At 40.9% G+C, this 72,089-nt stretch overlaps 2 protein-coding genes across 2 annotated transcripts; one reads left to right on the top strand and one right to left on the bottom strand.

The window, feature by feature from the left end:
- Nucleotides 1-33,779: 33,779 nt before the first annotated feature.
- Nucleotides 33,780-36,359, bottom strand: LOC136218213 (uncharacterized). Its single transcript, XM_066004978.1, has 3 exons — nucleotides 34,908-36,359; nucleotides 34,627-34,819; nucleotides 33,780-34,444 (listed from the first exon to the last, which is right to left on the bottom strand). The coding sequence occupies exons 1-3, from the start codon at nucleotides 35,310-35,312 to the stop codon at nucleotides 33,909-33,911; spliced, it is 1,134 nt and encodes a 377-aa protein (XP_065861050.1). The 5' UTR covers nucleotides 35,313-36,359; the 3' UTR covers nucleotides 33,780-33,908.
- Nucleotides 36,360-55,777: 19,418 nt separating this feature from the next.
- On the top strand, nucleotides 55,778-57,855 carry LOC136220441 (histone H2A variant 1). The gene is made up of 3 exons (XM_066008261.1): nucleotides 55,778-55,877; nucleotides 56,119-56,250; nucleotides 57,346-57,855. Exons 2-3 carry the CDS (start codon nucleotides 56,137-56,139, stop codon nucleotides 57,640-57,642), a joined length of 411 nt encoding a protein of 136 aa, XP_065864333.1. The 5' UTR covers nucleotides 55,778-55,877; nucleotides 56,119-56,136; the 3' UTR covers nucleotides 57,643-57,855.
- Nucleotides 57,856-72,089: the final 14,234 nt, after the last annotated feature.

A 72,089-nucleotide genomic window follows, 5' to 3' on the forward strand; every position in this document is an offset into this window, starting at 1 on the left:
AACAAATTGCTGAGCTAGCCTTCTGATCACAGCCTGATCCCTAAGTTCTGATCCCGCCGGATACATCCTGTTTTTCATGAAGTTCACGATGTCGAAATACCAAGGCTTTTCATCCACTCCCAGCAACATTACGTCTTCATAGCACGGTTTGTGAGACCTCTTTAGCACCAAAGGCTTTGAGGCCAGATTTCGTGGATTATCCCAAACTGACACCAGAGTGGCCAAAGCATCCGCCGCTTGGTTCTGTGCTCGAGGGATCTGATAAAAGCGACACTCATTGAATCTCTGTGCCAACCCTTCTAATTGGTCCAGGTACGGGCGCAACCTTTCCTCCCTTACTTCCCAATTTCCTTGTGCCTGTTCGATGATCAGCTTTGAGTCGCCCCAGATTTCGACATACGATGCTCCCAATACTGCTAGCGACTCTAACCCGTAGATGCACGCTTCATACTCGGCCATATTGTTAGTAAGATGGAATGATAACTTCTTCGCCATTGGGATCCTTTCTCCTTCCGGTGAGATGAGTAGCAGTCGTACCCCGGCTCCATTCGAGTTAACTGCTCCATCGAAGAACTTTTTCCATGGTATAACTTCTACTGCGTTCAAGTGCTCATCGGGGAAATCATAGTTTATCTCTTCTTCTTCCGCAGTTAGAGGCTGATTGGCTAAAAATTCTGCTACGGCTCTCCCTTTAATAACCTTCTTCGTCATATATTCGATGTCGAACTCTGATAATAACAACAACCATCGGGCTAGCTTCCCAGTTAGAGATGGAGTTCGATACAGATACTTCACGGGATCCATCCGGGATATAATGATCACCTTGTAGGACTGAAAATAGTGTCGTAGCTTCCTTGTTAGCCATACTACTGCCACACACATCTTTTCGATCATGTTATACTTGAGCTCATATTCCAGGAATTTCTTACTCAGATAATACACCGCATGCTCCACACCGATGTCCCCTTCTTGGGCCAGCATTGCCCCAATAGATCGCTCCTCGATCGCCACATATAGAAGAAGTGGTTTCCCGAGTTTAGGTGGCCTCAAAACTGGCGGATTAGTCAAATAAGTCCGTACACCCTCCAGTGCTTGCTGACACTTATCGTTCCGAATTGTGGGTTGATCTTTCCGTAACAGCTTAAAAATGGGTTCACAGATCGTGGTGAGTCGTGCTATGAACCGACTGATATACTGAACTTGCCCCAGGAATCCCCTTACTTCTTTCTCATTCTTCGGTGCCGACATTTCCTGTATGGCTTTCACTTTATCGGGATCCACCTCAATCCCCTTGTTACTGATTACGTAGCCTAGGATTTTTCCCGACGAAACGCCAAAGAAGCACTTCTTCGGGTTCAACCTTAGCTTGAATTTTGCGATTCGGGCCAAAAACTTCTCAAGTGCTATGAAGTGCCCTTCTCTTGTATCCGAATTGACCATCATGTCATCCCTATAGACCTCCACCTCTTTGTGTATCATGTCGTGGAATAGTGCCGTAGCCATTTGCTGATAAGTTGCCCCGGCGTTTTTTTTAACCAAATGGCACTACTCTATAGCAACATGTCCCCCACTCAGTAGTGAAAGAGGTCTTTGCTTTGTGCTTCTCGGCCATCTGAACCTGCATGTAGCCCATGAAGCCATCCACATTCGTGTGCAAGACGCTTGATGCTGCACTGTCGATCAATACATCGATGTGAGGCAATGCGAATTCATCTTCAGGCCTTGTTGAGATCTCTATAGTCGACGCACATTTGCACCTTACCGTCCTTCTTTGCGATTGGCACTACATTTGCCACCCACGGCGGATATTCAATTACTTCGATGAAACCTGCCTCTAACTGTTTCTTCACTTCTTCCCTGATCTTATCTACCCATTCTGGCCTCATGCGTCGGAGCTTTTGCTTTATGGGTTTAGCATCGGGGTATTTTGGAATACGGTGAGCTACGATGGATTTATCGGTTTCAGGCATGTCTTCGTACGTCCAAGCAAACACTATTTCGTATTTTTTTTAATTATTCTCTCAAATTCTTTCCTCTCTTCAATAGTTAATTCTTGAGCAATTTGTATAAGTTTAGGATTTTCATCCGTGCCAAGATTGAAAGTTGACATTTCTATTGTATTGATTTCAAATGTAGGCATGTTATATGAATGAGAATACATGGAATGATCAGAATCAACATCAAGCAAGTAAGCAAAATCAGAATTCATTTCATTGATAGTATTGGTGAGTACATCATCATATTCAAACAAAGCGGTAATCTAGTTGTCATCAACAGGGTTCTCGAGTTTCTCATAAGTCTTAGAGGTACTGGGCTCATCCACCGCTCCCACAGTGGCCTCAATAGTGATCACCTGCTCCTTAGCACTCAGGTCAAGCATCATGATCCCCTCTATGAAGCAGCTTGCCTTTCTTTTGCCCCAGTCAGTAACATCGTTGAAGATCTTAAATCCGGGCAGATTCTTTCCCTCGGTGCCTCGGCCCGACTCTACCATTACGGCAATTTCCGGCTCGTCATCAGACTCATCCCAGATATGGATTGGAGCTTTCTGATTGATACCTTCCTCTTCCGAGGAACTTCCCTAGATATCCACAACAATCAGATCCATCATGTGAGGGACATTCGGATTTACGTAGGAAGGGTCCGACGATCCATACCGAGCCCATCCTATAACCTCATCATAATCCTTCAAGAACACCCTACTCAACCTCTTTGCCACAAGTGGAATAGCACCCTTTCAGATGCACATGAGTTGCTCCTGATCGCTCAAGGTGACCTGACATGAAGCATACTTGAACCTCCGCCTTCTTGCGTAATCCACAAATGCTTCTTCGGGAAATTGCTTGATCCTTTCTAAATCTTCCAACGACCCCGTCCACGGAATGTACATCTCATACCTTTGCACAAAGGCCTCCATGAGGGACCCCCAGTCCCCTTTTATCTTTGCCGAGAGCATTCGGTGCCACATCAAAGCTTCTCCTATGAGTGTCTTTGGAAAATACTGAACCAACTCACTTCGATAGAGTCCCGCGTCAAACATGTAGGCACGGAAACGGTTTACATGATCGATGGGGTTCTCATCTCCCTTGTACTTAGCCATGGTTAATACTTCCTCAGGTGTCTCCTCATCGAGTGACTCAAGCATTTCCTCTGGATGTCCCCATGCGGTGCATTTCTTGATGAATCTCTTAGTCATTTCAGCCCAGTTCACCTTAACATTCATCGGAAGAGACATATACCACACCAGCGATTCTCCTGCCAACGAGTTGCAAAACAAACTCGTGATTTCCTCCCCTTTGAAGCCCAACGGCCCCATCACTGACAAGTAGAAGTGCAAATGCTCCATAGGGTCTTTGTTGTCGTTATACTTACTAACTGCTGGCAACGGGCGCTTGATGGGCCCAACCTGCATTGCGCTACTTTCTGCCGCTCTCTCTTTAGCCTTCTTATACTTTTCCAAGAATAAACTTGCCAATTGTGACCAATCACCCTTGATGGAATCAGGCAAGGATCGGAACCACTCCAAAGGCTCGCCTATCAACGAAGGGTGGAACCACTGAGCGATCTTATTAATCCCAAACGGTTCAACAAACATAGCACACATATACTCATACAAGTGGACCTCAGGGTCCTCCACCCCACTGAATATCTTTAACTCAAGAATAATTCTCTGAGATGACCTCTGCCTGGTCTCTTCGGTGTCATCTTCATCATATGGCGCTCCATCGCCCAATTCCTCATCTATCATCTCGCCCGCTGTTTCCTCTCCCAGAAAAGACACATACAATCCGCTTCCTATCGTCATTTTCTCATCGAAGTCCAACAGCTCCTCTTCATCCTCCTCAAAGGATTCTACCACCGTACTCTCCTCGAGCCCGGATTCGATCATACTTACCCTATGATTAGGAAATGGATTGCGCCTAGTGGAAGGGTTTGTTGATGATGGATCAGCTATCTTTTTCTCCTCAATCAAATTTTGAATCTCATGCTTCAACCTCTCACAGTTCTCAATAGTGTGCCCGTAGTTGCTATGGAACTCACAGTACCCCCTAGCTTGCATCTGAGGAGTAGACGGTGCTTTGCCATTAGGAGTGAGGGCTTTCAACAATCCCCTTTTCTGCAATCGTTCGAAAACTTTTGCGTAGCTTTGATCAAACTTGGCGAACTGCCTCTTCTCGATAGCGTTAAGTTCAAGCACTTTCACTGCGACTGATTCTGTACTCGCACTTGGCCCTCCGACACTATATCCAGACTTCGTCCACTTAGTGTAAGCTTTCTTCGGCTCTCCATCCCCCTCAACTGTCAAGGCACAAATATACATCTGATTGAAATCGGTAAAAGGCATATACCGCAGCTCATTCTTAATATACGGCAACGTGTTACCAACTACCATTCGGATCTGATCCTGCTCAAGTGGCTTCTGCTTCATAATTGCCGCCTTGGCTCTCCACCTCCTCACAAAATCGGAAAAAGACTCACCAGTTTGTTGCTTAGTACTCTCCAGCTCCTTCAGAGTAACCTCGAGCATAGTGTTGAAACTATATTGGGCGATGAATGACTTTGCCAACTCCTTCCAATCTCTCTTCGTCACCAGCGGCAACGCATGAAACCATACGAGGGCCACTCCCTCCAGATAGGTATTGAATAGTCCCAGGACTTGATCCTCAGTTAGGATCGTGTGCTTCATTACTGCGACATACTGATTCATGTGAGCCGTGGGATCCCCGGTTCCATCGAACTTTTTCATGTCCGGAAGTCGGAATTTCAAAGGCAAAGCAGTTGCCGACAAGCAGTTTTTCAAATTATAAAAGTCTTGACTCTCGGAACTTCCCCCACGCAGATCCTGCATCTCCTGAGTGATGTGCTGCTTCCACTCCTCTTCCTTAGACTTCTCTTTCTCAAGCTGTTTCTGGATATAATCCTGATAGTCATCTTCGTTCCCGAGGCGGGGACCGGCGTTCACTTCATTCTCAGCGCGCTTACTACCACTCTTGTTATCCTTCAACGCTAGCTCGGCGAGCTGGGCCAAAATTGCGGCCAACTGATCATTAATGTTGTTCACAGAGGTTTCTAATTCGGCCACTTTTTCGTCGGTCGTAGACATACTGGCAGAAGACTGAGTATACTCGGACGAAGGTGATTCAGAAGCCACAACTGCTGATTCGGAACTGTCAATCTGTAGCTGATCAAACTGCCTGACTAGCCGGTTACTCTCGCGAAACCACAACCGCTTAATGATGAAGTCTGCACGAACGGTATCCATTAGTATGTATGCATGATTTTATATGCATGATTCGTGGTGTGTGCGTTTATTTATTTACGGATATATAAGATAAGAAGAACAAACGTCAGTCTAATTACACGTATCACAACATCTCTCTTCCACCCTTATTCCTCCACACACTCGATGGTCCAAGTCTCTTTCCTAGGATTTTGGTTTGGGGCTCACATTGCGGTCCAAGGGACGCGTGATGCCATCGATTATTGCGGAAAAAGTAAATCATCCACCAGACAATACAGTTCGTTTTGACATATCAACGTTTAGTGACTAAGATATCGACCAAATGGATTGTTCTTCCGAATAACTCATCCCTCGTTATTTTTGCGAGATGCTTCAATTCCGATTTTGACACCCTTTGAACGCATCTCGGTTTTTAGACGTGGTACGAGTTATTCTTCTGGTTCAATCGTTCGTTATTGACAATGACTCGTTCCCTTTTATTCGCGTAGGTTTGTGTCTCGATTTTTGGATTACGACAGGATCTTTTGGATCTATCGAGAGACGCAACCACGTGTTTATTTAGTGATGAAATCACTTTTGGATTTTGTTTTAGGGAACAGACTCATCGTGTAACGTGTTTGTTTTTAGCGTCAAGAATCCTGCTTGCTCGTTTTGGCTACGTGAAAAGACGGCGAGTCTTATTCGAGCGCACGATAATCTTTCGGCTAGCCACAAATTTTTATTTCTTCCAATTTACGGGATATACCATCCTGGCGTGGTTATAGAAAATCAACGTTTCGTTGAATCGCATGCTTATTCGAAGCAGGGATATTACCGTTCTTTTTCATTTAGGCATGAGTTAAGTAAACACGCAGATCGGGCCATATTTCTTGTAGTTTTGGTAACGGTCGAAATGATCGAGCCATTAGTCAAGCCCACAGTCTCGTCCATACGGTGCAATTATGCAGTTTAGCTTAATTCGGCTTTATGATTTTAAACGGCGTATATACCGGCTTGAGGCACGTATTTAACGGCATTGGTTCATTTTCTTTAACTACCCTCGGGATGGATATACATCGTAGATACAGAATGACTTTGGTCGTTTGTTTATTTTCTTTTATTTTCTTTAGTTACTTTTGCGGATACATCCATTTCTCTTAAGAACAACGCAAGGCATAACGTAAGAGCTCGTCTTTTATTCGGAAGGGGCGGGCCATGTTTGCAAAACTCTTTACGTTACAATGGGGTCGTTCAAAACAGAAATGTTCTTCGTTTTCGTTTCGTCATAATCTCGTTTTATCCCAACCTATTTAAAGAATGTGAATAACGGCTACTGTTAATATAGTCTTTTGAATCGAGATATAACTATCCTAAATACCAAACCAATTCATACTAATACGTGCTTACGTCATAGCGCATTTCCTGGACATGTGCCTTCTTCGGGACACGGAAAGGGACCAGGCGGGTCGCACAAGTTCATTCATACGAGATGACTAAGTCGTCTTTAGTTCGAATCGTTTCGATGTTTTGGGGTAGTTTGTATATCGGTTTAAGAGTATATATTAACGTATCGTTTCATTTTCTTTACATATTTTAGGATTAGACACGTATCATGGCAATTTGAAAACACGAACTGATTCATTTATCACATCAAAAATGGTAACGGGTAATCCTATGGCAACTTCTAAGGCTACTATATGCTGACACGGCTGATCGCGGGACCTCACAGGACCGCACAAATTCGCCCCTAACGAATGGATGGGGACCCTTTGGCGCCTTACTGTAAGGGGGAACTTACACTAGCCTCTTTCGAGCGACGAATGGACTCTCGCTAGAGGTTTCGCGGAAATTACCCAAAAGGTTTGCAATAATGCTTATGAATGCATACGAAAAGAAATAATACGATCCGTCCCCGTTAAGGGCTTAATACACGCCTTCCGGAATCAAATTTCTCGCTTCCCCAGCAGAGTCGCCACTTGTTAGACAAGGTGCCGAACGGCCTCGCCCGGGCGGACCGGGGGGTGGACACCTCATGGCGACGTAAGCGGTGATTGGCGCCGAAAGCAACCAATCGTGGAATCAAGCTGCTCGGCAGGACCGGAGCTCGGATTATGGAAGAGTCGCCACCCACGAATGGGAAAATGAACACCGATCCCTTACGGGAGACCGGTGAGGGTTCGGGAAACTTAGGTATGAGCCGAGAAGGCTAGCTCCTTTCCGGAGAAAGGCTACTAGGCACTCCAACATCGCCCGGTTGTGAACCACTGGCCTCCTACTCAGCGTGTTAGGCGATAACGGACTAATCGCATATTTCTTTAAGTTTAAAATTCATTTGAAACCTTTTCTTTCTCACTTTGAAAACCGTTTTGAGCATGTTATTAAAAGCCATTTTAGTAAAGAATCACCCATTTTGCATAAATTTAAAGTATATAGGAGAGAGAGTGGGAGAAGAAAGAATTGATTTAGTCACAGTGTGATTTTATGTTTTAGACTATATTACATCTATGCTAATCTCACTCCCAAAAACGAGTTTATTTACATGGTTCGTACCTTAATCGCCGTTGGAACGATTTAGGTACGTTTCAAAGCCCTGTTAATGATGATTACTCGAATCGTCGTTGGAACGACTTGAGCATTTGAAAACGTTGAGCAAACAGTTTTAGTCTAAAAACGTGATTAAGCATACAAGTCAATTTATTTTGTACAAAACCATTTAGTTAGGAAAGCAATTCAAAACTTCATTATTTACAACGAAACAATTTACAATGTTCGCTTAATCCGTCGTTGGAACGGATTAAGGTTTCAACACGTGATGTTTTGGAAACGGTTTAAAAATGACAAAAAAAGTTATTTACACTTTAGGAATATCTAGAAAAACTTTTAATTTAGACAAACAACTTGAAATCTCTTTTTGTCTTTTATTTTCCCCTTTTCACTCAATTAACCTTTACTTGAATATATTTACAAGAATGAACCATTTAAATCCCCAAAATTCACCAAATAAAACAAATTTGAAATATATACATATAAAGGTCAAAAAGTGAAGTGAATATACATATATACATATATATATATATATATATATATATACATTTTTATCTAAAAATAAGGATATATCTATAGATTAAAAAAAATAAGTAAAAGATACTAAATATATGTATAATAATGATAATGAAAAAGGTGCCCGCTATGGTTACTTTGTTTTTTACAAAGTACCGTTACTTGGTGTGGTTTTCACCATTGGATGATAAAGCATAAAATTAATCCAATGGTGAAAACCACACCAAGTAACGGTACTTTGTAAAAAACAAAGTAACCATAACGAACACCAATGAAAAATACTAAGTATAATACACTTTTATCCTAATTAAAAACATGTAAAGCAATGAACAAAGTTCATTAAGAATAAGAAAATAAACCTTATATCCCAAAATAACTATTATAATAAATATATAGAAAATAACTCTCCCCATATACATTAAACATCAAAATAACATCTAATTATCCCCAAAACGTCTACTAATTAATTACCCCAAAATGCCCAAGTAAATAACCCTCTAAAATAATACCCAATATAGTTTAAATGAGTTAAAAGAAAATATATACATATAGTTTTGCAAAATCAAATTAATGAAAAGGATACCCAAATGTACAAAATAAATAAATACATAATAAGTAATTATTAGTTATATACCTCAAAAATAATTTTAAAAAACATATTGCATAATTATACATATACATATACAAGAATAAATGTCAAAAAAGATGAGAAAAATGTTGAAAAATGGGTTTTTTTTTAAGTTCCAGCAGCTTTACCGACGGAAATTCCGTCACTAAACTGCCTTTACCGACAGAAACGGAAGAATTACAGAAACAGCTCCTATATTTTCCAGATTTATTAAAAAGCTTTAGATCTGATCTAATCTATCATTTTGGCCACCGAACTACCCAAATCGGGTCATAGTCTATAACGGAGCATCCCAAAACGATGTTTTATTTCAAAACGTTAATCAAAAACATTTTTAAATTTTAGATCTACAACGTTTTAGTCCCGAACTACCCTTAAATCGGGTCACGGTTCGTATTGGGACTTAAAACGAGGTTTTCCGTTTCAAATCAAAACCAAAGATTTATTTAATGAAAACATGAAATTAATTCAACAAATCTAAACAATAAAAGTGCAAAAACAAATAAATAAATAGATCTAAACAACAAAAAGAGATGAATAAATAAACGGGTCTAGTTCCTCGGATTATTACCTCTCAATCGGTAATAGGAATGCCAAATCAAGTCGATTGATAGTGTTTTGAGTCGGATTTTTTTGTGTTTTTGCTTTGTTCGGGTCTCGGGGAATTTTTCCAGGGGTTCGGGTTTTTTTCTCTCCTTTAATGCTTTGGACTCCATCCTATTTATAGGCAAATGGAGCCCTAAGCTTAATTTATTTTTGGCTCCAAGCCAACTTGGAGCCAAAGACAAGCTAAATTAGCTTAGGAAATTACATAGCAATTTCCTTTTCATCATTAATCATCGTTATTATTATTATTTGTTATTTTATTTATTTTTTATTTTTTTTAAAAACAAATTAAAGCACTTGGCCAAAGCCAAGTGCAATTGGGTTGGGCTTGGGCGGCCCAACCCCGTCACGGGCCGTCCAACGGCCCGTGACGAAAATAGCGGCCCCCGACGGGGCCGAGTTTATATTTGTAATAAAAAAATAAAAGTAAAAAATATTTAAACAAATAAAATCTACCTAAAATTAACCGAAATCAAAAAAAGGATTTTTGTCAAAACCGATTTTATAAAATTAGCTTTTATAAAATCGATCTTTTTACAAAACTATTTTTTTATTGTTCAAATTCTACAACCAAAACCCCTATCGATCCGAGATTTCATTAATAATGAAACACCCCGAACTCGGCGAGACGATTTAAGATTTCATTCTTGGAACCGATTCGCCCGTCATCTCGATTCGATTTCCGAATTCGATCAAACCGGTCTCCACGGTTCCTTTGAACAACGTTTTTTTTATATTTATTATTTTTATTGACTCATCATTTATTTTAATCGACTGATTTGGATTCCTTTTTATAATTTTTCTTCATCGGTCCTCCGACCCCGGTGTCTACAACCGCTCCTGAAGAAATCTTCAACTTTAGTCAGCTTCGTTTTGCTTCTGAATTTTAACTCCACTCAGCTTCTATTCTGTCATGCTGAGTTCCGTTCTACTCAGCTTCGTTTATGCTGACTTTTGACCTGTCTTTACTTTATATATTTTTACACTCAAGATTTAACAAATATATTAGTACAATTAAATCAAAGCATCTAAATTTAATTGCCTCTTAATCATGGATGATTTTGTCAAATCAAAATCTTGTGGAAAGGTGTTTCAACAAACTCCCCCATTTTGATGTTGGCAAAATACATAATTACGGAACTCAGTTATAAGTTGCCCCATGATTGATATTTTTGATATGACTCCCCCGTAAGGGTTGCATACATTTTTGTCTTAATTTTATTCTAAACCTTCCAAGATCTAATTTGATTAGACTTAAGACATTTGTGTGTACTGACCAGTTTTGGAAGGATGTTGTCTCTCAGTTTTTAGTGTTAATGTGTTTAACCTTTTTGATTCGTTTGTTCAAACTTGATTAGTCAGATCAGGAAGAAAACTGATACTTGTGATATTAGATTAAACCATAACAACAACAAAAAAATATTAACCTAAACAGTAGACAACAAAAACAGGAATCAGGATATGATGCTAAGTCTCTAGACACAGACTAGCTAGTTTTACTTCTTCTTTCTTTGAGCTGAGGGATCAACATAAGCAATGCCTTTTCCTTTGCTTCCAGACGCAGTACCTGCAGGCTGAGACTGAGTTCCTCCTTTACTTGTCTCCCCCGTTTTTCCATCATCGGGTTTGTAGAGAAAAGTTTCATTCTGTGCTGCGGAGGAGAGATACTGAGAGTAGCGCTGGAGCCTTTTGGTGCATTCACCCAAGCCATCAATGACTGGCACACTATCGTCTTGGATATACCGAGGAACCCTAAGAGAGCTGCTGATCATACTGAGGAGGCATTCATGAGATTTGCTCAGGCAGGTGAGGGAGCTTGTGATCTGACCAAAAGCTTGATGGAAAAGTTTGAGCAGAGCAGAATCATAAAACATGCGCTGGCCATTGTTGATACGCATTGCCTTCATGATAGCTTGTGAAAAGCTCATGAGTTCAGTGTTGGAAATGGGATCAACATCCATTTGGGCTCGGTCAATGTTGAGTAGTCTGACAGCCTCACTCAATTGGTCAATAGTACACTGAGAGGAGGAGGATACTAAATCACGTGTACTGGTCAGCTCAGTATGAAGTTGGGTGAAACATTTTTGAAGTTCGGCAGAGGTAGCAAACTCAGCATTGCCGGGAGGACTTAATTTGGTCAGCTCAGCATTCAACTTTGTAAAACAGTCTTGCAATTCAGCAGATGTAACAGACTCAGGATTGGTAGGTGCTCTAGAGGTGGTCAGTTCCGCTGCTAGCTTAACAAAGTAGCTTTGAAGCTCAGTGGAAGTGACATACCCTGGATTGGCTTCTGACGGTTGGTGAATTTTGCCTTCAAGCGAATTCATATGGGTGGCCATTGTAAGCACTAGTTCAGTCAGTTTTGCTATTTGCTCTTGATTAGGTTGCTGAGTTTGAACCGCAGTGATAACACTAACCAGATCTTTTAGTCCTCGAAGTTCATTCAGAAGCTGAGTAATACCTGTCAGGTGAGAGGACTCAACTTGAGTAGTTTGGTGACCATCAGCTTGAGTAGTATGGAAATCTTGAAGTAAGGACTGAGCAGAAGCAATGACCCATCGACCAGACTCAGTAGCATTCAAATATGCAAACTTAGCAGTATTGGACTCAGAGGCTGGTACAGAGTTTGATGGTGGTGGAGGAGTTGGTTCTCTGCCAGATTGAGTACCTTGATTGGTACCTGGACTTTGATGGGTTTCTTGAACTGAATCATCAACATGTTGTGTTGGGGGTGGAACTTGATTAGATAAGTCAATCTGCTCAGCTTGAAGTGGGGAAGTGGAGACAGGAAGTGTGCTACCTTGAGCATCTTGGATTGGATCTGCAGGGTTTTTCGCTTGTTCCTCATCCTGAGTAACAGAGGCTTGTTTTTCCACTGGATCTTCTGATGGTGACTCAGTTTCATTTGAGAAGTACTGGAATTGGATTGTAGAGAGGTCAGTTTCAGGCTCATCAATGGGAAAGTCGTCCATGAGATCAATCTGCTTTTGTGCCTTCTTTTTGAGTCTTCGCCGCGTCTCAGCTCTTGGCGGTGAATGGTCAGTTCGAATACCTTCACTGGACTCAGTAGCAACTGTTTCCTCTTCTACAGGTTGCTCAAAAGGACCCTCAATGGCATTACTTTCTTTCTTTCTCTGCTCAGTATCATCCTGAGGTTCTTCAACATTGGGACAATCTTCTTGCTCAGTATCAACTTCTTGGTGTTCAACATGTTGCTCAGTCTCTTCCACAGCTTCCTTTTCTTGGTCAGTTCCACGACCTTCAGGTTGAGTAGAGGCTAGTGGGACAGCTTCTACTATCTTTAAGGAGTTACCCTTTTTCTTTTTCTTTAAGGGGGTTTCTGGAGTTTCTTCGTTCTCATCCTCAGGCTTTTCTTGCCTCTTTCTTTTCTCAGCATGCTCCTTAGCCTTGTCGGCTTTAGCTTTTTCTCTTGATGAAAGCCTTATTTTCTTTAGGACATCATGAATGTCCTTGGAGCAGGTTTCTACAGCCTTCCTCTTCTTCCTTCTCTCAGGCTGAGCTGTCTCAGGTGTCTCAGTATGAGCCTCAACATCTTCTACAGGCTCAGCTTCAGGCTCAATTTCTTGTTGCTCATCTTCTTCATCTTCCTCAGCATCTCCAGCTCCTTCATAACCCTTCAAGGGTTGATTATACAATAGTCCATCTAGCAGGACTGCAGTAATTTCACTTCCCAATGTGCTTGTCTCATTCACCGTCTCTATTTGCTTGTCCTGTATAATTTTTGTAATGATTGTGCCCAAGCGGAGTTTCTTACCACTTCGTTGAAACGCTCCAACTAGAAAGACGGGAAGATTGAACGGAGTGCAAGTCAACATGTGCCAGATGAAGCACTGTTCGAAGTTTGATGCGGAAGAAGCTGAGCTGAGTTTGGGGAAGATAAAGTTGGTCAGCATGAAGTGGACCATCTTTTGTGCTTTACCCATACAGGTGCTGGGTATTTCCCCCTTATGATCTTTGGGTTTACAGAACCCCTTTAGCTTATCAGATGTGGCTTTTGGTATTTTCTCCTTTGTCGTTCTAAATTGAATTCCTTCGTCTGGTAAGTCTAGCAATGTGGCTAGATAGGCAGGGGTTACGACGATTTTCTGACCTTTAACAGTGGTCTCCAGATAGTCACAGTCATCTGCATCAACATGTAGATTCGAGTAGAATTCCCGTACTAACCTGGGATAGGTTGTTCCTGAAAGAGAGAAGAGACCTTTCCATTTGTTCTTCTCGATCCATTCGCAGAATGGTTTCTCAGACGAGACGAAACTTGGAGAAAACCATCGGCACCTTAAAACCTCCAGATTGTTGACCTTGGAATGTACCTTGATCATTTTCCTTTCTATTTCCGTTGAAGGACCCACGAGGTCAGTGGGTTTATCTGTGGTTTGAGTTTTAGGGTTTTTGTTTTTACCGGGAGCCATTTTTGAAGATTTTGAAGTTCTTGGAGAGAAAGAAATTCGATTTCAGGAGATTACAGTCGTAGTGAATGAAGAGTGGGGATTCTTCCACTTTTTACATAAATCTACGACGGCCCTTAATCATTAACTAGCCGTTTTTACCTAGGGACGTTCAACCGACAAAAGTTCTGTCAATTATGACATCTTCGGCGCATGGGATTTGCCATTAATGTGCGTCTTCCCAAGGTGCCAGAGGTTACACGTGTAGGTTCTCTTTTACGCCAGTGGGTTTTTACTAGGTTTTGCTAGAATTCGAAGCATCCACGATATTAATTGCCTAAGATAATTTCTCTATCACTAATTTACTCAACATATGTTACTCACTCAGCATATGTATTTACTCAACATAGAGTGATTACTCAATATGTTTATCTACTCAGCATAGGATGTTTACTCAGCTTTTATGCCTACTCAGTTACATCACTCAATATATATGTCAATTCAGCATAGGGTGGCTTTTTCATTTTCAAGCTTAGTAAGGAGTAGATATTTTACTCAACATGGCATTTGCACAATTATTCAAAGTTCAACTCATGTGACAATTTATTCAATACAGATTTAGTTAGAGTGGATTTGACATACCAATTGCTTCCCTTAGTGTGTTGAATTTTTCTCGTGCCAAGGGCTTTGTGAAGATATCTGCAAGCTGATCGTTTGTAGGCACGTAGGTCAGCTTGATCTCATCTTTTAGTACATGGTCTCTGATGAAGTGATGCCTTATGCTAACATGCTTCATCCTGTTGTGTTGGACTGGATTTTTAGATAGATCAATGGCACTTTTGTTGTCGCATTTGATCTCTATTGTCTTTGTTTTGACTCCGTAATCCTCAAGCTGTTGCTTTATCCATAGGACTTGTGCAACACAGCTTCCAGCAGCCACGTACTCAGCTTCAGTTGTGGACAGAGCTACGGATGATTGCTTCTTGTTGAACCAAGATACTAGACAGCTTCCGAGGAAATGACATCCTCCCGAAGTACTTTTCCGTTCTAGCTTATCTCGTCCGTAGTCAGCATCAGTATATCCGATGAGTGTGAAATCACTTGAGGTTGGATACCATAGACCTGCATCAACTGAGCTTTGCAAGTATCTAAAAATTCTTTTTACATCAGTTAGATGAGATTCCCTGGGGTCAGCTTGATATCTAGCACAATAGCATACTGAGTATTGAATATCTGGTCTACTAGCAATGAGATAGAGTAATGAACCTATCATACCTCGATAGAGTTTACTATCAACTGACTTACTCTTTTCATCCTTGCATAGGACAGTATCAGTACCCATGGGAGTTGATATTGGTTTGCAATCTACCATGCTGAATTTCTTTAACATTTCCTTGGTGTACTTAGACTGACTTATAAAGATTCCATTCTTTCCTTGCTTGATTTGAAGTCCAAGGAAGAAGTTGAGTTCACCCATCATGGACATTTCGAACTCAGTTTGCATCTGTTGGCTAAATTCTTTGCACAAGGATTCGTCAGTAGCACCAAAAATTATATCATCAACATATATCTGCGCAAGTAGGGTATGTTTACCCTTTTTCTTAATAAACAAGGTTGTGTCAGCTTTTCCCCTGATATAGTTCCTGGTCAGCAGAAAGTTGGTCAACCTCTCATACCAAGCTCTTGGTGCTTGCTTTAGGCCGTACATGGCCTTTTTGAGTTTATAAACGTGGTTTGGAAATTTTGAATCTTCAAACCCAGGAGGTTGATTAACATATACCTCTTCGTTTATAAAGCCATTAAGAAACGCACTTTTTACATCCATTTGGTATAGTTTAAAATTCATGTAACTAGCATAGGCACACAATATGCGTATAGCTTCTAATCTCGCAACAGGAGCAAATGTTTCTCCATAGTCTATACCCTCTTGCTGACTATAGCCTTGGGCTACAAGTCGAGCTTTGTTTCTAATCACATTTCTATGCTCATCTAGCTTATTTCTAAAGACCCATTTGGTTCCTATGGGCTTTTGATTCCTAGGTTTAGGTACTAAATCCCATTCCTCATTTCTGGTGAATTGGTCAAGCTCTTCTTGCATAGCATTGATCCAATATTCATCTTGCTCAGCATCAGCAAAGTTCTTTGGCTCATGTATTGAGACGAATGCAACATTGCTGAGGTATTTTCTAAGTTGATCTCTGGTCATTAATTTGTTGTTGGTGGCATCAAGAATAGCTTGTTCTGTATGTCCTCTTGGGATTTTTATTTCCTTGGGCAGAGTTGAGTCGTTTGGAAGAGGTGTTTCTACAATCTCTACAGGAATAGATTGGTCAGCAAATGATATTTCAATTTCTTGCTTACCTTGAGTCAGCTCCTGTATAGATGACACAGAGGCTTCTGGTTGATCAGCGGAAGCTGAGCCTGGTTCATCTTCTTCAGGCTGAGCTTTCTTACCTGTAGGGTCAGTTTCATCGAACTCAACATGTACAGACTCTTCTACGACCTGAGTTCTTTTGTTAAATACTCTATATGCTTTACTGTTTGTTGAGTACCCTAAAAAGATCGCCTCGTCAGCTTTAGCGTCAAATTTAGCAAGGTTGTCTTTTGTATTGAGTATAAAGCATTTACACCCAAAGGCACGAAAGTATCCAATGTTGGGCTTTCGACCTTTCCAAAGTTCATATGGGGTTTTCTTAAGTATAGGTCTAACTAGAGCCATGTTCAGTATGTAACATGCCGTGTGAACAGCTTCACCCCAGAAGTACTTTGGAAGCCTATTTTCACTCAGCATTGTCCTAGCTATTTCGACAATGGTTCTATTTTTCCTTTCAACGACCCCATTTTGTTGAGGTGTTCTAGGAGCAGAGAAGTTGTGGTCAATACCACTGGTTTCACAGAATTCATCAAACTGTTGATTTTTGAATTCTCCACCATTGTCGCTTCTAATGTGAGATACTCTTAGGTCTTTATCATTTTCAAGCTTTTTGATCAATGTGGTAAACATCTCAAAGGTTTCATCCTTGCTACTCAGCAAGATGATCCAAGTGTACCGAGAGAAATCATCTACAATAACCAAGGAAAATTTCTTACCTCCCAAGCTGAGTGGCTGGATAGGTCCGAAAAGATCCAAGTGTAGTAATTCCAATGGTCTTTTGGTTGACACAATATTTTTGATATTAAATGACTTTTTAGTTTGTTTGCCTTGCTGGCATGCTTTACACAGTTGATCTTTTTCAAACTTTAATTTGGGTAATCCCTCAACTAATTGCTTTCTAGCTAATTTGGCAAGAAGGTCCATGCTGACATGCCCAAGTCTTCTATGCCATAGCCAGGAGTTGTCCTCTTTAGTCACTAAGCATATGTTTTTAGAAAACAATTTTTCTAAGTTTAACATGTATACATTTTCTACACGAGGGGCAGTTAAAATTAACTCACTTATATTTCCCTCGAGTATTTGACACTTAGTATCATCAAATACAACTTTTCTGCCGCTCTTGCAAAGCTGAGCTACACTCAACAGATTGTATTTGAGACCTTTAACTAAGGAGACAGACTCAATAGTTGGGTTACCTCCGATAGTACCTGAGCCGACTATCTTACCCTTCTTGTTGTCTCCAAAGCTTACACTTCCACCTCATTTAAGCTCTAGTGTGATGAACTGAGTTTCATCACCTGTCATATGCCTTGAGCATGCGCTGTCTATATACCATAGTTTTGACTTCTCCACGCATGTCAAGCTGACCTGCAGTTTAAACTATTCATTTTTAGGTACCCAATTCCTTTTGGGTCCTTTCTTGTTAGTATAAACAGGAGCAAAATCATATTTTAACTTGTGACGGCATACTTTTATGGTATGACCTGGCTTACCACATAAATCACAAAAAGGTACCCTTTTTGGGTTGAACTGAGTATGGTCAGCATTATTGTGTTGGGCATGCCAACATACTTTTGTGGTGTGCCCTTTTCTTCCGCAGAAGTCACATTGGACAGACCGCTTGTCATGCCAACACATACCCTTCGTGTGTCCCCTTTTTCCACAACACTCACATTGAGTGAATTGCTTATGCTGACTAGTATTTGCGTACTCAGCATGGGGTTTATTTCTAGTTGAGCCCTTCCCTTGACTCTGTAACATTGTGATATCCTTTCTAAGTTTCTTTGACTCAGATTGAACCTCCGTGAAAAACTTATGTAAGATTTGCATGTTGGTATGCAAGTCAGAGTTGTCCTGGAGAAGATATCAGAGGTCACTCAGCTTGACCTCTTCAATCTCATCACAGCGCCTACTGAGTGCCTTAATCTTTTTGTTACACTTTTTGGTTAGTGTATACAAGTCACTCAGGGCATTTACCATTTCTTTTCTAAGTAAGAGTAAGGATGTTACCTCATTGCTGTGATCCTCCTGGTCAGTTTCATCAGAAAGGTCAGCTTGCTCAGATTGGGGTTGGTCAGCTCCATCATCCGCCATAAAGCATATGTTGGCTATTTCATTTTGCTCAGCTTCAGATGATGTTGATTCATCATTGTCACTCCATGTGGCTACCATAGCCTTTTTGCTTCCCTTCTTCTCTTTCTTGAGATTGGGACAACTTGACTTGATGTGCCTAGTTTGATGACACTCAAAACATGTGACAGACTTTGAGCTGTCCTTCTTGTACTTGTCACTTGACTCAGCTTTATACTTATCATTTCTTCTAAATGACCTTTTGCTGTTTCTATCATTTCTCCTGAACAGCTTTTTCATCTTTCTGGTGAACATGGCCAATTCCTCATCATCAGTTGACTCTGCTTCAGTTGAGTCAGCTTTCATGACAAGTGACTTTTGTTTCTTGTCTTCTGATTTTTCTTTCTCTTTGGCTTCAAAGTTTTTCATAGAGATTTCATGGGTCAGCAGGGATTCGATCAACTCATCATATTTGTAGGTAGTCAAGTCTTGGGCTTCTTCTACAGCTGTTTTCTTTGCTTGCCAGCTCTTGGGCAGACTTCTTAGAATTTTCTTCACCTGTTCTTCTTCAGTGAAGTTCTTTCCAAGCCTTTTTAGCTCATTTATAATGTTTGTGAACCTTGAGTTCATTTCTGATATGTCTTCATTCTCCTTCATTTCAAACAGCTCGTAGAGTCTCATATGTTGATTGACTTTAGACTCCTTAACTTTGCTTGTGCCTTCATAGGTTACTTCAAACTTTTTCCAAATCTCCTGTGCTGACTCGCAACCTGAAATCTTATTGTATTCTGCAGTATCTAACGCACAGTGAAGCATATTTATAGCCGAAGCATTATTTTGTAATTTTCTGAGGTCATCCTCTGTCCATTCAGCCTCACTTTTAACAATTTTCTCATCGTTAACAGTTTTGTATGGCACATGTGGACCTTGAACAATTGCAAGCCATGCACTCATGTTTGTGGCTTGAATAAAGTTTTTCATCCTATTCTTCCAGAATGTATAATTTGACCCAAAGAATAGGGGAGGTCTAGTGATTGACAGTCCCTCAGGGAGTATCTATGTTGTTTGGTTTCCTGGAAGGAACCGAGTGCTATTCTCACCCATTTTTCGGGATCAGCTCAAGATTGTTAAATCTTTGAGTAGTGAGCTTAAGCTCTGATACCACTTGTTGGTCCCTGGTAATTAGTTCCAAGGGGGGGTTAGGAACTATTATAACTTTTTCACGTTTTAATTAAGCTGACTGGAAGTTATTTTAAGAGTTTATTAACTCAGCTTATGGTCAGCTTGGTGAGATATGTTTGAAGACAGCTTAAGTCAAATGTTGACTAAAGTTGTTTTCTTGTGAGTTGAGAATTGACACTCTTGGAGGTGAGCTTCTAACTCAGCACCACTTACTTACTCAAGATCAGCTTTAGACAATTTATATGCTGAGTAAATAAAGTAAACAACACATGCAATTATAAGAGAGAGTTTAGAAATTACTCAGTATCACTTATCCTGGTTCGGCCTCTCTGCCTACGTCCAGTCCCCAGAGTCCTCCGGGATTTTTGAATCCAATACTGAGCTCTTTAAAGGTAGAGCACAAACCGATTACAAGGCAGTTGAATATGCAAGAGTACCTTCCTCTATTCGTCTACTCAACTCCTACTAAGTGCTACAACCCAGCACCTAGATTTCTTTACCACTGAAATGCTTACAACCAAGCACTCAGCTTTACTCTCTCAATATTCCTATGGATCACAGATTTGTTCTTTTTGAACTAAAGAACACTTTAGATGATTACAAATCAATCTAGCATTTACACATAGAATAGAAAAGTCGGTGTAAGATTCTATTTGTATTTGAGTGCTTTTGAAACTTTCTCTCTTGTATTTTTCTTTCGATGCTTCAGTTGTTATCCAAGTTTTTCGATTGTCCTTTTATAGAAGGAAATCTGTAGATTTGATCGTTTTGAAATGTCCTAACCGTTAACATCAAAACGTCTCTTTTGAGGAACAATTTCTGGAAAGCTTCAGACTGCACCTCCATTCCCTTTCTCTGTTTTCTTCAGGCGTCAGGTTTGTCTTCTAGCGTCTGGTTTGTCTGTTTGTGCCAGTTGTCTGTTTCCAATAATCCAACGTCCCATGACTCTTGGAATTAGTCTTTTAGGTGTCTTCGAGGTTCCAATTATTGGTGCAGAAGATTGCCAGACTTTGTCTTTTAGTGAACGGATCCTTCATGTTGTCCTGACTGTTACTCAGCTTCGTTTGTTCTTTTCGAATGTTCAACGTTCATTCTGAGTTCCTTCAAGGTTAGCTCCGTTCTGTTTAACCGCTCCTGAAGAAGTCTTCAAATTTAGTCAGCTTCGTTTTGCTTCTGAATTTTAACTCCACTCAGCTTCTATTCTGTCATGCTGAGTTCCGTTCTACTCAGCTTCGTTTATGCTGACTTTTGACCTGTCTTTACTTTATATATTTTTGCACTCAAGATTTAACAAATATATTAGTACAATTAAATCAAAGCATCTAAATTTAATTGCCTCTTAATCATGGATGATTTTGTCAAATCAAAATCTTGTGGAAAGGTGTTTCAACAATCAGGAGTTTTCATGGGCTAGCAACCTTTTATCGGCGATTCATTAAAAACTTCAGTTCTATAGTCGCCCCATTGACGGAATGTTTGAAGAAGGGAAGGAGGTTCGAGTGGGCGGATGCCCAAGAGGAGAGCTTCGCCCTGATCAAGGAAAAGTTGAGTACAGCGCCCGTGCTGGCGTATCCCAATTTTGATAAACTGTTCGAAGTTGAGTGTGATGCTAGTGGAGTTGGGATTGGTGGTGTCTTGATGCAGGAAAAGAGGCTCATTGCATATTTCAGTGAGAAGCTCTATGAGGCACGACAAAAGTGGGCAACGTATGATCAAGAGTTTTATGCTATAGTTAGGGCGTTGAAAGTGTGGGAACATTACTTGGTGGGGAAAGAATTCATCCTCTACACTTACCACCAAGCTCTCAAGTACCTGGGAAGTCAGAAGCAACTTCGAAGCTCCATGCATGCCCGGTGGTCCGCCTTCATAGATAAGTTCCCCTATAATCTTATCCATAAGGCTGGAAAACAGAACAAGGTGGCGGACGCCTTGAGTCGAAGGGTGTCACTAATAAAGACGGTAAACCTGGAGACCGATTGTTTTGAATACATCCGAGGAGAATACTTGGCGGATCCTAATTTTGGCAGTATCTGGGAAAAGTGTCAGCACCAGCATGGGGATGGGGCGTATTACCTGATGGATGAGTATCTCATGAGGGGCAACCAACTTTGCTTACCCTGCACTTTCATCCGTGAGAAGGTTGTTCGTGATCTACATGGCGGATCCTTGGGAGGGCATTTTGGGCGAGACAAGACATATGAAGCAGTGAGTTCCCGTTATTTCTGGCCTAAGATAAGGAGAGATGTTGCCTACTTAGTAGAATGATGCTATATTTTCCAGACCGCCAAGGGACGCACTACAAATGCTGGCTTGCAGCTACCCTTGCCTGTACCAGAAACCATATGGGAGGATCTGTCCATGGATTTTGTCCTAGGGTTCCCCAGAACTCAGAGAGGCATGGATTCCATCTTTGTCGTGGTTGATCGGTTTTCAAAGATGGCCCACTTCATACCATGTCGCAAGACTAATGATGCCTCAATGACTGCTAAGCTATTCTTCAAAGAGATTGTCAGGCTACATGGCGTACCTAAGAGCATTATCTCGGATCGTGATACGAAGTTCCTCAGTCACTTCTGGCGGATGTTGTGGGCTCTGTTTGATACGTCTCTGAAGTTTAGTACCACCGCCCACCCTCAAACAGACGGACAGATAGAGGTGGTCAATAGAACTTTGGGAAACTTACTGCGCAGCAAATGTAAGGATAAGCCCAGGATGTGGGATGTGGTTTTAGCCCAAGCCGAGTTCGCCTACAACGGCTCTGTACATTCGGGAACCGGGAGATCCCCATTTGAGGTGGTATACACGAAGACCCCAAATCACGTCCTAGATATAGCCCATCTTCCTAAAGGGAACGTGACTGCCAACCAGCTGGCCAAGGATTATGTACAGATGCACCAAGAGGTGAGAGAGACTCTTGAGGAGAGAAATCAGAAATTAAATGCTAAGGCGGATGAGCACCGCAGGGACCTACAGTTTGAAGTTGGGGATGAGGTTATGGTATATTTGGGCAAAGAGAGACTCGCCAACGCCCTAAGCAGCAAGCATCGGCCTAGGAAATACGGGTCATATAAGGTCATCAAGAAGGTCAATGCCAATGCCTATCATATAGCATTGCCAAATTGGCTTGGTAAAATCTCACCAGCGTTCAACGTCCGTGACCTTAGCCCGTGGAAGCCGGATGGTCCTTTGGAGTTCAACAAGGATGAATCAGTGCCGAGATCTTTTAAAGAAGGAGAGAATGATGCGGACATCCTAACTGGGATCACTGATCACGCGCGCTCTGGCGGATCCTCAGTCATCACATCCACGGAGGTGGTACCTAGGAGGGCGGATCCCCAGGACATACGAGCGGGGCGGATCTAGGAGTACACAAGGAGGCGTATCAACATCTGACCAGGGGAGGATGTTCAAGCTTCTCTTGGGCTGATAACATTGTGATATTATCCCAAGGATCAAAAGGGATATTCGCCTAAAGAACACCACGTGTTGGTCGCCTGATACGGGAATTCCGCGGCGTATTGAAGTAAAGAGATCCGACGGGTGGATCACCTAGGACTCACCAAAAGAGACCCGTAGGCGAACCTGTGAGGCGAATCTCCATAAGCTCTCAATCCTCCATCAGAACGGCTGGGCCGATCCGGCAATAAAAACCATTAATGAGCTATCAATTAGCTAACCGCCAACTTAAGGGTAACATGTAACCGCCATTAATTGGACATTAATGGAGACTTTCTAATTACTGAAGATTACAACTTCATGACTATATATAGCCTACGTCTCAGGCTATCAAGGTACACATTCACTTACCCTTTGTCAATTCAGTTTGCTCTCTTGTTCTTCCTTACTGACTTTGGCATCGGAGCTTCCCCCCGTCGAACCCAACGACGCCCCCACAGGGACGGAAGCTGATCGGAATTTCTCCACAAGTCATCAATTGGTGCGGTGATCGTGGAAGCCTTAATCAAATAAAGGGTTTTTCGTTCACTTTAAAAGGACATGGAAAATGGGGAACCGAACCCCACATCAGGGGTTGAAACGCCCTTGGCAACGCCCTCAAGCCAACCTGAACCAAGCGCTGGACGCGTTGATGGGAGCACTCCGGCAACTCATGATGGAAGGAGTCTGTCGCCAGATGCATTCGTTGAAACATGTGCGGGAGCCATAGGAAGAGAGTTTGGTCCTGATATGGAGAGACGCCTAAGGTCGTTCATGATAGTACCAGAGCTTCGGCGCACCAACCCTACGCCATCTCAATGGCAACAACAAGCCGTTGTTGGATCTGGCGCCCTTGATTCTTCATTCTTCCAAACTTAACCCACGGATTCCATGGTAACTTCCACGGTAGCGTTTGGTGAACGACCGATCAATCAGGAATTATTCCCTACTGGCGCAGGAGTAAGTCAAAGGAACGATCAAACTCTTCCTGGCGGGTCCATAAGCTAGGGGATAAACCTGGGCGGATCAAGTATCCCAAGGCAGCCGCGGTCGAATCTCTCCTTGGGTGGATCAGAAGGGCGAAGGCACAAAAAGCGTAGAAAAGAGAAAAGTAGGCGGTCCGAATCACCTTCACCTCGAAGACCGAGATCCTCCCGCAAAGGTAGATCACCCCCATCTACTGGACGTAGATAGAGCAAAAGGCCAGTAGAGACACCACGTTCGAATAGGCCACCACCACCGCTACACCAAGGAGATGATAGGCACCTTCCTTCAGGAGGCCATGGAGGGGGTAATGATCAAGCTCCCTCGGGCGGACAGGGTGGAGGAGGTGGAGGTGGAGGCGGACATGGAAGCGGAGGCGGACGTTCACCATCGGATCCGTCTTCTGGATCCAGCTCTTCATCTTCTCCAAGTAGATCTCCACGGAGAGGACACCCAAGGGCGGGTCCGGAAAATTTTAATGATAGAGTTCGAGCTGCGGTGCTCCGCATGAATGAGGAGAATGCCAGGCATAATCCATTCGCCAATAGGGATTCGCCCTTCACGGCTTGGATCCAAGCGGAGGAAACGGATAGGCATTTTAAAATATCTAATCTCCCAATATACACGGGTGCTGATAACCCAGAGGCCCACGCCAGAAAATATTGAATACTGCTTCGCCTTAACCGTGTAATAGAACCGGTGCTATGCAAGATGTTTATCACCACGTTAGGAGGTCCCGCTTATGACTGGTTCCAATCTTTACCTCCTAGATCGATAGACAGTTGGGATCAACTAAGCAGAGAGTTTTGTGCTAAATTCGCCGGATGTATCCCTCCAGTGGTCAAGTCACAGAAGCTTTTTGAACTAAAACAGAAGGCGAACGAATCCCTTCGAGAGTATGTAAACAATTTTAACAAATTGTGTATACAAATTATTGATGTGGATATCTCCATGGCAGTGGAATCTCTGGTAAAGAACACAATATGTAAGAGTTTGCAGGAGGATCTAATTCGAAAGAAGCCCACCAGCATGGCAGAATTGATGGAACGCTGCAAAGACTTCATGGAGGTGGATGATATCTGCCGAGAATCAGTTTCTCCGCTAAAAAAGGATAAAGGCGAATCTCACCGTCAGGAGAGGGAGAAAGATAAGTACCAAGATTCATCCTCTAGAGGTCGGCGAAGAGGCTCTAAGAACAAATCGGCATTTGTTTCATCATTTACGCCACTCAATGCCTCTAAAAGTGAAGTGCTCATGTGGGTCAAGAACAGTCAGCATAAACGGAGCATTTCATACCCCGAACCAAAAGGGGGGGAGTACACCAACACTGGTAAAAATCCCAAAAATTACTGCAAATACCACAGGAAAAATGGCCATGACACAGACGCATGTTGGGAGTTAGCCAGAGAAATAGAACGTCTCATCGAGAGAGGCAAATTGGATCGGTTCGTCCAAAATGATGGCAAGAAAGGAGATGGTGATAGATCCAGAGATGACCCGAAGAAGAAAGGAAAAAGGACCATCAATGTCATAGCAGGCAGACCTGGGTACCAACCTGTACTGAAAAAGGCAAAGACCACCGCTCTTGACAGGGCATCACTCAATCGCCCTTTTGCAGATGTTGGCCCAGATATCTCTCCTCATGCGGATGCCTTGGTCATTACTATGATGGTGGAAGGCTGGGAGATGAAAAGAGTGATGATCGATACTGGGAGTTCGTGCAATGTCATCACAAGGGGAGCATTTGCCAAACTAATGGTAGACATAATCCAGGTGGAAACCACCGTAATGGACATCCTGGGAGTGATAGGACACACCATTCGTACAAAAGGCCAGGTAACATTAGATTGTGAGTTAACAGATGAAGAACAAGTCTGGAAAGGCGATCTGGAATTCTCTATCTTGGATGGCCAATTGGCCTATAATATTATCCTTGGGCGACCCTTTATCTCCGAAGCGGCGGCTCTTATCTCCATACGCCACTTAACTCTTTACATCCCCACGGCCAAGGGAGGTGTAATGATCAGAGGAAGTCAAAAGGTGGCTCAGGAGACATATTCGGCATCGCTAATGATTCGCCCCCAGTCAAAGGAAGAAGACGAAGAAGAACTCATCACAATGGCCTTAGGTGAAACATAAATGTACCTCATGGCGGATGAAAAGTAGGTACGGATGGCGAAAGGGGTCAAGGGAGAAATTAAGGAAGCAATCACCAAGGTTCTCCATGAAGCAGAAGATGTCTTTGCCTGGAAGGATGAGATCCTCCCTGGGATTAGTCCAGATGTGATCACTCACAAACTCAACATCGACAAAGAAGCGGTTCCGGTTGCCCAAAAATGGAGAAACCATGGCCTTGAGAGACAGAAGGTGATAGAGGAGGAAATCACCAAACTCCAGCGGGCGGATGCCATTGAAGAGGTACTTTATACACAATGGTTGGCGAATGTAGTGTTAGTGAAGAAAGTGGGCGGATCATACCGCATGTGTATTGACTTTACAGATCTCAATAAAGCTTGTCCAAAAGACAACTACCCTTTGCCGTGTATCGACATCCTCGTAGATGGAACCGCATGACACGCTATGTACTCCTTCACAGACGTAAAGTCAAGTTATCACCAAATCCCCATGGAGCCTTCAGATAGAATCAAGAACTCGTTCGTGACTCACCAAGCCACTTATTGCTTCAAAGTCATGCCCTTTGGGCTTAAGAACGCAGGTGCAACCTATCAACGGATGATGAACAAGATATTCGCGGAAAGCAAAGGTGATAACTACTCCGTCTATGTGGATGACATGATCATCAAGAGCACCACTGTGGAAAAACATGCAGATGATGTAAGGGAGGTACTGGGCGTACTCCGACGTCACAATATTAAACTGAACCCGGAAAAATGTACCTTTGGTGCAACGTATGGAAAGTTCTTGGGATTCATGATTAGCGAGAAAGGAGTGAGCCCAAATCCTGACAAGATTAAGGCCATTCTGGAGATGCAAGCGCCACGGAATATCAGGGAAGTGCAATGCCTTAACGGGCGGATCGTAGCCTTGGGCAGGTTTATCTCCTGTTCAGCCCGTAGATGTCAGCCCTTTTATGAGGTGATCAAGAAGCAAAAGGCATTTGAGTGGAATGAGGATTGCGAAAAAGCTTTCGAGGGAATCAAATGGTTTCTCACAGAACCGCCCATGATGAGCCGACCCCTGAAAGGTGAGAATCTCTACATGTATGTCTCGATTACAGATAAAGTTGTTTGCATGGTCATGATAAGGGAAGAGGATGGCCAGCAGTATCCAATTTATTACGTGAGCAAAGTATTAAAGGATGCTGAAACCAGATATTCCAAACTTGATAAAATGGCTTTGGCTGTTGTCACCACAACAATCCGCCTTAGGCCTTACTTCCAGGCTCATACTGTTATAGTCCGAACAAATATACCAATGAGGAAGGTATTACAAAAGCCAGAGACTTCAGGGAGATTGATGGAGTGGGCAATCCGCCTTGGAGAATTTGATGTACGATAAGAGAGCAGGTCAGCTTTAAAGAGTCAAGTCTTGGCAGACTTTGTGAATGAATTCACCGAAGAAGGGGTGAATATCCCTAAATCTCAAGTCGAAGAATGGACGATGTACACAGATGGAGCCTCCTCAGCGGATGGAGCTGGTATAGGCATCGTAATCACATGTCCTCAATATATAAAACTACGATACGCAGCAAAATTAGATTTTATTGCAACCAATAATGCAGTGGAGTACGAGGCCTTAATATTGGGACTGCGTCTGCTGAAAGAAATCACTCCCGAGCGGATCGTGGTCTATAGTGACTCCAAGTTGATGGTCAACCAGGTGATCAAAAATTACGAAGTAAAAGATGACGTTTTGGCCAAATACGTTGCTGAAGTTAAAAAATTGCTGGATCACCTTGAAGCCAAAGAAACTAAATGGGAGTTGATCCATGTACCTCGCGGATCAAACACAGAAGCAGATCATCTAGCTAAAATGGCTTCCAGCAAGGAGAACTGGGCGGATCCACAATGTCTGTTCGAAGTTAAAGCAGCTCCGGCCTTCGCCTCGGAGGAAGTATCCCTACTCACGATAGTAGAAGGTGATTGGAGGTCGGCCATCCGCCAGTATCTGTTAGATGGAGCACTACCTACGGACAAGGAGGAAGCTCGTCGGATAGTCAGGAAAGCGGCTTATTTCTCCATGATAAATGATTGCCTCTACAAAAAATCTTTTAGCCACCCTTGGTTAAAATGCATTTTTCCAGAAGAGGGACAACAGGTTCTCAAGGAGCTGCACGAGGGAATATGTGGAGCCCATGAGGCATCCGGCTCCATCCTAAAAAAGTCCAGGCTAGCGGGATTTTATTGGCCCACAGCAGAACTTGATGCACAGAAACTGGTGGAATCTTGCCATAGTTGTCAGATTCATGCGAATGAATCTCATACTGCCAAACATCTCCAGAGGCCTATCATTGAAGGTCGACCCTTTTCCCTCTAGGGAATTGACATCATTGGACCATTTCCTCCTACTCGTAGACAAAGGAAGTACGTGGTAGTGGCAGTAGACCATTTCACTAAATGGGTAGAGGCTGAAGCTGTCTCCTCCATCAATGTTGAACGAATGGTTGAGTTCGTCAAAGATAATATTGTGGGAAGATACGGAGTTCCACACACGATCATCACTGATAATGGAACGCAGTTCAGCTGTGGTGAGTTCAAAGCTTTCTGTGAAAAATTGGGCATTCTAAACAGATTTGCCTCCGTATATTACCCACAATCCAACGGTATGACCGAAGTCACGAATCGAACAATCGTAAAAGGAATAAAGAAAAGACTGGGTGAGCATGATAAGAAATGGGCGGATCAATTAACAAGCGTCTTATGGGCGTATCGTACTACTCCTCGCACGGCCACAGGCGAAACCCCATTCGCCCTTTCTCATGGCGTGGAGGCTGTAATCCCAGTCGAGATATTGGTTCCGAGTGACAGAGTTGCATTCTATTGCGAGGATGAAAACAGTCAGAGATTGAAAGAAAGTCTTGATCAAGTGGAGGATAGAAGAGACAAGGCATATGTACGTATGGCGGCATACAAGCAGCGGATCGCGGCTTATCATGACAAAAACGCCAAACTTGTAGACCTGAATGTGGGAGATCTCGTGCTCCGTAAGGCCGACAAAATCCAATCTAGAGAAGGGAAGGGCAAGCTAGGGCTCACCTGGACAGGTCCATATCGAATAGTGGACAAAATTGGGTTCGCCACATTTAAGATTCAAGACATGGAAGGAAATACATTGCCGCGCACTTGGAATCTTCAAAATCTCCGCAAATACTTCGCCAGAAAATAGAATGTAAACAAAGGTCTTGAGTACTCTTTTTCCTTTAATAAGCTTTTTTCCCATGAGGTTTTTCTTATTAAAGGTTTTAATGAGGCTCACATATGAGACCCGCTTGCTGTAATAAAGCGTGTCTTCTATCAATAAAAAGCAATTGTTCTACTGTCCATATTCTTTTTAAGTATTTTCTTGCAGCAATATAAATATTCCAGTCTCAAAAAGAAGGGGGGCATCAACGCTTCCCACATTAAAAAGTACTGCTATCTTATAGCTACTTTTTTCTCCTCAAATATAGGAGAACAATCTCATGAGCGGATCCATCTGTAGATGATCACCATTCGAGATAGAGTTAAAACATTCATTGGACGCAAGGTCTTTACACTCTCTTGCACCCTTCCCAAAGATGGGTTCACAAGTCCTAAAGGCGGATCACTTCACCTCAAAGATAGGTAGCAAGTTGATCCCTAAGGCAGCTTTACTTCCTATAAAAGGATTAAAACAGCTTCAAACCTTCACAAAGGTTCGCATAACGGAGTATGACTGGCCACCTACTCCAAAATAAATCCTAAAAGCTTATATATTTACTTACGCAAACGTAAAGGTAAAATAAATAGCAACCATAAGGATTAAAAAATTGTACTTAAGTTTTACAAACAACAACACTAAACATTGACAGGCGTATTCTCCTTAGCATTCTTCTCGCCTGAGGCACCTGCTTGAGAAGCTTCCTTCTCAACAGCTTCAGATGTGCCATCGGTTATCAGCTCCTCACCCGCCTTTGAGGGTTCTTCCTCGAGGTCCACTAGCTTGACATTGGTGGAAGGTTTGCTTTCTTCGATGGGTCCCTTCATCCATTTCCGAACATAGTCACGGAGGTAGTCCTTGATGTCCGGGATTTTATTAAATTTGAGAACATCATCTGGGTCCGGAACGGCGAACTGCGGATCTGTAAAATCGATCTCGGGATACGCCAGCTCGAAATACGCCATGATCAGTTCGCCGTAAAAGAAAGCTTGCTCTCCAGCCATGTACTCTGCTTCTCCTAAAGCGTTCTCATGCTCCTTGGCATCTGCCTCAATCTTCTCCTTTAGCTTTTTAATCTCGGCATCCTTGAGGGCAATGGCGGACGCGACGGATGCGACATTCACGTTAGCATCAGCGATTTCTTTCTCCAACCTTTCTATGGTAGCCTTGTCCTCCACACCTTGAAGGAGCTCAGCTTCCATGGCGCGTATACGAGTGTACATCTGTCAAAGGCAAACAGTTTTGTCAAAATGAAAGAACAAAGGTACAAATTTTTCTAAAAAGAGATCCTTTCTAGCAAGGGGACTTACCGTAAGAAGCTCCGTCTTTCCCCTTTGAGCATAGGTTGATCCTGGAATCTGGTTCTGATTCCTTTGTACCTCACCCAACTGACCTAGAGCCTCATCTAGGTCATTAATAACGGACTCATTCTCCAAGGATCCCTGGACACCATACTTGGCGAACCAGTATCCGCCTAGGTCAGGCTTCGCCATCTGCACAAAAATGTAAGGATCAAAACTTAGATTCCAAACATAGTGAACGGATAAAAGATAAAGACAACCTACTTGTTCCATCTCTACCACGGGCATGGCGGATTTCATGGCATCCGCCATAAACTTTGGACCGCCAGAGGCTGCAGGCTTCCTCCTTTTCAGAGGCGGATCGGCCGATGTATCAGCCGGACGTTTCCCTGCACCCCTTTGATACGTCTCTGAAGTTTAGTACCACCGCCCACCCTCAAACAGACGGACAGACAGAGCTGGTCAATAGAACTTTGGGAAACTTACTGCGCAGCAAATGTAAGGATAAGCCCAGGATGTGGGATGTGGTTTTAGCCCAAGCCGAGTTCGCCTACAACGGCTCTGTACATTCGGGAACCGGGAGATCCCCATTTGAGGTGGTATAAACGAAGACCCCAAATCACGTCCTAGATATAGCCCATCTTCCTAAAGGGAACGTGACTGCCAACCAGCTGGCCAAGGATTATGTACAGATGCACCAAGAGGTGAGAGAGACTCTTGAGGAGAGAAATCAGAAATTAAAGGCTAAGACGGATGAGCACCGCAGGGACCTACAGTTTGAAGTTGGGGATGAGGTTATGGTATATTTGGGCAAAGAGAGACTCGCCAACGCCCTAAGCAGCAAGCATCGGCCTAGGAAATACGGATCATATAAGGTTACCAAGAAGGTCAATGCCAATGCCTATCATATAGCATTGCCGAATTGGCTTGGTAAAATCTCACCAGCGTTCAACGTCCGTGACCTTAGCCCGTGGAAGCCGGATGGTCCTTTGGAGTTCAACAAGGACGAATCAGTGCCGAGATCTTTTAAAGAAGGAGAGAATGATGCGGACATCCTAACTGGGATCACTGATCACACGCGCTCTAGCGGATCCTCAGTCATCACATCCACGGAGGTGGTACCTAGGAGGGCGGATCCCGAGGACATACGAGCGGGGCGGATCTAGGAGTACACAAGGAGGCGTATCAACATCTGACCAGGGGAGGATGTTCAAGCTTCTCTTGGGCTGATAACATTGTGATATTATCCCAAGGATCAAAAGGGATATTCGCCTAAAGAACGCTACGTGTTGGTCGCCTGATACGGGAATTCCGCGGCGTATCGAAGTAAAGAGATCCGACGGGCGGATCACCTAGGACTCACCAAGAGAGACCCGCGGGCGAACCTGTGAGGCGAATCTCCATAAGCTCTCAATCCGCCATCAGAACGGCTGGGCCGATCCGGCAATAAAGACCATTAATGAGATATCAATTAGCTAACCGCCAACTTAAGGGTAACATGTAACCGCCGTTAATGGGACATTAATGGAGACTTTCTAGTTACTGAAGGTTACAACTTCATGACTATATATAGCCTACGTCTCAGGCTATCAAGGTACACATTCACTTACCATTTGTCAATTCAGTTTGCTCTCTTGTTCTTCCTTACTGACTTTGGCATCGGAGCTTCCTCCCATCGAACCCAACGACGCCCCCACAGGGACGGAAGCTGATCGGAATTTCTCCACAAGTCATCATGGGTGGATCTCCAGGTTTACTTCCTCCCGAAGGAATTCACCAACAACCCTGACACTCCGTACCTGTACCTTTGTACTGATTGTCGTGACGTATTACCTATTTTACCCTTTTGTTGTTAACCTCATTGTAACCCTAGTAGGGGTAGTCCTTGTCCTTTTCTTATCTTTAGGGGGATGTATTTAACCCCCCATTTTGTAAGGATTATGTAACTTTTTATCAATTAAAATCATTCTCTTTGAGAACCTAAGGTTTATACCTTGTGTATTGGGATTCACTCTTTCTAGTTTAGCTAGAGAAGAACCTCTTTGTTGGTTTACGATTAAAACCTTCATTTATCGCTTTCAATCTGTATCAATAGTAGTGGAGTGATGATCCGAAACGAAAATATTATATTGACTTTTGGGATTCCGTTAAATCCATGTATGGATACAGAGATAGCAGAAGTAGCCGCATTGAGGGAATATCTTCAATCAGATACTAAAAACCCGCATGTCAAAACTAAAAAAAAAAAAAAAACTCAATTCCATATAACAAGCGAGCATACAAACAACAATTCTTAGAGAGGATCCTAGCATTAATGTTTTCCCTTATTGAAGGGAAATTTAATTTAATTATATATAAAAATAGACTTAAAAAATGAATAAATATTTTCTGAGAACAATATCAGCAAATGAAATAGAAAGTAAAAATAATTAACTTTATTACTTTTATAAAGTTGATTTAACAAATGAAATGAAGTCAGCAAAGAAAACCAGGAAGTCCATAAAAACAGCAAAATGTATGGACCAGTATTTAATTGGATAGTGAAAATAATAAAGGGAATAATAGTGGTGGTGAACAAGAACAATCATGGAATTGCTGTTGCTTCAAATTCAAACACGCGTGTCTTCCAATTTTCAAACACGCGTCGATTTTCTGCGTCCTTCCTTTGCCCGCATCACAAGTAAAAGACCTTTCAACCCATACCATACCTTACCATACCCCACTTTCATTATTCATTACCTTTTACTTTTTAGACTATTTCACAGTCTTCATTAACACTGGCGATAAGATAAACAAAAATCTACAGATTATCAGATCAGATACTTGTAAATGTAAAACTAAACAAACATGTTATTAAACCCAGATTTTAATAATAATAAACACAGGAGAGGATGTGGATAAAGGAATAGATTAAAAAAAGACTACAGTCTCAGACAAAAATCGAGACTGCACGTGCATCTTCTCTCTTCATCCTCATATTCCAATCCTCTTTTTGTTTTCAGGAACAATTTCCGACATTTCCAATCAGAATCATCTAATCAAAAACACTATTCTCCAGATCACAAATATGCACACACACACACATTTTAAAAGATACCAAGTATGTATTGCTATTTTTCAGTGAGTTTTATTTATATTAGTAAAGTCATTACCCTTACACAAAAAGCAGAAAGGGGATTTCATTGGTTAATAATATCATCTATTATCATCACCCAGTCTCCAAAATTTAAAACAACAGGAGATAGAGATGTGGGGGCTAAACTAAAGAAAAAAAGAAAAAAATTCATGGTCCGTCAATAATAGAAGCCAAACCAGTCACAATCTTAATCCCTGATTGGAAGCTCTTTGATTTAATCTCAGGTGGCCTCATCACGCTCTCTTCTTCCATGGAACTTTCAGATGACAGTGTGAACACAGACTCCCCCAACTCAGCATCCTCAATCGAGTGAACAGAGAGTGAACTTTCACTGATGATTGCTGTTGCTGTTGGAATTGAAGATTGGTTCTTTTCAGGTTCGATTGAAGCAAAATTGGGTCTAGCTCGAGTATGAGGAGAGAGCCATTTGGCCTTGACGTACTCTGCTTTTCTCCAAGGTGGAATGTGCATCCCCTTCTTTTTCAGGCTGCGTTTAGCTGCATCTGATATTAAAGAGATGATCTTTTGAAGACGATCGGCTTTCCCAACAAATATACACGGTAGAATTTCTAGGAGAGACATGTAACCCTTGGTTGATCGAGCAATTTCAAATTCTGATCTGAAATCAATGTCAATTAGCAGTCGCTCCCCTAAGATGATCACGTCTATGTACTCATATTCTCCTGAATTAACAAAGTAATCTATCAATTTCTCAGCAAACCATCTTAAGTCTCTTGCATACAAATTGTTCCACATGTAAGACAGAGTGCCATTCTAGTTGCAGAAAAATAAGTTTTTGATGAAAAACTAATTACTGCTTGCTCATATAAACAAAGAACATAATTTTGCAAATTTGGGAGAGTACCGGCTAGATGGGTGGGGGATCTTTCCCAATGAGATTTGCAGATAGAAGCGTCGTATCCCAGAGCTAGTAATCCTTCAATAACGATCTTCCTGCAACCGTCGTCTTTTCTCTTACAGATCTTGTTCTTCTCAACGATTTTGGCAGTGTCCGCTAACAAATTCCTCTCGGAAACACTTGCACAAGCGACCATACTCTGCGCATAAAAATGGAGAATGATAAATGAAAATAATAAATGAACAAGATGAACAATAACTATTCCAAAATGGCACAAACCTACATACCTTTAGATTTTCAATTGACTCGCCAAAGGAAAGAAAATTACAGTCACCAAAATCGTCCAATTCGTCTTCGGAACTGTCATTACAATTCCGGTTGAAACAATTGCAGCTGCGGCCACACCTCAATGCGGCGGACGAATTCTTTTCATTGCTTTCTTCTATGAAGTTCTGAACCATCGACGCCAAACACTCGGAGCTTGGCTCAAACTCAACCGAGCCCTTGGAGCTATCCTTGTTAAAATGCGGCTCACAAAAAACGCCCACCTTATCTGCGGTGGAATTTTTCAGGAACTGGAGCTCAAAGAGCCGCTTGAGACGCGATTTGACCACCGGCTTCACTGTTTCCAACGGAGTAGCTTCTTCAGGCGTGAGTGAATCGATTGGCTGGATCTTCATCTTAGAAGGCATGACCAGCGTGATTAAAAACACGAGAAACGCCTCACTGTACCACCAACGTCACAGATTCTTCTCCATTTTCAAAAATTAATTTTGATCCAAAGTTCCCAAACAACCAAATATCAATTTAATCCTATGTTTTACTTTTCGGCCTTTTCAGCTTTTGTACCAAAAGCAATATTCCCGGAGACAAGGAAATTCAGAGGTTAATTGAAATTCAAATTCTATGACATCAATTAGAACAACCACTAATTATGAACCAGATTCGTTGATATCTCCCAGCATAAAGAGCTCACCAAACTCAATCCACACGGAAATGCTGAAAATCTCCAAAGATAAATGCGTTTAACAAAATTCGAGACTATTTAAGCTGAAATAAGTACTCTATACCTTCGATTATTATATACTACTACTATATTGCTTTGATTTGCGAGACAAAGCATGGAATAACTTCTAAACTCTGCCAAGTAAAGTCGCTTTTGCTTAGGGTTTCTACACAGCGGTTAAAGCTCCCGAAATACGCGACGGCACGATAACTTCACGGTTTCACTTTAGTAATTGGAAGCACAATCCGCTGCCCGCCTTCATTTTCTAGCGGCTGATATTTTAAACTTCCCGTTGAGGAGATGACCGTACACTACTAAAACCAGGCAAGAAAAGCAGTTCACTCTTATGGTGGTTTTGGCTTCCGTGAGAGAAAGAGAGAGGACGCTAAAGATGAGAAAGAAGGGGGCGTGGGCATTTTAAGGAGGATTGACGCTGACTTGGAACCAATTGCCGCGTGTTCTCCGACGTGGCAAAGATTTGTAGTCTGGACTTTGGGGGATTACATGTCGTGCAAAGAAGCTAGTTCGTGTTATTGTGTTCTTCAAACGATGCCACGTTGAGCGCATTTATTTCCATATATACCCATGGTTTTTTATGTAAAGGACATCAAAAGCCCTCGAAGTTTTGAATGGGCTTGGGAATCGTCTCATGGGTAACTTTGAGAAACCACTTTGTTAGCTAAATTTAGCGTGTCATCATCTTCATTGACGATAATACCCTCTCTAAGGATGGAGGTGAGTTGCTGATAATGAGAGCAGACGAAGAAGGTGGAAATGGTCATTTAAAATATCGTACTTGTTTGCTTAAATGGTTGTGTTGTTTCGTGTGGAATATATAGAAAATGGAAACTGGCTGTTGGGATGCAACTGAAAGCAGTGGTAGTTTGACGAAAATATCCTCAACTACAGAAAACTTAAAGAGCGTCAATGTCGTGCTTAATAAAGCAGAGGAGTTTATGGTAAATAAGTGGGAAAAAAAGGTTGAAAAAGAGAGGGAAGGTGGTGGTGGTGGGACCCAGAATATGAAGAGTGATGAATGGTGACTGTTACTTGATGGCAGAGTAATGGAGGTTATTCAAATATTTAGTGTACGATGTCGTTTAGTGGGAAGCGTCAGCGTCAGCCGAGAGTGAGAGGCGATGAATATACAATACACGTGTCGATATTTCAAAAATAGAAGGGCGTTGGGTGGATAGTAATGATCTTTCCATCCTTGGGACAATGAAATGGCTTGTCGTTTCTGATCAGTAACGGGATGCTTCTGCTTCCTACTTGGGCTGCCACACCTTTTCCTTTATTAGGGCTTGTTTTAGTACAAAGTTCTGTGCAAAATGTTAATGAATAAGTTGATAACGGCTTGGAATAGCTTTATTGGCAAATTCAAATATCTCTTATCTTTCATCTATTTGGAAATGAATGTTTGATTCTAAAATAAGAGATATTTTTTAATCAATAAAGATAAGAGATATTTTTTAATTTAAAATCATCAACTATTAAAATCATCAATTATTAGAATTTTTAAATTGATATTGTCAATTTTAATAGTTGATGATTTTAAATTAAAAAATTCGAATAATTAAATCGTTTAATATTATATTTATTATAGAATTATATTTTCGATTTTTCAAAAAACATATATTTTTTTTAAAAGAACATTTTCTATATCTTAATAAAAAATAACTAAATTACCTTAAAATCAAAAAGTTTACCAACAACTAAAACTCATAGTGTTATAACCATATATTATGACATAATTTTATATAAATAGCTTGGAATAGCAATTTTTGAGAGAATATATTTTTATTTTAGGGATATCCGCTTCTCATAGATCAAACAGAGCTAGATTAGTTTATGAGGAATCTATTAATAACATTAAAATTAGTACTTTATTGATTACTAAGATACGTAAATCATAAATATTGTAGATGTGTCAATCAAGCTTACTAAACATGAACTAATGAGGCACCCTAACTAGAGGGTTTAGAATAGATGAATCTATTGCTGGAAAAATGGCTCTAAGACATCATAAACAATGACGTGTCATAGTGAAAGCCCCTGATGCACATTAGAAGGCACTCTTGACTTTCACCGATTTCCACTTTCACACGCCTCCGTTTGATTGTTGCTTGGGGGTGTAGTAGGAAAGGAAGTAAGTCAGCTTTGAAGTCCGCTTCAAAGTGAGCTTCCGAGTCAACGAAAATAAGAAATGCTCTAACATCGGTTACTCCTCTAACAAGTTCTTCTAGGATACGTAAATCTTACTAGTCAACTCACAAAGATTGTTGACTCATCATGGTCATAAAAAAAAGGCAAAAGAGATAGACGAAGGCCAAATCATTGGTTAGAGAGTAGGGCAAAGATAGATTCGCCTTTTACCACTTTTTCTCCGCCTACTAACTACTACTCGAATACATGCTTCCTATTTATTATTCGTAGATCGAAAATTAAGATGTTATTAGGTAACTTGTAGGTGTTAACGAAAAGTAGGAGAACATAGCTACCTTTGCTCTCAACTTCAGGCTGACGAAGGAATTGCAATAGACTTTTATAGGAGGGTATCACACCGATGTAAAGAATGAGTGCGTAGACCAAGCTTTTCACTTGTTGAGTTTTGAGGATATGGTTATAGCATAAACCGTAGCAATGAAACTGTACATGATGAATTGAAAAGATAAGAGTTTGGGCAAACAAAAATCTGATTTCATATATTACATTATAGAATATATTAATGTTTTCCTAAACAACTTCTTGATAATAACCACACATGGTTATAACATAATCTTACGACTTTAATATGTTTAGAAAATATTAATATTATTCGTAAACAAGTCATTCATTTCATTAGTCGTACATATGATTATGAGATAACCTTATGCATTGGGTATTCAAAATTTATTGAAAATTCACAAATAAATAAATAAATATATATATATATATATATATATATGATTTATTTATTTTTGAACCAAAGCAGAAACTCATATTACACATTAGAAATATTATCCTTCATTATTACATCGCTAAGCCAAATTGGCAAAAAATCAGAACCTAGTTCGTTAGCATTGGAAAGAGCCCGCCTTGCAATATAATGGGCGGCCTCATTCGCTAAACGAGGAATGAATACGACTGAAAAGCCGGAATTTTCTAACAAAATTTGCTGACAATCTTGAATGACTGACCCGAATTCAGACAAGTCTACCTTTCTTGAGTTGACACCATCCGCCACTATTTTGGCATCAGTTTCAAATTCCACCCTGCTGAAGTTGCAATTTTGCATATACAATAGGCTATCACGTAAACCCAACGCCTCAACCATTTTCGGCTCCCTTATGATTGGGTTAAATTTGCTGCTCCATAACTTAATTTTGTTGGTCCCTTATAAGGTTGCAAGTATAGTTCCACGGGGGGGTTAGGAACTATTTAAACTTTTTCGCAATTAGGGCAGACTTCTTTTTCTAAGGAAAAAAAGGTTTTAACAGCGGCGCTAAGTAAACAGCAAGATACTGGCTTAGTCAACTGGTGACTAGGTCAGTTTCTTAGCTTGAGTCAGGAGATAGCACTTAAAGTCTATTCCTGAGCTCAGATATTCAACACACACAACTCAGCTTTACCTCTTTACTTGGTCAGTTTTTGGTTATTTCAAGCAAGCAATATATATAAGGAGTTAAAGGTAAGAAATACTTTACTCAGCAGATTTATCCAGGTTCGGCTTCTTCTAAGCCTACGTCCTGTCCTCGGAACACGTTCTGAGATTTCGAATCCTCTACTGAGCTCTTTAAAGGTAGAGCCTCAAACCTTTTACAATCTTAGCAACTGAGTATGACAAGAGTACCTTCCTCTATACCTCTACTCAATCCTAATCTCTCGATGAGTACTATAACCGAGTACTCAGTCTCTCCTTTCTATTTCTAGAAATGATAAGTCTTTTGTCCTATACAATGATTTGCTAAGACACTTTAGACGATTGAAATAATCACTATAGACTTTTACACAAATGTATGAATTGTAGTGTAAGATTTGCTTTGCTTCTTGCTTGCAGAACTTGTGTAGAAATTTGGTCAGCGTAATGGCTTGATCAAGTTCTGTGTTGAATGAAGCTTCTGATGGCCCTATTTATAGAGACGTCTGGGCATCGGTCATTTCGAATTTCGAAATAACCGTTAGAGGGAAAAGGCTTCCTGTCATTGTCATCCTGACTTGCTCAGAGCTCTCGGCCAATCAGATTTGTGTATCTTCTGTCCTCGGTCAGCTCAGCAGACTGTCTCTCCTTTTATGGTAAAGTCAACTAGACAGCATACTGTGTCGTCTGAACTTTACCCATAGTAGAAATACTTTGTCTGGAAGTTTTCATTAGCCAGCTGTTGTCTTGTACGCTTTGTCGAGACTACTCAGCAGCTTCATCTTGAAGTTGTTCCCGAAGGTCTTCTAGATCCTTCTCTTGCTGAGTTGCGTTTTGTCCAAAGCGACAACGTTTTAACAAACGCGGGCCGAGTTGTACTGAGTTATTTGACTTGGGCCTTGACTTCCGTATTGGGCTTGGGCCTTTTAATTCTTGTGTCTTATAAATAATTTTAACTCAACATTGAACAAACACATTAGTAGAATAAATCAAAGCATTTAAACTTAGTGTGTTTAGAATATGTATTTCAATTATACTTAAACAATTTTGTCAAATCAAAATTATGTGGAAAGGTGTTTCAACAAACTCCCCTATTTTGATGTTGGCAAAACTATTCAGCGAGGAACTCAGTATTGAGCTCCCCCATGATAGTTGACCTAGTATAACTTAGCAAACTCCCTCGTAAGGGTTGAGCTACTGACTTAGTTTTACTCTAAACATTTAACGGTTTGATCGAGTAAGTTTAAGGTCAGTTTTCAGATATAGGTCAGCTTATTCAACATATTCTATTTACTCAGTATTAAGCGGAAGGTTTAATCATTTAGAGTGCGCTGAGTAATTTGTTGGTTCAATGAGTTTTATAAGACAATGTTTTATAAACATATAGGTCAATGTCAAACATGTTATCAGCATTTGATTCAGTCAACAAGATTTATAAGTATTAAACAAAGCTGATTTAATTGAAGATACATAATGACTCAGTACACAGTATAACATATATCATAACTCAGGAATAGAATTAAAGATGCAGATATGATATATTGATAGTAGTCAGTGTTTACACAACAAAACTTATAGATAAGGCATATAGATTACATATGACTTAGTCTATACCGAGCTAGCCTATCTATTTCTTTTTCTTGTGTTGAGACTGACTTCGCTCATGCTGAGCTCTAGCTGCTTGTTCTTTCTCCCCCATTTTGTCAGCATCAGGAGGAGGAAGTCTGAAGGCATCAGTTAAGACAGCTCGAGTCAGTTCTTGAGACAGCGCCTTGAGTTTCTCAGCGCTTTCATTGACACCGTCAAAAATTGCAACTCCATCAGTGGATACCTCTTCGGTATGTTGAGTTCAGCAGCACTGATCATGTTGACGTTAAACGCCTGAGCTTTGCCTTGCCAGATGAGTGCTTTAGTAAGACCAGCAAAGACTTGGTGAAAGGTCTTTAAAAGGGCGGTGTCGTAATACTGATGTTGAATATTGGTATGACGAATGTGGTTGAAGGTTTGGCGTGTGATAGACAACATCTCATTCAGTTTTATTACGTCAGTATCCATCTCTTGCTTATTCAGATTTAGCAAGCGAATAGCCTCACCAATTTGCTCCACTGAGCACTGATTGTAAGAAACCATTTGCTCATTTGTCTTGAGTTGCTCGATGTGAAGCTGATCAAAGAGCATCTTGATTTCAGATGAAGTGGCATAGTCGGTGTTCACAGCTGACAATTTCTGAAGTTGTTGTTATAAAGAGTTCAAGTTTTGCACAGTTGTCAGCTGGATCTCAGCCAGCTTGGCGATTGAATCCTGCTTAGCTTGTTGTGCTTGAAAAGAAATAATGACGTTCAGCAAGTCCTTGAGTCCCTTAACTTCGTTGAGAAGCTGAGTGACCTGGGAGAGCGGAGTAGTCTCAATAGATGAAGACCCAGCAGCAGGAGGAGTGGAATGTTGAAGGTCTCTGATCAACGCTTGCACTGAGTCAATGAGCTTTTTGCCGGACTCAGTGGCATTCAGATAGCTTTGAGAGCCTCCAGGGACATCAGTGTGACCGGAAGGAAGAGGAGTGAAAGGAGTGACCTGGTCAGTGACTGGAATAGTGTTTTCAATCTGCACTTGAGTTTCAGGTATAGTAGATTGAGCGGCAGATAGATGAGTTGGAGAAGTAGTAATACGAATACTGTCTGTGCTGACGGGGGCAGAAGTGTGTGGAGTCAGCACCATGCTTGAAGAAATAGCATTCACAGTAATCGGCTCAACCTGACTGGTTGAGGTGGCAGAAGCATTTTGGTCGGCATGTTCCTGTTGAGAAGAAACAGAGGCTTGCTTTTCTAAGGACGCTGAAGCAGTAGAGGTTTGTTGGCATTTGAAAAATTTCAGCTTAACAGTAGAGGGGTCCTTAGTTGGCTTTGAAATAACAAAGTCAGGAAGAGTTGGTGGTGGCACAGGAGGTTCACTGACAGTCTTCTCACTGGCCTTAACCAACTTTCTTCTTCTACGAGGTGGAGTGACAGTTTGACTAGGATCTCCTGAGTGAGAAGGAGAATATTCTTGTTGCTCATCATGAGGCTGGTCAGCTTGCACTTGGACTTGATCAACATTGTGTTGGTCAAGTACTTGCTCTTCTCCAGCAGCATGCTCAGTCTCATGTTCGCTGGCTGTCTCCTTAGAGTCCTCAGCGTCATCCTGACCGCTGGCCTCTTCTTCTTCTTCTGTACTGTCACCATCAAGTTCTTCCTCAACTTGTGAGATGAAATGATCATCCAGTTGTACCTCATGTTCGTCATGCTCAGCTACTGTACCTTGACACTGGGTGAAGTGAGAGTCACCAGGTACAACAAAGTCTGTAGGTATGGCGTTCAGGGGAGTCAGTGTAGAAGGCTTCTGCTTCTTCTGAGGTTGCTCAGTAGTTTCCTCAGTGCCAGGCTCACCTTGCCTGCTTCGTTTCTCAGCTGACTTACCAGCTGACTTCTGCCTTTTAGCTGGAGACTCAACATTTTTGGAAGGAGTCTCAGCAGTTTTTCTTTTTCGGGAAGCTAGGGCCTTAGTCCTTTTCCCTTTCTTTGGCACAGCAGTTCCCTCAGCTTGCTGTTCAGCAGCAGTAGCTTTACCTTTCTTCAAAGGCTGTCCGAATTTTAATGCTCTCAGCGAAGCCACTGTGATCTCAGATCCTCGAGTCTTCTCCTCACCTTTAAGATCAACTTTGTGGTCAATTAGGATTCTGGTGATGATCGATCCTAGCCTCAGCGTACCAGATTTGCGTAGGAAGCCAGCGATAAGAAAAACTGGCATATTGATTGGTTTATACGTCAGCATATGCCAGATGAAGCATTATTCGAAGTTCGTTGCTGAGGTAGTACAGTTGATCTTTGGGTAGATGAAATAGGCCAGCAGATAATGAGCCATCTTCTGGTGCTGACCCATAGATGAAGCTGAGACTTCTCTTGAGTGACCCTCAGGTTTGCAGAAGTTGACCTCGTACCCAGTACCATCCTGATCTCCAGATCTTCTCAGCCTTGCTCCCTCAGTTTTTAATTTGAGCAGCTTTCCTAAGTAGAGAGGGTTGATGAAGATGGTTTTCTCTTTCACCACTGTACATAGATAGTCAGTGTTGTCATTTGCAATGCGGAGGTTGTGGTAAAACTACCTTACCAGGTCAGGATAGGTGTCATCCCTAATCGAAAACAGCTCCATCCAGCCATTTTGTGAAATCCACTCGCAGAAGGGTTGTTCGTTTTGTACGAAGGTTTCAGATACCCATCTTGAGGGCTCAACTTTCCATTCGCGGACGTTTTCGAAAACCTTGGTATAGGTCCTAACTTTTTCAGGCTTTCCCTGTCCAGCTTTTCCTTTGCTGGGTGTTGGAGGATTTTTTGTAGGTTCATCGGAGCTAGGTTTAGGGTGACCAGCGCCGGAGATGTTGAGAGAAATCCTAGTCATTGTTGAAGATTTGAGAGCTTCGAGGGGTTTTTAGAGAGAAAGAATTTCTTTACCAGAGAGTTCGATAAGCGTAAAGAATAAAAATGGGGAATTACCCATTATTTATAGAGGTGAGAAATGGCTCTTATCGAATCCATGTGTCAGTTTTGCCTCGGGATTATGAACCGACAATAATCCTGGCATTTATGACACATTCGGTGCGTACGTCATCCTAGGTGGCTATATGCGTGCTTTTGCAATTATTCTAACGGATATAACACTCAGCGTTTAGAATACTAATCGTTTGATATTCTGAGTGGTCAGTATTGCATAATGGGATGATTTCTAAGTTTAAGTTTAAACTAACTTACTCAGTGTGCAAGTTTACTCAGTATTTGCTGTTTAATTAATTTCAATGAGTACACAGCAAAAACAATCATTCAGCATGGTAATTCACTCAGCATGCATATTCATTTAGTTCAGGAATTTACTGAAGAGGATTAAACATACCAATAGCTTCTCTCAGTATGCTGATCTGCTCACGAGCCAGTGGCTTCGTGAAGATATCCGCAAGTTGTTCGTCCGTTGGGACAAAGGTCAGCTTGATCTCACCTTTGAGTACATGATCTCTAATGAAGTGATGTCTGATGCTGACATGCTTCATTTTGCTGTGTTGAATTGGGTTCTTTGAAAGATCAATTGCACTTTTGTTGTCACATTTGACTTCAATTGTCTTCGTTTGAACACCATAGTCTTCAAGCTGTTGCTTAATCCATAGGACTTGAGCAACACAATGACCAGCAGCAATGTACTCAGCTTCAGTGGTAGACAAGGCTACTGACGCCTGCTTTTTGCTGAACCAGGATACAAGACAGCTTCCTAAGAAGTGACATCCTCCAGAGGTGCTTTTACGTTCCAGCTTATCCCGTCCATAGTCAGCGTCAGTGTATCCAATGAGTGTGAAATCACGAGTATTGGGATACCATAAACCTGCGTTCACTGAGCTTTGCAAATATCTAAGGATTCTTTTTACAGCAATGTAATGAGATTCCTTAGGGTTAGATTGATATCTAGCACAGTAGCATACTGAAAACTGAATGTCCGGTCTACTGGCTGTTAAGTAAAGTAGAGAGCCTATCATAACTCGATATAATTTACTGTCTACTAACTTACCATTCTCGTCAGCGCAGAGGATAGTGTCAGTGCCCATAGGAGTGGATATTGGCTTGCAATTTTCCAAGTCATATTTCTTTAATATCTCCTTGGCATATTTGGCTTGACTGATGAAGATGCCATTATTTCCTTGTTTAATTTGAAGACCGAGGAAGAAGTTGAGTTCTCCCATCATGGACATTTCAAACTCAGTCTGCATTTGTTTGCTAAACTCCTTGAACATTGATTCGTTAGTTGCACCAAATATTATATCATCAACATAAATTTGGGCCAGCATGGTATCTTTACCCTTTCTCTTAATGAATAAGGTTGTATCAGCTTTACCCCTGACGTAATTTCTAGTCAGCAGGAAACTGGTCAGCCTCTCATACCAAGCACGTGGTGCTTGCTTGAGGCCGTACAGAGCCTTTTTAAGTTTGTAAACATGGTTTGGGAACTTAGGGTCCTCAAAACCTGGAGGTTGATTAACATAAACCTCCTCGTTTATAACTCCATTAAGAAATGCACTTTTGACATCCATTTGGAATAATTTAAAGTTCATGTAAGATGCATATGCACATAGAATTCTAATTGCCTCTAGCCTTGCCACTGGGGTAAAGGTCTCACCGTAGTCAATACCTTCTTGCTGACTGTCGCCCTGAGCTACAAGCCTTGCTTTGTTCCTGACTACATTTCCTTGTTCATCCATCTTGTTCCTGAAGACCCATCTTGTTCCAATGGTCTTTTGACTCTTTGGATGAGGCACTAGCTCCCATACATCGTTTCTTCTGAATTCATCGAGCTCCTCTTGCATTGCGTTCATCCAGAATTCATCGTACTCAGCTTCAGCGAAATTCTTCGGTTCTTAAACTGAGACGAAAGCAACATTGCTGAGGTACTTCCTGAGTTGATTCCTCGTCATCAGGGTATTCCCAGCAGAATCAAGGATTGCACTTTCTGAGTGCCCTCTTGGGATCCTTATCTCTTTAGGTAGATTCATGTCTTGTGTTGTTTCTGTTTCAACAATCTCTGCAGAAGTAGATGGGTCAGTAAAAGTAATCTTAAGTTCACTCTTACTCTTGGTCAGCCTTTTAGTGAATGACTCAGTAGCTGGTTCTTGGTCAGCGGTGGTTACTGAGTGTGGATCATCTTCGGTCAGCGGCTGGTATCTACCTGCAGGGTTAGTTTCGTCGAACTCTACATGTACTGACTCTTCTAAAACTTGAGTTCGCTTATTAAAAACTCTGTATGCTTTGCTGTTTGTTGAGTAGGCCAAAAAGATAGCCTCATCAGCTTTTGAGTCAAACTTTGCTAAACTATCTTTGGTATTTAAAATAAAACATTTACAGCCAAAGGCACGAAAGTATCCAATATTGGGCTTTCGTCCTTTCCAAAGTTCATAGGGGGTTTTCTTTAATATAGGTCTAACTAGAGCCCTATTAAGAATATAACATGTTGTGTTAACATCCTCTCCCCAAAAATACTTTGGAAGCCTATGCTCATCCAACATTGTCCTGGCTATTTCAACCAGAGTTCTGTTCTTCCTTTCAACAACCCCATTTTGTTGAGGTGTTCTAGAAGCAGAAAAATTATGGTCAATGCCGCTGGCTTCACAGAATTCAACAAACTTTTGGTTTTTGAATTCTCCACCATTATCGCTACGGATGTGAGCTAATTTTAGGTCTTTATCATTTTCAATTTTTCTAACCAAATTTGAAAATGACTCAAAGGTCTCATCCTTGCTGGTCAGCAAGATGACCCACGTGTACCGAGAGAAGTCATCTACAATGACCAAGGAAAATCTTCTTCCACCCAGACTTAGCGGCTGGACTGGACCGAAGAGATCCAAGTGTAGTAACTCTAACGGACGCTTAGTTGAGACAATATTTTTGCTGTGAAAAGATTGTTTGGTTTGTTTTCCAGCTTGGCAAGTGTGGCATAATTGATCTTTTTCAAATTTAAGTTCAGGCAGTCCCTCAACCAATTGCTTTCTTGCTAGTTTGGCCAGGAGGTCCATGCTTACATGACCAAGTCTCATGTGCTATAGCCAGGAATTCTCTTCGTTTGATACTAAGCACATAGTTTTTGAAATTTTTTTCTCTAAGTCTAGCATAAAGACATTATCTATGCGAGGGGCAGTTAAGATTAACTCATTTGTTTTACCCTCGTATATTTTACATCCAGTAGCATCAAATATAACTTTTCTCCCATTGTCACATAGCTGAGCTACGCTGAGTAAGTTATATTTGAGTCCGCTGACTAGGGAGACAGATTCAATAGTAGGATTACCTCCGATGGTTCCTGACCCTACTATCTTACCCTTCTTATTGTCTCCAAAACTTACGCTCCCTCCTCGTTTACGCTCAAACGTGATGAACTGAGTTTCATCACCTGTCATATGCCTTGAGCATGCGCTGTCAACATACCACATCTTTGACTTCTCAGCACATCTCAGGCTTACCTGCATTGTAACTAGTTACTTTTAGGTACCCAATTCTTTTTGGGTCCTTGCTTGTTAGGTGCAACAGGTAAAGCATCATATTTTATTTTATGGCGGCATACATGGACAGTATGGCCATTCTTTCCACAGAAGTCACAACTGACCTTCTGTTTAGGATGTTTCACTGACTTGTCAGTACCCCAGAGCTGAGCGTGCCAGCACACCTTAGTGGTGTGTCCTTTCTTCCCACAAAAGTCACACTGGACTTTTCGCTGGGGATTCCATCTCTGCTGAGTACCTTGGTACTGAGTTCTCAGAGGAATGTTTATTTTATTTGGAACCTTTAGTTGGTTCTGGATAGTTGTGACGTCCTTTCTCAGTTTCTTTGAAACTGATTGGACTTCAGAGACAGACTCATGTATGATCTTCATGTTATCATGCAGAGTTGAATTGTCCTGAAGAAGGAATCTGAGGTCACTCAGTTTGACCTCTTCCACTTCGTCACAGCGCCTGCTGAGTGCTCTAACTTTCTTATTACACTTCTTGACAAGTGTGTAGAGATCACTCAGGGCATTAACCATATCGTTTCTGAGCCGGGGAAGAGTAATTACCTCATTTGATTGCTCTTCGTCATCTGATGCAACGGATAGGTCAGCATGCTCAGAGACGCACGGCTCAGCAAGTTCGTCAGCCATGAAGCATATCTTCGCTGACTCGGTGGCCTCAGTTTCTGTAGATGAAGACTCATCACTGTCGCTCCATGTAGCCACCGTTGACTTTTTGCCGTTCTTCTTGTCTTTCCTCAGTGTGGGGCAGCTTGACTTAATATGGCCGGTTTGATGGCACTCAAAGCATGTAATGGGCTTTGAGCTGTCCTTTTTGTATTTGCTGTCGCTTGAGTCAGCTTTATACTTATCAAACTTTCTGTAAGGCTTCTTAGAATATTTGTCATTTTTCCTGAATAACCTTTTCATCTTCCTTGTGAACATAGCCATCTCCTCATCATCAGTTGAGCTCCCGTCAGTGGAGTCAGCTTTCATGACAAGGGATTTCTGCTTCTTGTCTTCAGATTTTTCCTTCACCTCGAAGTTCTTCATAGATATCTCATGGGTCATCAACGAGCCGATGAGTTCGTCATATTTGTAGGTGGTTAAATCCTGAGCTTCCTCAACAACTGTCTTCTTTGCTTGCCAGTCTTTAGGAAGACTCCTGAGTATCTTTTTGACTTGTTCTTCCTCAGTGAAGATTCTCCCAAGTCTCTTGAGCTCATTAATGATGTTGGTAAACCTTGCATTCATGTCTGAGATGCCCTCATCATTGTTCATCTCGAACAGCTCGTACAGTCTCATCTGCTGATTCACCTTGGACTCCTTTACTTTATTTGTTCCCTCGTAGGTGACTTCCAGCTTTTTCCAGATCTCTTATGCCGACTCACAACCTGAGATTTTATTATATTCTGCAGCATCGAGCGCACAGTGAAGCATATTGATAGCCGAAGCGTGATTTTGAAGCTTCTTAAGATCATCCTCTGTCCATTTGGCCTCAGCTTTTACAACTGTTTGGCCAGCCACAACTTCGACAGGTACAAATGGGCCTTGGACTATAGATAGCCAGCCTGAATGAAATTTTTCATTCTATTCTTCCAGAAGGTATAGTTTGACCCGAAGAATAGGGGAGGCCTAGTAATGGACATCCCCTCAAGCAGTATCTGAGTTGTTTGGTTTCTAGGGAGAAACCGAGTGCTGTTTTCGCCCATGGTAGGGATCAGCTCAAGGTTGTTAGACCTTTAAAGTGAGCTTTTAGGCTCTGATACCACTTGTTGGTCCCTTATAAGGTTCCAAGTATAGTTCCAAGGGGGGGTTAGGAACTATTTAAACTTTTTCGCAATTAGGACAAACTTCTTTTTCTAAGGAAAAAAAGGTTTTAACAGCGGTGCTGAGTAAACAGCAAGATACTGGCTTAGTCAACTGGTGACTAGGTCAGTTTCTTAGCTTGAGTCAGGAGATAGCACTTAAAGTCTATTCCTGAGCTCAGATGTTCAACACGCACAACTCAGCTTGACCTCTTTACTTGGTCAGTTTTTGGTTATTACAAGCAAGCAATATATATAAGGAGTTAAAGGTAAGAAATACTTTACTCAGCAGATTTATCCAGGTTCGGCTTCTTCTAAGCCTACGTCCTGTCACCGGAACACGTTCTGAGATTTCGAATCCTCTACTGAGCTCTTTAAAGGTAGAGCCTCAAACCTTTTACAATCTTAGCAACTGAGTATGACAAGAGTACCTTCCTCTATACCTCTACTCAATCCTAATCTCTCGCTGAGTACTATAACCGAGTACTCAGCCTCTCCTTTCTATTTCTAGAAATGATAAGTCTTTTGTCCTATACAATGATTTGCTAAGACACTTTAGACGATTGAAATAATCACTCTAGACTTTTACACAAATGTATGAATTGTAGTGTAAGATTTGCTTTGCTTCTTGCTTGCAGAACTTGTGTAGAAATTTGGTCAGTGTAATGGCTTGATCAAGTTCTGTGTTGAATGAAGCTTCTGATGGCCCTATTTATAGAGACGTCTGGGCATCGGTCATTTCGAATTTCGAAATAACCGTTGGAGGGAAACGGCTTCCTGTCGTTGTCATCCTGACTTGCTCAGAGCTCTCGGCCAATCAGATTTGTGTATCTTCTGTCCTCGGTCAGCTCAGCAGACTGTCTGTCCTTTTATGGTAAAGTCGACTAGACAGCATACTGTGTCGTCTGAACTTTACCCAAAGTAGAAATACTTTGTCTGGAAGTTTTCATTAGCCAGCTGCTGTCTTGTATGCTTTGTCGAGACTACTCAGCAGCTTCATCTTGAAGTTGTTCCCGAAGGTCTTCTAGATCCTTCTCTTGCTGAGTTGCGTTTTGTCCAAAGTGACAACGTTTTAACAAACGCGGGCCGAGTTGTACTGAGTTGTTTGACTTGGGCCTTGACTTCCGTATTGGGCTTGGGCCTTTTAATTCTTGTGTCTTATAAACAATTTTAACTCAACATTGAACAAACACATTAGTAGAATAAATCAAAGCATTTAAACTTAGTGTGTTTAGAATATGTATTTCAATTATACTTAAACAATTTTGTCAAATCAAAATTATGTGGAAAGGTGTTTCAACAAATTTCACCCCATTCGTTCCTCACAATTAGCCCGTATCCAGATGCCCTTTCGGTTGCAAAAATCGCCCCATCCACATTGCACTTCAGATAACCATACTTGGGCTTTTTCCACCCGCACGTTGCTGCTCTTCCGTTTCCGACAGGTCTCCAGACGTTCAGCCTCGCTTTTTGCCATGCCAAAAATACTTCCCGTCCGCTCTTCCAACAGAACTCCGCCGGCCGAACCACATTATTCCAAAGGTAATGGTTTCTCTGTTGCCAAATTGCAAACAATACACATGCAATTTTTCCAAATTCAATATCAGAAACCACTTTACCTTCTGATGACAGCCATTCGTCAATCCCTCCATCCGACTCATCAGGACCAGTAACGCCCGCCGCCCTCTAGTAGTCCTTCGCGAAACAACACTGACCAAAAAGGTGCTCCCGATTTTCAGTCACCAAATTACAGATTACACACCGCTCCGGAACCTGCAAACGACGTCTAATTAATTCAGCCCTTGTGGGTAAACAGTTAGAACATAGCCTCCATATGAATATTTTCAGTTTTGGTGGCCAATTCATTTTCCAAATTAAATCCCAATCTACAATACTCCCCCCTCCATTAATTGCTTCGTCAATGGCCCGGTAACCGGATTTCGTTGAATATATCCCATCTCTCGTGTGCTCCCAAATTAGCTCATCATTCGCTTGGCGCCTAAGAATCACCATTTTACAAACCTGATCAGCCTCCTCCTCATTTAGGCAGCCGTATACTTTATCCCTCTCCCAATTATACCCATCCTGGTTAATAAAATCAGCAACAACCATATCCTCTAAACCCGGAACAATAAAAGACCGAATATTGAACCCCTCAATTCCCGCCGCCCACGGGTCTTTCCATACACGAATGCTAGCGCCATCCCCTATCCTCCATCTAACACCCAGTTTAAGAAGATCCAATGATCCCCACACACTCCTCCAGACAAAACTAGGATTACTACCTAATCTGGAGGACAAAAAACTTCCGTTAGAAAAATATTTAGCTTTAAGTAACCGACTAACCAAAGTATGTGAAGAGTGAATCAGCTTCCATCCCTGTTTGCCCAATAGAGAGAGATTATATAGTCGCAGATCACAGAACCCCAAACCCCCTTGTTCCTTAACTTTGCATATTTTTTGCCACCCGAACCAATGAATACGCCTTTTGCCACCCTCCTTCGAACCCCACCAAAATGAGTTCATCATTTTCTGGAGTTCCACACAAATTGACTTAGGTAAAAGAAAGGTGCTCATACAGTATGTTGGGAGAGCCTGAGCAACCGACTTCAACAACACCATTTTCCCAGCAATAGAAAGAAATCGAAACCCCCAACTTCCAAATCTTTTCCGAAGTCTGTCAAGGAGGAATGTGAATAAACTCCGCTTTGAACGGCCAATCAGCGAGGGAAGCCCCAAATACCGCCCTGTATCTAATGGTTGACTGACATGAAGAATTACCCCCAACTCCGCTCTCCTCTCCACCCCCACGTTCTTGCTGTAAAAAATGCCTGATTTGTTACGGTTAATAGCTTGTCCAGAAGCCCGTTCATACTCTGACAGAATATTGACAATAGTATCAGCTTCAGCCTGTGTCGCCCCAAAAAATAAGAAACTATCGTCAGCAAAAAATAAGTGTGAAATAGATGGGGCTCCAGAACATATTTTACAACCCGTTATCCTGTTTTCACACTCCGCCTTTTGGATCATCTTTGATAAAACTTCTGCACACAAAATAAACAGGTAAGGTGATAAAGGATCTCCCTGTCTCAGCCCTCTCCCCGGCTTAATTGGGCCAATTAACTCACCATTAACTGCAACCGAATATTGCACTGAGGATACACATAGCAAAATCCAATTGACCCATTGTGGGTGAAACCCCATTCTGACCATAACAGCTCTCAAAAAACCCCAGTCCACCCTGTCATACGCCTTACTTATATCAATCTTGAGAGCCACCTCTCCTTGAATACCCCTGTTATTCCTATTCATATGGTGAATTACCTCAAAAGCAATCTGGACACTATCGATGATCGATCTACCTAGAACAAATGCCGACTGACTCTCACTAATAATATCCGGTAGGAAAGCTTTCAGTCTATTAGCCAACACTTTGGCAATGATTTTGTACAAGACATTACAAAGAGAAATAGGTCGCAGATCTTTCATAGATTGAGGATGTTCACACTTGGGAATTAAAACTATTATAGTATCGTTCAAATGATTAGGCATCTCGCCTCTCTCCAACCACCCGACACAAGCATTGAACACATCATAGCCAATTCTATCCCAGAATTTTTGATAAAACCCCGGGTTTAATCCGTCAGGACCCGGGGATTTGTCGGGATGCATTGACATAATAGCATTGGTAAACTCATCAAAACTAAAAGGCGCCACAAGGCCTTCATTCATATAAGGAGAGACAATAGGGTTAAGTACCTCAATAGTTTCAGAGTCAGCAAAAGTGGAAGGTACAAAAAGCTCACTGAAGTAATTACGAACATGATTTCCCATATCAACCGGATCCTCAATCACAACGCCACTATCATCTGTCAGGCTTGATAATCTGTTTTGGAATCTCCTGGCCTTCACACTACAGTGGAAAAATTTCGTGTTTAAGTCCCCTTCCTTCAGCCAAAAGACTTTTGATCTTTGCTTCCAAAAAACCTCCTCATGATCCAAAACCAATTCAAGCTGTTTTTGTGCCACTAGGAATCTAGCAATTGAACCACTATCCTCCTTATCCCTTAGCAAACTAAGTCGTTTTTTCAGATTATCAATTTTGCTACGGAAGCGCCACTGGAATTCCTTCCCCCATTGTTCCATAACATTCGCACAAACCCATAATTTTTCCATCAGGCTCAGCTCAGAACAAGCATATATATGATTTATTCAATTTAGATAATAAGAGGAGAAAATGAACCTGTAATGGAATACTTAAAAGTTAGCCTACAACGTTACTTTACACAAACTGTGACCGTAAATTAAACTATCAAGTTCTCAACTATCCTTTAATTAGAATTGGTTAATTATAAATAATGGTCTAAAAACTGGCCCAAGAAAAAAGCATGAGCAAAGCTTTTTTTTTTTTTTTTTTTCAAATAATGCTTAAACATTTACAAGTAAATCGTGAAAATAGCAAAGAATAAAACTTTACACAAGTACAAACAACTACAACTGCCTAATACAACGTTCATAAAGGAAATAAAAAAAGTTATAAAGAGCAAAAATAATCATAAAATGTACAACTAAAACAGTAAGATGACAAAACTCATACTTTTATGAATCCAACTCCACATGAAAGCCATTGTATCGTCATCATTTAGTTTCTTCCGGCTAACTAGGTCTGAGTCATTTTTACTGGTGCAACCCCGTAGATCTGTGGATCTACGTATAAAATAACACGTTTCCGCTCTTGCTAAATCTGAAAAGAGCATAAACGACAGAGATATAACTAATAGGTGCGAAACAGATGGAGAAAATCCGATGAAAAGTATGGATCTACAACTGAAAACAAAATGAAACACTAAAAGCTAGGAAAACGGAAATATAATCATAGATGGAAGGAAGAAAAAGGAAGATCATTAGTTGTAAAATTAAAACTAAACATGAATTTTGGTCCAAATTTGTGTAATTAAACACCCAATGCTCTAACTTTACATTATCACGGGAAAGCATTCTAAAAATTAAGTTCAGTTCATTCTTAATATTGTTAGTATGTAGGGATGGTAACGGGTAGGGTACCCGCGGGTAATGCCATTTCCAAACCCTTACCCTTTTATTTTTTAATTACCCGTACCCGTCTCATTACCCTAACGGGTATACTTTTTCCATCCCATACCCTTCCCATTTAATTCGTGGGTACCCGCGGGTACCCTTACCCGTTAAGAATCAATAAATAAAAAATATTACAAATTTAACAAACTATAAATTTAATAAATCATCAATCTAAAATTAAATAAAATGAACCTTAATTATAAGAATAAAAGTAGATTAGTGGTATCACTTAATTGTTGAAAAATAAATGGTTGAAGTTTAAATTTCATGTCTTACATCTAAAAAACAATGATATTTATTAATATAATTTTTTTTTATGACGGGTAACGGGTACCCTAGGGGGTATTCCCATACCCGTCCCATTACCCTAATGGGTAATGGTTTTGATCTCATACCCGTCCCATACCCTTTTATACAGGGTACGGGTAGTCCTATTAGGATCGGGTAGTGCCAGGTACCCGCGGGTACACTACCCGTTGCCGTCCCTATTAGTATGATATATTTATCAATACAATTTATCTTTTTTTTCAATGCTATTAAACCATGTTTATAATTAAATCTTGTGCCAAAACAAAATTAATTAAGGATTTTATATCGTTTTTATCATTTCTATATTTACAGTCTTCAGATTGAAAGTCAAGACGTGCGCAATTAAGTTGGAATGACATTGCCTTTTCAATCCTTTTATTTTCACATTAGAAAAACTATTTTTAGAATCAATTTTCATGTTGGCGTTAACTTTTATTTTTTACAGCAAAACAAAACTGGGAAATATATTTTTAGAATTAATTTCCAAATGTTTGAGAACACGAATGGAATCCCTAGCACTCTAGTAAATACCGTGGAACCTACAAAAGGCGGAAAGAATATAAAGGGTTTATTTAGAAAATTATTTAATTTATATCATGGAAAATTATGTTATTTGGTGTTTTGGTTGGGGTAAATTACACCCATGGCCATTGAACTTTACTCAATTAATATTGTGGCCACTGAACTTCAATTCTGAACAGTATGATCACTAAATTTTACATTTTTTAACACCGGTAGCCACTCAACACCTCAAAACGACCACTGACGGTCTGAAAATAAAAAATCAAAGAGTTAATGATATTCTAAGGAACTTTAATTCTTAAAAATTTTCGTTTTTAGGTCATGTAGATATTGTTTGGTTAGGAGAGAGAGTGAGTTTTTAGAAAGAGAAAGCTCCTAAAAAAGTGATTTTGAAAAACAAAAAATGTGATTTCATGGTAAATGTCGTTATGAACAGCTTTAATTCTTGAATATTTTCATTTTGAGGTCGTTAACGGTCATTTTGAGGACTTGGTTAAAGTTGAGTGGCCACCGATATTAAAAAAGTGTAAAGTTTAGTGGCCATACCGTTAAGAATTGAAGTTCAGTGGTCACAATGTTAAAATTGATAAAGTTCAATTGCCATGGGTGTAATTTACGTTTGGTTGGGTTGGCTTCATTTGGGATATGGGTGTAATTAGGAAGAAGGTAAGGATATAACAGTAAATAATGAAACCTTCGAAAATAAAAAGGTGCATGGAGTTTCCCACCCAAATTAAACCGCTCATAGTTTCCAAGATTCAAAATCCCGCTTCAAAGATATACAAATAATATTCAAAATCCATTTCTATCCTCTCATTTTCAATCTCCGGCTTTCAACTTCAGCTCTCAGGTCTCTCTCTCTCTCTCTGCTTTTCTGCAATTCGAATTAGATCTAATTTATTTTTTTTATTTGCTTAAAATAATAACAATAAATATTATTTTCTTGAGGGGTTCTTGAGGCATGGGGCTTTCGTTTCTGGCTAGCCTGATTTTCTATATAATTTCCAACTTCATTTTACTATCTGTGCTGTAAAGAGTTTGCGGATCTTGTTTCCTGAGTTTTGTTTTGTACTTTTTGGGTGAAATTTTAGACGAAAAGCAGGCGAAATATGGCCGGGAAAGGAGGGAAGGGGCTTTTGGCAGCCAAAACTACTGCTGCTAACAAGGACAAAGATAAGGACAAGAAGAGGCCTACTTCTCGCTCTTCTCGCGCTGGTATTCAGGTAACAATTAATATCTCTTCAATTGCCTAGGAAAATGTAATTTGATGTATTTTCTAGCATGTTTTGCCAATTTTTGAAGATTTCACGGAATCTTTTATTATCCAGAGAATTCTGGTTATGACCGCTATAGATCACTATCAAAAAATGCACAAAGTTTAATTTAAAGAGATCTTGAACAATTTTTACCTGGGCATGCTGATTTCTCTCCATGTATGGAGTTTTGAATTTTGAACTAGCACAAATTTGAAGGGTATTGCAAAGTATGTACATTGTTCAACTTAACGATATGAGATTCGTGAATATCTGTATAATGTATCTGGATTGTAAATAGTAATATCATAAGGTAGGTCAACCACATTATACTGAGACCTTACCATTTCTTTTTTGAGTACCTGGTTCGAGCTGAATTAGTCGATTTCTTCCGATTGAGATGTCCGCAAGGAGAGGAGAAGAATTCTCTAGTTGTGTAGGTGGAAGTCATGTTTGGTTGTTATTCCCATTTGACAAAAAAGACCCTACTTTTGGAACATGTTTGATCTTAATAACCAGTTTCGACGTCTGTTTAGTGTATTATGCATATTGACCTTGCATTCCATTTTGGCAATTTCCCATAATTCTTTGAAATATAACATAAAATCACTTGAAAATTGCTCAGCGAGTCTTAAAAATTGTTACCAGTCATTACCCATCTCTCCAGACCATGTTAATATTTTGGTAGGGCTGAAGACTACCGATTTAACTATGTTATCTGACTTTTTCTTAAAATTGGTATGGAACTTAATGCTATAGACACCCAATAAGTTTTTTCTCAGTTATAATGATATGCTGGAGCTGAACCCTCGCTATTAGCTGTTTTACTTGATTTTGTCATTAATAGTGGAAATAAATCTAGTTTTGGGGTCTCGTAGGAAACATGTTAGGCAGTGTAGACGAGTATAGAAAACAAACCAGGAGAAAGTTTGCATTTTGAAATTACCTTGGAGGAGCTGTCATTCCATGTTCACCTTGTTGTGATTATTACTTATTCAAGAGATGTATAGTTCCTGTTTTGTATTGAAAAGCTCACCACTTTGGTTTGTTGAATTGTGGTTTCAGTTTCCAGTTGGTCGTATTCATCGGCATCTGAAGACAAGGACAGCTGCAAATGGAAGGGTTGGGGCAACTGCTGCAGTCTACTTGGCTTCAATTCTGGAATATCTGACTGCAGAGGTTCTTGAATTGGCTGGAAATGCAAGTAAGGATCTTAAGGTGAAGAGAATCACTCCCAGGCATCTGCAGCTGGCCATCAGAGGTGATGAAGAACTTGATACACTGATCAAGGGGACAATTGCTGGAGGTGGAGTCATACCTCACATCCATAAGTCTCTCATTAACAAAACAACCAAAGACTGATTTCAAGCCATGTTTAACTTTACAAGTTTGTTTTAATTCCCACGGCTTTGCTTAATGTTATGTTGGATTATGTGTAGGACCTCTTGGTTAGTAACTTAGTACATATTATTTGACTTCTAGGGTTGCCCTCCAGAACTGGTTAAATTGATTTAGATTAGGCTTGATTACTGTTTGTTGGACCATTATTCTAAATTCCTTGGTTTTCATTATTCATTTTCTTGATTAACTGTGTTCATGCTTTACAATCTAAGGACAGAAAGTAATCTCATGATCTAAGGTGTTACAGCAGACCTGTCCACTTGCATAATCTCTCATTATCTCATTAGTTGTCCTTTTTGTGTTTTTTTTTTAATGTTCGTTTTACTGAAAAATAAAATAGATATAATCTTTTTACATGTTTTACTCAATACATATATATAATGGGTGTCTTTTATGTTTACTTTGTTTTTTACAAAGTAAGTTTTACTTTGTTTTTTCTATCATTGGATGAGTTTACTTTATCAAATTTCATCACCATCCAACGGTGGAAAAAACAAAGTAAGACTTACTTTGTCAAAAACAAAGTAAGCATAATCTAACCCATGTATAATGTGTTTGTTTACAATTTAGAAATAAACAAACTAAGCTAATGTATACGAAATAAGCTCATGATCTTGAGTTATATTAATTGAAAGATGTTCCATCAAAAAAATGTTCCATCTTTTAGATGTTTGATAAGTCTTTTATTGTGCAAATAAATAAATAATAATAATAACACATAAGATGTTATGCATTAAGTATAACTATATTCTTAGAATTATTATCAACTTTCTTATTCTCTCAATATAATTAACATATTAGTTTTTAGTTTTGTGCCCCTTTATATTATAAATTGGAAAATCTTGAACATGATGTAAGAGCTCAATCATTAATTGGTTTTTCAAAGGTTTAGCTATGCTCGGGGTAAGCTCTCCGAATACATTGCAATAACAAAATCAATACGAGTGATAGAAAAATACTTAGCTACGCTAGGGTGAATCCTTAGATACACTGCAATACCAAAATCAATACGAGTGATAAAAAAAATATTGTAAAAGAATGTAGAATCTGTTCTAAAAAGAAAGAGAAATACTTTTTTTATAGGGCTCCCAAACGTTGAGATTATCTTATTTCAGAGGTAATTCTAAATCGATGTGAGATTCCTAGATTTGTAGAGGGTCTTTAATTTGTTAGACCCGTAACCGAAAACATGATATAAATTTTTATTATTATATTTTTAAATTCTTTTATGTAATAGAAATAATTACTAAGATTGTAACATTTTTGCGTGCAAGACATGATCAATTTTTTTTTAATTAAATTTTATGACTACATGTTATAATATTTTGAAAAGTATAAAATTATATAAAAAATTTACTACACAAAAAATATTAAGATATTCAAATATATATATTGAAAAAATCTTTTGATGCGGGAGAATATAAGGAAGATCTCACGCGGGAGATTTGAATGGACACTTTCCTGAAATAAGACAAAAGAAATCTAGGGGTCGAGATCCAACAACTTCACTCGAGGCTTAAGTATGCAGAATTATTGAGGAAGAAGATGAAGATTAAAATAACTCTAAATTTTTGTGATGATGTACCTATCTCTGTGAAGGCATATGATAAGGTACAAAGGAAAGTACTTTGGTGGGTCTTAATAAGGAAAGACATTTCGCAGAAATATATTGACATCATAAAGGACGTGTATGAGGGAGCATGCACGAGTGTACGCACCGGTGTTAGGAAGACTGAAAAGTTCCCTATTATGATTGGAGTGCATCAAGGTTCTGCACTAAGCCTATTTCTTTTTGCCATCGTTATGGATGAACTAATGAGTTCACTCCAAGATGGTATACCATGGTGCATGTTGTTTGCAGATGATATTGTGTTGGTTGATGAGACGAAAGAAGGCGTGGAGAGGAAGTTGGAACTATGGAGACAAACTTTAGAATCTAGAGGCTTTAAGTTGAGCCGAAGTAAGACAAAATATTTAGAGTGTAAGTTTAGCGGAGATAGGAGTAGGGAGGCAGGGACAATCACCCTAGATGGGAGAGTTGTTCATGCATCAGATTGCTTTTGATATTTAGGATCTATTATCCAAACGGATGGCGAAGTAGATGGAGATGTTGCTTATAGGATTAAATCTGGTTGGGCGAAGTGGAAGAGTGCTACAGGTTTTCTTTGTGATCCCGGCATGCCTAATAGATTGAAGGAGAAATTCTACCGCACGGTAATCAGACCCACACTGTTATATGGTACGGAGTGTTGGGCAGTGAAACGCTGTCACATTCATAAGATGTCAGTGGCGGAGATGCGTATGTTGAGATGGATGTGTGGTCATACGAGAAAGGATCGAGCGAGTAATGAAATAATTAGGACAAAAGTAGGGGTTACATCTATTGAGAATAAAATGAGGGAAAACCAACTAAGGTGGTTTGGCCTTGTAAGACGAAGAGCGCTTGATGTGCCGGTTAGGAAGACTGAAGAGTGGCAAAGGGATATAGTGGTGATGGGTAGGGGAAGACCTAAGCAAACTTGGGGGAGGGTGATCGAGAGTGATATAAGTTTATTGGGGATTCAGGAAAATATGGTAGTGGACAGGACATAGTGGAGGGAGAGAATTTGTGTCACTGACACGACTTGATTTCATGATTTTATATGATGGTTCATGTTAGCCGACCCCAAATCATTTCGAGACTAAGGCTTTGTTGATGTTGTTGTTGTTGATGTAGCTATCTCTGTACAAGTAGCTATTCTATTTATAGGATGTTAGGAGCAATCCTGATAGTTTAACCGTTTTGTGCCATAGTAATGAGTCAAGACATGTGTAAGGGTATTAATGGGGAATGTTCCTCGGTGGCCCCAATACGGTTAGACAAACGAAGCTGTCATCCCATAATTACCGACGTGGATATAGGGATATATGTCTAACAAAATCGAGATTCCTTCTCATTAATCCATGTGGCAAGGGCAGTTACATTCTTATTGGGGAAAGCTTATTGTTCCACACATCTCGTACGATTATTTGAGTGTTACTAGATGTCCATCCCTTTTGGCCAACCGAAGTTCTTTAGGGCTTCAGTAGGCTCAAGGCTCGGAGAATCGAAGCTTGACATAATTTTGTGGTTAGATAACAATCAAATTAGGATTTGAGGGATGAAGCCAAGTATGTTGCATCATTCGTAAACTAATGGGCAAGACGGTTGGGATTAATATGAATAGCATATTAGTTACTAATGTGGTTAGTAACCCAATAACCTAGGAATCACATTAAAGATGTGATTGATTACATGAATCTACCTAATGAATGAGACTAGCTTGTTGAGTAAACTCAAGGCGAAATCTCAGGAGTTAGGATCCTAGCTCACTAAAGGATTTGTGAAATTCTTCGAATTAATATGGAGGGCTATTAATTTGGCAAAATAGTGAGAGCAATCTAAAATAAACTAAAAGGCCTATAATTTTAGATTGATATACTTTAAGCAAATGAATGACATACATTTACTCTTTCTCACTCTCAAGTTTTAAAGTAAAACACTCTTAAAATCATGACTAACACCAATCTGCAAAACATTCTTACCGATAACAAATTGAATGGTTCAAACTTCACCGACTGGTTTCGTAACCTCAAAATCGTTTTGAAGTTCGATAAAATAGGGTATGTACTTGATACATCGTTACCCCCTCTCCCTGCTGATGATGCTCCCATTGAGGAAATTGATGCTTACCAGAAGCACAAGGCTGATGATGATCATGCCGAATGCATCATACTTGTATCGATGACACCGGAATTACAAAAGCAACATGAGGAAATGGATGCCTATTCCATCATCATGCACCTAAAGGAATTGTTTGGGAAACAGACCAGGTGCGAATGCTACGAGATATCCAAGTTGCTATATCGTTGCAGGATGCAAGAGGGCACATCTGTCATGACACATTGTGTCAAGATGATTGGCTACATTACCAAACTTTCTAGTATTGGATTTGTGATGGATAACAAATTAAGCGTAGACTTAATTCTTCAATCCCTCCCAGAGAGTTATTCATAGTTCATCATGAACTATCAGATGAATGACTTGCAAACCTCTCTTGAAGAGCTTGCAAATATGCTCAAGTCAGTTGAGCCCAATATGAAGAAAGACAAAGCCATACCGGCTCTTGTCATAGAGGGATCAAAGAAGAGGAAAGGGAATTCTCCCAATCCTAAATATCCTAAGAAAGGTAAGAAAGCCGTGCCCAACAAAACTAAGGGAAAGGAAGTGAAGAAGCCCAAAGGAGAGTGTCACTTCTGTGGTGAAGACGGGCATTGGAAAAGAAACTGTTGGTGTACCTAGCCTTCCTCAAAAGGGGAAGAAGCCGGGACTTCAACATCTGGTATGTTTTATATTGAAATTTCACAGTCTGAATCTTTTGGTATTTGATACCGGATGCAGCCTAAGGATATTCCAGGAATATCTAGAAATATTATTTCTATTAGCTGTCTCGTTGACGACAACTTTCATATTTCAATAAAAGACAAACGTTGCGATTTTATAGAGATTCGATCTTCTATTTTTCAGGAATATCACAAAATGGGATTTATGTGTTAGATGACAAAATTCATGTTTTTGCAATTGATACCAAAAGACATAAGTTAGATAATTCAACTTACTTATGGCATTGTCGTTTAGGCCATATAAACAAGAGACGCATGCTAAAGCTACATTCAGATAGGCTTATAGAACCAATCGATCCCGAATCATTGGAAACATGCGAATCATGTTTAAAAGGTAAAATGACAAAGACACCCTTTAGCAATAAAGGTGAGCGTGTATCAGACACTCTAGGACTCATTCATTCAGATGTATGCGATCCTATGTCAGTCCAAGCAAGATGAGGATTCAGATTCTTTATAAGCTTCATAGATGACCATACCCGATATGGTTACATCTACTTGATGAAGCACAAATCAGAAGCTTTTGAGAAATTCAAATGCTTCAAGAATGAAGTAGAAAATCAATTAGGAAAGAAAATAAAGACGCTTCGATCTGATCGAGGTGGCGAATATCTTTCAGATGATTTTCTGAATTATCTAACTGAATGTGGGATATGCTCACAATGGACACCTCCCTATACACCACAACACAATAGTGTGTCCGAGAGGAGAAACCGTACCCTATTAGATATGGTACGATCCATGATGAGCATGACCTTGCTTCCAAAGACGTTCTGGGGCTATGTCTTAGAAACTGCCCTCTTCACCCTAAATCGAGTACCAACTAAATCCGCTAGTTCCACACCATATGAATTGTTCGTTGGTAGGAAACCCGTGTTTTCATTTATGAGAGTATGGGGTTGTTCAGCCTTTGTCAAACGCATTGCGTCCGACAAACTAGATTCGAAATCTGATAAATGTTTCTTCATTGGATACCCTAAGGAAACTATGGGATATTACTTCTATCATCCAGATGATCAGAAAGTAATCGTATCCAAGCACGCAACCTTCTTAGAGAAAGAGTTTCTCGAAGAAACACAAAAGGGAAGCATGATTGAACTTAACGAAGTTCAAGAAGAAGAAACACCGACTGAAACAACAGAGGCGGTTGAGGTACCCGAAGGAGTCCCATTAGATGAGACTCCAGTGCCACCTATTCGTAGATCACAAAAAGTTCGTGAACTCCCAGTTAGATATGGTTTTCTAGTGGGAGATGATAATGAGGTTCCCGTGTTAGACGACGAACCCGAAAACTACGAAGAGGCTCTTACTAGTCCAGATTCTAAAGCATGGCTTGAGGCCATGGATTCTGAAATGGATTCCATGTATACTAACCAAGTGTGGACTTTGGTTGATCCACCCGAAGGAATAATACCCATTGGGTGCAGGTGGATCTTCAAAAAGAAGACAGACATGGATGGAAAGATTAGCACCTACAAAGCTAGGTTAGTAGCGAAAGGATATCGTCAGAAGCAAGGAATTGATTATGACGAAACTTTCTCTCCTGTGGCTATGTCCAAATCAATCAGAATCATGCTTGCAATTGCCGCTCACTACGATTATGAGATTTGGCAAATGGATGTGAAAACAGCTTTCCTAAATGGAAACCTGCTTGAGGATGTATATATGATGCAGCCTGAAGGTTTCATATCGAAGGATGCAAATAAAGTTTGCAAACTTCAGAGATCCATTTATGGACTCAAGCAAGCATCTAGAAGCTGGAATAAGCGTTTTGACGAAACCATAAAACAATTTGGTTTTGAACAAAATTGCGAAGAAGCTTGCATTTACAAGAAAGCAAGTGGGAGCTCTATAGCATTTCTCATACTATATGTGGACGATATATTATTAATGGGAAATGACGTTGCTCTCTTACAGTCAGTGAAAGTATGGTTATCTGGTAACTTCTCAATGAAAGACCTTGGTGAAGCAGCTTACATACTTGGTATAAAGATCTATAGAGATAGATCGAGAAGACTGCTTAGTCTTTCACAGGCTACATACATTGAAAAGGTGCTAAATCGGTTTAGCATGCTTGAATCGAAACGAGGTAACTTACCCATGTTACATGGAGTAAAGTTAAACAATCATCAATGTCCTAAAACCGATGATTATAAACGACGCATGGCTGTAGTCCCGTACGCCAACGCAATCGGTTCGATTATGTATGATATGCTATGCACTAGACCTGACGTAGCGTTCGCGTTATCTGTAACGAGTCGTTACCAAGGGAATCCGGGAGACGAGCATTGGATTGCCATCAAGAACATTCTTAAGTACTTGAGAAGAACTAAAGATATGTTCCTAGTGTACGGAGAAGGTGATATGAAAATAGAAGGATTTTCAGACGCAAGTCATCTCACAGATGAGAATGATTATAAATCCCAATCAGGATACCTGTTTATCTTGCATGGGGGCGCGGTCAGTTGGAAGAGTTCCAAGCAGGGAAGCGTAGCTTTCTCTACGACCGAGTCAGAGTATATCGCAGCTGCGGAAGCAGCAAAGGAAGCGGTTTGGATTAGAAAGTTCATTACAGAACTAGGTGTGGTGCCTGACATTGTCAATCCCATTACACTGTACTGTGATAACAATAGAGCCATTGCGCAAGCAAAGGAACCACGGTCTCATAATGCATCCAAGCATTACCTTAAGCGATACCACATCATTAGAGAGATTGTGGCTAGAGGAGATGTGAGAATAGAAAGAGTACCTACAGAGGACAACATTGTAGATCCGTTGACAAAGCCTTTAACCCAGAGAATACATGATCGTCATTTAACTTCTACTGGGATAAGTTTTAGAAACAATTGGCTTTAGTCCAAGTGGAAGTATGTTGGGGTTTAGTGTCCTATAGACAATTGTTCTAGGATACAAACTTAATGTAAATGAATTGTTCTTTATATCATTTGTTTAATGAGAGATATGTTTTATAACTATATAAAGGCAATCCCTTTTAAGCACTAAATAAAGTCTAATAAAAGGAAATCCGTAAGTTTATTTAAAGTGATTATAAAGTGTTCATACAAGCATGAAGTGAGACAAAACTTTATAGTAAACTGATAAACTTAAAACCACCCCAAGTCAAGTGATATGTTTGGGATTGACATATCACTGTTGAGACTTGTATGTAACAATGTCTTCTGTCCGACAGAAAGCTGATCTCACAAGCTTCATATATACAGATATCTGGACAGTTACATAGATCCGATGAAACGTTGTTCATTAGGATTGGGGATCCGATTTGAGATAACAGGATGGGTAGATTCATCCTTGTCACCTGTTCATCTCATTGGTATTAATAGGTATAACTAATCCTCAGACTCAAAGGAATATTAATTGGTATTCTGGATTATGGAATGTGATGCTTTGACTCTGGTGTAACACGATCCTTAACAGAGATGACTCTGGGGTGTGAACAGTAGACGTTGGGTATCACAGGAAGTAATTGCAGAGTCGTTATATATTGGATTGAGCATTTATCACTCCCGATAAATGGGAGATACATCCATGGATCGCTTGTGGAAGACTCGACTCTAAATCCTTGCAAGGTGATAGCTTAAGAGTAAGAAATACAGATTTCACTTAACCTATCTTTTTGAGTTGACTCGGCCTGTACAAGTAAAACGAACGTCTCGCTATATGTGACTTGACATCACCCATAGTCATAAGATTCAGTTCAAGGATGTAGTTGATAAAGGATCGAATTATACTGTAACTAATACGGAAAGGTTAACGACAGAATCAACCTGTCTTCTTATAGCTCTGGGGGAATGATTACGGACTTGCTAATCACATACTCTGTACATCATTCCGTTATGTAAAGATTAAATATAATTCTTTGAAAATTAATTTAATAACGTTGCATACGGCTAGAAGCAATAAGAACCTAATGGGTCACACATAAGACTTGGAACCTAAAAGAGAGATAGATGTTAATTAATTGATGGAAGCCCAATTGAGCCCAATAAGACCCATGGACCAAGGGGGGGGTCAAAATTCATGTAATTAAATACATGAATAATTAATTTGATTTTGTTATTCCTAATTAGATTAGGATTATGAATTAAATTAATTAAGAGATAAATAAGTTAGGAGTTTTAATTAGATTAAAATACTCCTATTATTATCCAATAAGGTTATTATTATTATCCTTAATATATTTGATAACTTTCCGGATTTGATTTGATGATCCTCGTCGTAGTTACCTGCAAAACAAAATCGGAGACAGGATCTCCGGGAAAACTCTCCGACGATCAAGTCAGTTTTATGTGGAATTCTAGTAGATTGATAATCGTATTGAGGAAAAATGTGAACTTACCCCTCCCTTGGCTTTCTTATTTCTTTTATAAGCCTTTCTAGGTAACCGCCGAGGGCGGTTACTCTTTCTGTGCCACGTCCTCCACGTAGTCACAAACGTGGTCCCGTTTCTCTGAGTGGGTGGTTTAGTGCCTTGTTGGGATTTCGGGGTGGTTAGCCCTTTCCCTTATTAGGAGCCCATTTAATCTTGAACCGTGGGCTTAAGTTTGGGATGGGCCCGTACTTATGATTCAGCTCAGTTGGTTTCACGAATCATCACATGCCTCCCCTCTAGTTTAGCAAGAGCCCTTTAGGGTCTTTTCATATGTCTTAGACAACTCTCCATCTTCATCTGGGTATTCAAAATTCGAAAGTAGTTCGTTCGTTTTCTGTCATTTCCTCTCCGGCATCAACCCTTTTGCGTTCGTTCTTCTCTGCATTCTTTCTCACATGTAAGTTTCCCTTTCTGTGACTCGTAACTCGTTCAACCATTTTTTCTTTTATTTCTGTTCGTTTCCTTCACCGATATGTCGAACCCTGAACTTGATTTCGCACCCTTCGACAAAAATTACGATCGCGAGGTGTCTCACGAGGTTGATGAGATGGTTGATGAAGCTTCAACTAGCTCTCCTAGGTCTGATTCTCATCCTGCCGATTTTCTCCATTTGGCGAATACGACTGATGAGGGCCTAGGTTTCGACCCCAAGAAGTTGATTCCACCACCTGTCCCCACTCCCCGTTTATTACCGAAGAAGGATAGGTCAGGAAGCCTAGTTTGCCGCGAGACGATTGACGACTTGCGGGAGCAGTATCCTTGGCTTCAAGGCCTGGAAACAAGCATTCCCGGGGAAAATAGAGGACCCGGCGACTTCCCGAAGGGGTATTTTACAATTTTTGTCGCTCAAATTATCTGCGGTTTCACGTATCCGCTGGCAGATGAGATTGCTTCCATCCTTGGAGGTTATGGAATCGCACCCGGGCAACTGCACCCCAATGGATGGGCCGACTTGATTCTGGACAAGTTTTTGGCGGATTGTCTGGAGGTTCCCTTCTCGCTCAAGATTTTCTCCAAACTTCATCATTTTAAAAGTTCGGGGGAGTATTTTACTTTCATCCGACAGAGCGGTTACTACGGCTTTGATGAGAAGTCGAACAAAATCCGCGAGTGGGACAGGTCTTATTTCTTCATCAAGTTCCATGAAGGGAATCCGAACTTTCTTCGTTGCTGGGGCCGACCTAATGTAAAGAGTTTGAACTTTGGTTATCCAAGCAAGGAAGAATCCGCTATTGTAAAATTCTTGAAGAGTACTCCTCCTTTTGTATGGACATATGATCAGGCATTCCATATGCTAAGGAGCCGAGTAGCGATTGCCTACCGCGAGGAAGATCGCGTTGTTTATATCCCTTATCGCGTTTTCGTACAAGGTATTATTAGCTTATTTCCTAGTTGATGATTTCTCTTAACCCTTTGCAGGGGTGACCCTTTATCCCAACTCGCTGCAGATCGAGAAGCGAAAGCCTTGGCGAGGAGGAAGAGGCGATCGGCGGGAACAACTTCTGTTGCAGGGGCGAATTCTCCTGTGGGGGCGACTCCCTCTGTTGAGGCGGCTTCCCCCACAATTGCTTCCGTTTCACAAGGCCCTGCTTCTGCTTCTGAGGATCTTCCCTTAAATAGGAAGCGGAAGAGTAATGCGGATACAGAGTCTTCTCGCCCCAGGAAAAAAAATACCTCCGTATCCTTGACTGTTGGTGGTACACCCATATCCACCCCATCCAAAGAAAAGGGCAGCACTCCATTTCACGAGGTATCATGATTTACTCACTCTTTTTGTGTTGTTTATTTTCCTTTATCAGTTATTTGCTGTTCTCCTGATCCCTCTCCTTACGTATTCGCAGCCAATTCCTGATATTAGCGGGTGGTGGACTAGGACCTTTGGTAAAGCCGTGAGCTTTTCCTGTAAGGACATTGTTTCTTCCATATGCAATGTCCTTGGGCGACTCCCCTCTGCTTCTCGCGTGCGCGAACAAGTGCCGCTTCCAACTGCCATGGAGGGGATTGAGAAGCGTGCTATAGAGGTATATTGCTTTCTACTCATGTTCCATCCCTCAAATGCATGTCTCCATTCGCTCTTTTTATTCACGTATCGTCCTATATGCAGATTATCAATTTCGCGGAGGGCGCCCTCTGCAGGGATGCTGAACGAGCTAGAGAGCTGGAAAGCCTTGGCACTGAATTGGCGACTCAGAAGTCGCTTTTTGATGATGTCCAAGGCAAAGTAAAGATCCTTGAAGGTGCTTGTCAGAAGGCCATCAGCGAGAAGGAGGAAGCTCTCAAATCCCTCTAGGCTAAGTCCGATGAGCTTCAGAAGGCCATTGATGATCTGAATTCGTCCAAGGAAGCTTTGGAGATGCAAAAGAGGAGGGCCGAGGAGATCACAGCTGAAGATGGCGCTCGCATCTATTGGTATGGAGAGCGGATTCATGCGGCTTATGAGCATGGACATCCAGATCGCGTACTTAATCGCCCCAAGGTTCCCATTCCTGAAAAGGATTTAGCTGAAAAATGGGACAAGTTGGAGGCCGAGGATGCCGATATGGATGAGGTACTTCTCCTAGATTGGCAGAGTTTTCATGACTCTCCAATTAGCCGTGAGATCCCAAATCAGAATGTAGAAGAAGGGGCACCACAGGATGTTTCTCACATTGAACAAGAGGTACCTCGCTCTGATGCGGTTACTGATCTGATTGTTGGGGATTCGCTTGAAGCAGATCACCCCGCTGGAGAAGATGAAGGAGCCGCTGAAGGCGAAGGGGGCAATAGAGGCAAAGGAGAAGAAACTGTAGTATAATTTTATTTATATCTGAACTGTTGTATGTAACAAACTGCCAGTATATATATTAATCGAGCGACTTTGCTTTCTTCACCTGCCGCTTTTCATATATGTGCAATTGCTGTTTTATTCTTCGTTGCCTTAATGCCGGTTATTTTCGTATGCGACCCTTGCCTTTTGCCGACTTCATACTTGTAATTTTTCGTAGTTAGTTTTGTTTTTATTAGGGTGGCCAGACCCTTTTTGCAATTTTTGAGTACTCGTTTATTCGCTTAATTTTATGCCTTATAATTTTTCTTTCAAATAATCATAAGATTAACCATAAGGTTTTGCGAATCATGCGTAATCATGCATCCGCCTTTCTTTTGTAGGCAACACATTTATGTGTTTAAGATTAACCATAGGGTTTTTGCGAATGATGCATAATGCATCCGCCTTTCTGTTGTAGACAACACATTTATGTGTTTAAGTTTATCAGTTTCAAAAGGACATGCATTCAATTGTAACATATTGAATAATTGTAACCGTTGTAATGTCTTTATTTTGCTATTGAATAAAAAAGACTTTTCATTACATGGATACATAAACTGTGTGGGATCCAAGCCTCATTAAAACCTTTTATCAGAAAACCCAGTGGGAAAAAACTCATAAAAGGAAAAAGAGTACGCGTCATTTCCCTGAACTACTTGGCCTGTTTATATAGGCGTAGATTCTCTAGATTCCAGGTGCGCGGGAGCTTTTTGCCGCTCATCTCTTCTATTTCAAAAGTTGATGGTCCCAACCTCTTGGATACCCTGTAAGGTCCGATCCAGTTGACGCCTAATTTGCCTTTGCCTTCTCTGGACTGTATTTTATCTGCTTTTTTCAAGACCAAGTCGCTCTCATTGATTATCACCTTTCGCACCCTTCTGTCATGATACTTCTTGATTCTATTGCGATATACTGCCATTCGCATGTAAGCTTTCTCTCTTCGTTCTTCAACAGAATCCAATGCATCTCTAATGTTGATAGGATTTTGGGTGTCGCAGTAATAAATTACCCGATCTGTAGGCGAATTGATTTCAACAGGTAGGACTGCTTCGGCTCCATAAACCAGCGAGAAAGGTGTTTCGCCTGTTGCTGTCTTTACAGAAGTTCTGTATGCCTATAACATATGAGGTATCTCATCCGCCCAACCTGTTTTCTTATGCCCTAGTCGCTTCTTGATTCCCTGAATCATGGCCCTATTGGTAACCTCTGTCATACCATTCGATTGGGGATGATTTACGGAGGAAAAATGATTCTTGATCCCCATGCTTTCGCAATATGCTTTGAATTTGACACAGTTGAACTGGGTACCATTGTCGGTTATAAGCGTTTGTGGGATTCCAAACCGCATGATAATGTTCTCTCGTAAGAACTCGATCATTCGCTCAGGTGTTTGAGTGGTTACTGCCTCTGCTTCTACCCATTTGCTGAAGTGGTCAACTGCGACTACCAAGTACTTCCTCTTCCTTGTTGCTTCTGGGAATGGCCCCACTATATCAATCCCCCATGTTGCGAATGGCCACGCCGTCATTATAGTTACTTGTTCGGCTCCTGGGACATGCTTTTCATTAGCATGGATTTGACAGCTGTGACATTCCGCTACCATTTTCTAGGAATCTTCTACCACCTTTGGCCAATAATATCCCATCAACTTGACTTTTCTTGCCAACGCCGCAGATGCTTCATGCGCACCACAAATCCTTCATGGAGTTCTCTCAGCACGTAATCTCCTTCATTGCGGCTAATACATTTCAACCATGGACATGTATATGACTTCCTGTATAAAGTCCCATCCCGAATTGAGTATCTTGATGACTGCCCAATTAGCTTTCTGGCCACACTTTTATCAACCGGAAAATCCCCATATTCCAGATATTGACGAATGGGTTTCCGCCAATCTTCATCATCTTCTAGCTCATCAACGACCATAATCTGATCGGCTTCAAATGCTGGTGACGACCTTATTTCCAGATTACATGCTTTCTGATTCCATGGGTCCCCACTGGCTGCCGCTTTCGCCAACTCATCAGCCTTTGTGTTCTGGCCCCTTGGAACATGCACCATCTCCTAGACGATTCCTTTATGTGTTAACTCCTGCGTCAATCTACCGACAACCTGATGGTATTTAACCAGATCTTCCTGTTTCACCAGATAATTTTTTGTGATCTGATTTATCATGAGTTTAGAGTCGCTATAGATTACCACTCTTTCTGGCATAAGTTCATTAAGCAACTTCAATCCGCATATCATTGCTTCATACTCTGCAGCATTGTTAGTAGTTTTGAATGTTAACTTTGCTGCATAGTATAGGCGAATAACGTCCGGACCCTTGATGACGACTCCCAGTCCAGCTCCATCGGTGGATAATGCCCCATCTGTGAACATACTCCACTCTTCTTTTTGTGCTTTTGGACATTCGTCTTCATCCCACGTGAACTCATTCACGAAATCGGCAAGTACCTGACTTTTCAAAGCTGGTCTCCCTTCATAACGAATGTCGAACTCTCCCAAGCGAATTGACCATTCCATTAATCGCCCGGATGCGTCAGGTTTCTGCAATACCTTTCGCATTGGGATTCCAGTTCTCACAATGATAGTATGTGCCTGGAAGTATGGCTTCAACCTAGCCGCCGTGGTTATCACCGCGAGGGCCATTTTATCTAACCTCGAATATCGAAGTTCTGCATCCTTTAAGACTTTACTCACGTAGTACACCGGATATTGTTGCCCTTCTTCTTCCCGCACCATCACAGTGCATATTAATCGAGCGACTTTTATAAGCCTTTCTAGGTA

Source organism: Euphorbia lathyris, chromosome 2 (genome assembly GCF_963576675.1).
Source record: "Euphorbia lathyris chromosome 2, ddEupLath1.1, whole genome shotgun sequence".
Lineage (NCBI taxonomy): Eukaryota > Viridiplantae > Streptophyta > Magnoliopsida > Malpighiales > Euphorbiaceae > Euphorbia > Euphorbia lathyris.

Coding starts and splice junctions, on each gene's coding strand:
- LOC136220441 (XM_066008261.1), top strand. CDS start 56,137: ATGGCCGGGAAAGGAGGGAAGGGGCTTTTGGCAGCCAAAACTACTGCT. Junction 56,251..57,345: donor CTTCTCGCGCTGGTATTCAG/GTAACAATTAAT, acceptor TTGTGGTTTCAG/TTTCCAGTTGGTCGTATTCA.
- LOC136218213 (XM_066004978.1), bottom strand. CDS start 35,312: ATGCCTTCTAAGATGAAGATCCAGCCAATCGATTCACTCACGCCTGAA. Junction 34,820..34,907: donor AGTCAATTGAAAATCTAAAG/GTATGTAGGTTT, acceptor TTTTATGCGCAG/AGTATGGTCGCTTGTGCAAG. Junction 34,445..34,626: donor ATCCCCCACCCATCTAGCCG/GTACTCTCCCAA, acceptor TTGTTAATTCAG/GAGAATATGAGTACATAGAC.